Source organism: Nanorana parkeri, unplaced genomic scaffold (assembly GCF_000935625.1).
Source record: "Nanorana parkeri isolate BGI_ZX_2015 unplaced genomic scaffold, ASM93562v1 scaffold163, whole genome shotgun sequence".
NCBI classification, from domain to species: domain Eukaryota; kingdom Metazoa; phylum Chordata; class Amphibia; order Anura; family Dicroglossidae; genus Nanorana; species Nanorana parkeri.
The window spans coordinates 975,001-1,040,904 of NW_017306431.1; the positions used below are offsets into that span (position 1 = coordinate 975,001).

Sequence of the window (65,904 nt, forward strand, 5' to 3'; positions counted from 1 at the left end):
TTCAGGATCCGAATTTCTGAATGGCATTTGGGAGCCTCAGCTTTAGTAATATATGTATATGGCTCCCAGACCTCAATGGCATTTGGAAGATCCCACATGCAATTTGGAAATTCGGATCCCGAATACCATTTTGGTCTAGGAGATTCAGCTTTAGTATTAATATCTGTATATGGTTTTCTGTGGTATTTGCAACTAATATTTGTAAACTCATCTGAAACCGAAACCCGAACCGAATAGAATTTTGGATCCGAATCCCGAAATAACGAAATATCCGAACCGAACAAAATTTTTACACAGCTTACTTGTCCCTATATTTTTCCTTTTCCTGCCTTTTTTTGTTTCTTGTTTCTTCTCTCTTATCTTCCCTACCTTCCTTTTCCCGGTTTCTAACCCCGCCCCTCCTTACCTTGGAATTCGTTTTTAGAAGTTGATTTTGCACTACCAGAATGTGGTGTTCTGTTTGCTGTAGGTTAATGGGATCATATCCTCCAGGACCACTACTGCATGTTGGTTCCAATAGATAGTTAGTACCTAATACAAACAGTAGGTCCTGGTGGAGCTTTGTGGGCACCTGGATAAAATATTGACCTCACCCATCCTAACTTTACACTTGATAGTTATATAATTGTTTTTCCCTCAAATATGTTGGTCATGGTATCTTTGTCATTGGATTGCTTACTGCTTCTGCGTCAGCTAGTTCATACCTTCAACCTGCAACTGTTCATTGTATATCTGAGAAAATTAATAAAACGTTTGTGAAAGAAAAACTATGCACCAACTTCCCATAGACTTGAATTGGGCCTTATTCCAGTGGTACTGCCTAGTAAACCTATGGGAAGTCACAGTGCAGGTGTAAACAGTGATGTAAACACTACAGAAGGCCACTGTACCCTTAAGAAAGAGGTATGTAGACAACTTGGTGAGGTGGGGGGGGGGGGGGGGGAACCTCGTGTTAAAAAACACTCCAAGAATTGTAATGATGTGCAGTATATATACTGATTCATCCACAATTGTGATTCAATGTTAAACTGCATTATCCAGAGGAAGGCAAAAAAAAATCCTCATAAAGACTTGTCCAATCCAACATGAAAACAAAAATCTTACCTATTCCCCAAAGGCAACTGGATACAACTCCAGCTTACCATTCTACAATGTTATATCTTATAAATATAATAGAAGCCATTTATTTGTTGTACATATTTATTGCTCGAAAGTTGGATTTCCGCATTAATAAACACCATTCAGCCTCTCCAGGCTAGTTCCACCTATCGTATCTTATCACTCTTCATGTGATGCCGTCCTTAGTCCATGGCCCGTCTATTGCCCTGGCACGCAACCAGACCAGGCGGCAATTTAAGCACCAGGAAATTTAACGATACGTCTTTTCTGGCAGCGGCATCAGTCCCGGATCACGGCACAAAGCACAAAGTGTCCAGCAATAGCCTCTCCAATTCCTTAATAGCTTGCCAATTAGAGACAAGAATGGCACATGTCTAGCAAAACAAAAAGCTTGTCATTGCATACATTATGCTTGGCACAGAGAAATGAATTCGTCCTATTACCTCCCCACTATTTGCTTTGGTGTCAGAGCCAGCAGTAAAGTGCCGGGTGGCAAGTGCCAAATTAACATCTTTATGCGTGTCCTTGAACCACACTGGACTCGGGGCTTTCATGCCGTCATGAAGGGAAGCCCCACACAGTCTCATGGTTCGTGCGCCTCAATACCAAGGTGATAAATGGGCAGATATTCATAGTATTGATGATCGTTGAAGCTTATCACCAGGCAACCAATCCAGTCCTCCTCACTTAAGTACATTTTAGTGCAATGTGGCCACAGCTCTTTATCCAATAAGCCAAATGTACAACTCTCAGGGAGTGCACGGTATAGAATGTTCCAGCATGGAGGTCAATATGTCAACCCCTTTATATTGAATATCCCCGGGTAGGACAAAATAAGTGTACAAAATCTGCCTGTGGGTAAGTACATCCCAGGCAGTCAGGGGTACTCAATGGGTACTCAAAGGATCCATGTTTTATGAGGGGGCAGGAGAAAGGTATGAATGATGAACTATATGCAAATGAAGATGTTTATTATTAATTGCTGGTGAAACTAAAGTGTGAGAGGAGCACTTATCCTCCTACTCTTCTTTCAAAATACTGGGAATAAGGGATTGCCATTTAGTTTTTACCACCAAAGGTGCCTTCCCCAATTAGCTATGAAGGAGGTGTGAATATAGAATAGAAAACATACCATAGGTCCCTTGTGATTTTATTATGCCTATCAATGGATAAGTAGACGGGTTTTCCTGTTTTTACAAGAAAGGAAAAGCCTCTCATCTTGTCAACCATTTATGGGGCACCATCAGTACAGATGCCAGAACATCCCTTCCTAAACAGGGAAGAGGTCCTTGGAACTTCTTGCAGAATCCTAAGGTTCCATGGATTCCTTGTTAAGAGACCCCGACCTAGGGTGTTAGAGCTAACAAGAGCAGCACACAACCTCTGACACGTCGTGTTGTTGACTGCCAGTAACTTGTTAAGTATATTAAGGTTCTAAACCGCCACCCTGCCTGTCAGTGTCATCTGATTAGGTCCTTGTTGTTGCTGTCCATTTATTATAGTGTGTGCCTTAGTGCCATATAATAGTGAATACAGTTCAACCACTGTGGCTCCATATACCTGGAACAAAACTGCCAGCAAAGTTGGGTGACAGTTTGCCTACCCTTCAAGCGATTGGTTTTAGGTGTATGGCATACAAAGTTTCTATTGTTCAATATCTGATCTAACATAAAGGGCTAATGCATTGCCGGGGCAACAGCTTAGAAAAATAGAGTGAGGGCTTCAATAGACATAAGAAATGATGACCAATGGAATCTATATTGGGTCTCATGTGAATATTTCTTATTACTGCAAATCATACACGAAGGTTAGCAGGTTAGTGGCATTCTCTCTGCCTCCAGTCCCAGCATGCCTTGTCTGTCTATGAAGTCTAATCTTGCAGCTGTGATACTAAAGGTGCCCATACACGATAATCGTATGCGATCGACTTTTAGTACTGTACAATCGTACGACTTATGATGGTCAAGCATGCTTGAAAACTTTGGTCGATCGTACGATGTTCGCATGGTTGGTGGCGTTTCCGTCCGCCAAAAGTCGTAAGATTAACGCTGCGCATGCGCAAACGAAAATAATTGCGGTCAGTTACCGCAAGTCGTCTTTTTTTAACTAACGCCAATTGAACCTTTCGATAATCGGGGCAGGATGGGATAGTAGGACGGTTCGATCATCGGACGAAAAGTTTTGTCCGATAATCGTAAGGTGTATGGGCACCTTAAGACTAGCCAGATGGGTGCGGTAGGAGACGGCAGAACAACACACTTGGTCTAAGGGTGGCAGGTAGGTAAGTATGAATCTGGCCCTGGGAAGGGGCACAGTCATCAGATGCCTTCCAGTGCAATTAACAAGTGCAGCCAGGGCTCAGCTATTCTGTAACGGCCAATGTATACTCACCCTAAGAGAAGATGAATCATTCAATAAAATGCAAGGTACGCTTATTCTTTAGACCCCTGTCCCCAATGTTAATATGCTGCATTAAACATACCAAAAAAATCACATTATTAGGAGAACAACCTAAACAAAAAAACAAAACATTGCCCACTCCCTCTTCTTCATGCATTGCCTGGGCAAGAGATAGGCTTTGCAGAGAGATCCTGGGAAAGCTAAGGATCCCAAATCTCACTAAAATACAGTCCTACACAGGGCTAGAGTCTCTTCTCCTGAGATCTGGGATCCAGGACCTCGCCCAAAATGCCATGGCACAATGGACTGAGGCTGGGCTGTGGCATATCTATATAATATATTTTAATTATTCTCCAAAGGGCCCATTCACACCGTTGCATTGCAATAACACCATTACATGCATTAGTGCGCTGCGGTCCCATTCATTGAGAAATTCATGTGTATTGCAGTACAGCGCACACTGGACAACTGCAGCGTCCTGTCAGCTGCCATAAAATGCAGCCTGCCTATTTTTGCATTCATTGCTTTGTATTTTAGCACATTCATTCTGAATGGGCTTCTTAACGCAATGCGACAATGCACGCAGCTCACAGGGTTGTGGTATGAATGGGTCCTAATATGTGATTTTCTTTTTGCACTTGTTTAATGTCGCATTTTTACATGATGTTAGCAGAGGTCTAAAGATTAAGCATGCAAAAAAAACATCCACTTTAACATGCATAAGTACTTCAAATTCACTAATAACCCCCAGGGTGAACCTTGGCATCACTCCTACAAATCAATTACATTTTTGCAATAAAGTGGAAATACACAATTAAAGTCATCCTGGTATCTCTTGCAGTAATTGTATGTAACAGAAGGTTTGTCAATGTCGACTGTCTCACGCGGTCTCTTGGTAACTACAGTGTTAATCGGATTACAGGATTTAGATAGCTGGTGGCTCTATCAGATAATATAACAGGTGCCCGTCAGCTGCCAAACATGGCCGTGCTCCCTCTAGTGGTGACGTGTAGTAATGCAGACTCATCGACTGTCACAAATGTTCACATATACAAGCTGTAACATCAATTTAATGGAAACATATAAAAGACTGAAATCTGATCATGTCACAGGTTAGAGGCGTGTTCAAGTATTCTAGGAATGAAATATGTGCATAATGTGCCTGAATCTGATCAGTCTCACAATTATGTGGCCTTGTAAATCAGAGCAGTGCAAGACTGAGACCGAGCATATCTAAACCCATAAACCAAAATGTGATATATTACAGCTTACAAGTCCTTAGGTGAGGCTGCTTATTTGGGTCTTTTTTGTTCAGGTAATTTTGTGAATAACACACTTCCAGTCTCTATATGTCTACACTCATTTCACCACCGTATCTATGGAGGGAGCCATGGTTGCCACATAGGCTGAACTTCAAACATGTCTGCTATTGTTCACCTAAAATGCAGCTTTGATTGATAGAATATATACATATATATAACAAAGGTTACGTGCTCATTTAGTCTAAAGGCCTCAAATAAAGAAGATATATTTACCAGATCCCCGGTCTCGCCTGGCTACCGTACCAGTCTCCACAGCCTTGTCTCCCCCAGGCTCGGGCAATCTAGGGACGGCTGATGTCATCACGTCTGATGCAGGTCCATTGACTTCCATTAGACATGAGGACACCGGAGTGGAGAGGGAGAGAGGTGAGTGCCAACCGCTGAGGCCTTATTTGACCCTCTTAGATAAAACGCGACATAAGGCGGACCTTTACCCTCTTCCACTAAAAAATCAAATTAGCATACAGTTCTGAATGCTGATATGAAATCATCTCCCATTCATTAGTTAAACAGATATATTTTTCTTTTACTTATAATTTATTATTTCTACTTCCTGGTCCTCTTGGGCACAAATTATGTAATTGGGCCCAAGCATTGCATCCTGGGAAGATTACATCAGCAGAGCATTGCTGGGAAACCTCATCTGTAATCTCATGAGATCTCAGGGAAAGGTACCCTCCTCCCCTGAGATGATGTGCATGGTCACATGTGCCAGAGTTCCAGGAAGTAAAGGGAGATATATTAACCACTTAATGACTGAGGCCTTTTTTTCAATTTTTGTACCCATGTTATATTCCACATTTTAGGCCTGAAAATATTAATTTGATGAACATGTAACATACCACAGAGTATTGGGAGCCCAGTCTATGCCATCGCTCTAAAACAGCCGATGCATGGGGCGAGCGCATGTAGACAGGAAGTGGCTAAGAAGAGCTGGAGGAGATCAGCAGAGATGGGGAAAAAATGGTGAAAAAGTGAAGACAGTGTCTGATGGAAACGGCGATTGTTGCTTCTGAAAATGAAATGTCGTACAGTTAGGAGTTCCGGCGCGGTTGGAATGCACAGACATTGCACACTGACACACTTTCCCACGTAGATTCCCTTTCACATACATTAAAATAAAACAAAGTGTTGCAGTTTTTGCATATTTGCTGTGCAGTTTGGCGGAGCGGGTGCCTGTCTTTGTTCGCGATGAACACTCCTTGCTAAAATATGTTCATTTCATAGCACAGAATAGCTGAGCTCGTCGCCATGAATTCTGTGTGGTATTTACAGAGGGATTAGGATTAACATTTTATTGCATGTTCCCCCTGCCGGCCTCAAGGTGAAGCCTGGGGGTGGACGGCGGCACTTCTCCTACCTGCCCCGCCATCAATGGGAAGGAGCTGGCAAGCAGGTAGAGCGATTCCTTTTTATTTCCAGCAGCATACCTTGAAATGCTGAGACGCCGGAGATCGATGTGAAAGCTGTTTTTGGCAGAGGACTCGGACATTGTCTCAGCACCGTGGGAAAATCTTTAATGCCGAAACATTTTCTAACAACAAGGAACTTTATAGGGCTCTAGGAAGGTCTTCCGTGGTGCACGCAGCTACCGTATGTGTTCACCGCGATTCCTGGGGCTAGATAAGAGATTTTAAGGGCCAAACCTTGCAAAAACTTTACTATTTTTAGTTTAAAATAAAGTAAGGATTGGATAAAATGTCTGCTGGATTCTCATTGCTGTTTGTGACCCCGGAGTGGAGGTTTCTACTCACTTCCTACTTAGTGACACCAAAACGGAAGGAATGAGGGGAATGGGTATTACCAGGACATGCTGATTCACTTCTCATCTAGTAACAACAAGACGAAAGGAACACGGGGAACAGGTGTTACCAGCGCTGGAAGACACAGACACCAAATTCACTTCCTGTTCAGTGACACCAAGCCAGAAGGGATAAGGGGAATGAGTGTTACCAGGAAAGGTCGATTCACTTCCTATTAAGTGACACCAAGACTAAAGGAACAAGGGGAATAGTTGTAACCAGGGCAACTCTTTTTCTGCAGCCCCTGTTATCAATGAACAGGAATCCTCTATACCCTTGGTTCTCAAATGGTGGGTCGCGACCCACTTTTGGGTCACTACCCACCATGTTCAGTGGGTCGCCACAAGCCTTCCACTTTTCTAGGCGAGAGGTTCCTCAGCCTCCTCCTAGCGCAGCACTGTCAGTTCTCGCGCCAAGCAACCATTTAAAATATGCTGCTCGGTGCCAAGTGTCAGCTTGAGTTGGGGTGGGCTAGGGGTATGGCTGCGAGGGAGCTCCATCCATACATTGCTTATAGCTTCCTCACATGTCCTGTAGAGTTGCCTGGACCAGAGTGACATCACATTCTGGTTCCCAGCACCTCTACAAGGTGCACAAGGGAGTTGCACAAGCAAAGCATATGGATGGAGCTCCGTCACAGTACAGCAACCCACACTGGACCCCAGGCTGAGGATCCAGGCTGTTGCGTTGCCATTCATTTTAATGGTACCCCAAATGCACCTCCCACCCACAGTTCGTACATCTGCACCAGAACGTGCGGTACCCTAGTGCCGTGCGCTCCATTGCAGTGTGACTTGGGTCGCAACTTAATGACCAAGGACAAATGTGGGTCCTGAGGTTACACAGGTTGGGAACCACTGCTCTATACTGAGTGTCCCTGTTCATTCATAACATGAGGACAGAGTATGTTTACTATAACCACAATCATGAATGTACAGGAGGGGATGTAGATCACTCCCATTCATTCATAATTGAGGATATAGTCAACATGCTCTGTCCTCAATTATGTACAAACACTCAGCGATCACTGGCTGCTTCTACCCGCTCTCCTCTCTGACAGCTGTCACAGGAGGCTGAGCGAGCGGTGCGGGGAGGAGAGCTCAGCCTCCTGTGACAGCGCTGGCTGTCTCCGCTCACACTGCTCTCCTCTGATCTGTGACAGGAGGCTGAGCGGAGCGGGGAGGAGAGACGCCGGCCGCTCACATCGCTCTCCTGGCTGTCACAGTTTCTCTCCTCCCCGCTGGACACAGAGCAGCGCCCACCGGGGAGGAGAGAATACACAGACGCACCGCTGTATCGGCCACAAAATGGCACTTTCTGCATTATGCCAAAAGTGCCATTTTCGGCCGATATGTTTCGGCAGCCAATATATCGGTGCATCCCTAATTATTGGGATTTACATATATCTAGATTTAGTCTTTTTGTTCCCAGACTTTGCTAAAAAAAACATTTGCATCTTTAAAGTCCAAACAGATTTTGATGCAATTGCCAATCACAAGATGGGTCCATGACCTACAGTTTGTTATTAGCTTCCAGCAAAAAGCTGCTTCCCTATCACTTTTGCGGGTAAACCCCAACAACGATCTTCTCTAATTTGCTTTGTATTAGTCTGGTGAAGACCAAAAGGACACATATTAGAGAAGATCATTGTTGAGGATTACATAGACTTTAAGAAATTGTTGATCCAAAACGCAGCAACTGACCGTGACTGGATGAGTATCCTGCAGTTTTATTACAACATTCACACATGGAGTTCATCTTTATTAATCTCTAAATCAGTGTGGAGCTGGAAAGGTTAGTTTCGATCGATCTGATTTAATGACCAGGAAGTGTTTGCAGGAGTTGATAACAAAGTCATTGTGGATACAAAGCATATTGTTTTATATTGAGACATGTGACCACTTTGGATCAGATAAGAAATTGTTACAAAATTGATTCATTTTAATGGAGATCTGATCAAAACTGATTTAACCAAATCCATCACCCATGTATGCAGACCAGCCTTTCTCAACCAGGGTGCCATGGCACCCTGGGGTCCCTTCAGCCTTCCTATGGCGTGCCTCAAAAATGTTCACACAGCGTCATGCCTTTCAATGGTGCAGGTAGGCTTCTAATATGAAGGGGGAACTTTGATATGAAAGGGGAGACTCTGATGTGAAGGGGGGCTTGTGATGTGAAAGGAGGTTGCTCTGATTTGAAGGTAGGCTCCTAGTGTGAGAGGGGGAACTTTGATGTTAAATGAGGGGGCTCCTAATGTGAATTGGAATTCTGATGTGAAGGAGTAGAACCCCATTTTTTGTGTGTGTGGTTACCCCCTTAAATCCATACCAGACCTTTATCTGGAATAACAGTCTGGTATGAATTTTGGAAGAGCCACACCTAGTTTTTTACATGTATACATTGGACTGGGGGGCCTCGATATTTTGCAAGCTTTAAAGTGTACCTCAACTGAAGAAAGGTGGAGAAGTGCTGATGTAGATAGTCAGACTGTGAATGAGTGACCAAAATCAGCGTCAGTCTATTCTATGATCGATCTATTTTAATCAAAAGCTCTCACGAGCAGGGCGCTCCTAACCATCTTGTCTTGCATTGTGCTGTAACTGTAATGTCTTCCTTATATTGTAAAGTACTGCACAAACTGTTGGCGCTGTATAAATCCTGTATAATAATAATAATTGCATGGTCAGCTATAGAGAGCCATTGTGTATTATAGTTATGCCGCAATACCACATTTCACCACTAGGCTGTGCTGCTAGAGAAATCCTAATGGCAGCTCTTTGTCCAGAGAATGCCCTGGGTGTGTGGCAGGAAAACTCCAGCGTGTGACTACACAAAGTGATCTTGAATGGGCATGAATCCCTGTTTGTTGTAACTTCAAATCAATTAAGCTTTTTAGTAAATAAGTACACTCACGTGGATGATGCTCATTGTTTAATGTCAAAATATGACCTTCACTGTGACACCATTCTACTGAGTCTGCAGGGTTACACTTCATGTATGCCTTTGGGGACAGTGTTGTCTTGCAGACCTTACAAAGGCATTGCAGGAGGAAGGAATTATTCAATAACATTTAGGGCTCATGCGGTCATATAGTGTACAATACAGGCGTATTGTCTCTGCTGGAAGTGATCGGTGGATCATATAGCCACCACCAGTTGTCCTGTACAAATCAATGGCAGCAGGCAGCTGCATGCAAATATACACCAATCTGAGCAGCCGCATGTGCACATCCCCGCATGCGCCTCCCTGAACACAGACAGTCTGCGTTTGGGGAGGTGCATTTGGCCCTGTACACATGTAGCCACTCAGATATATGAATATTTGTGTATATATAAGTGCAGCCGCCGCCTGCCCTTGCTAAGTAGACCAGGCTGCAAAGTGTAGTCACCCATACCGAGCAGTTACTCTGGCGACAGCTACCAGTTGTATGCTCTATGTCAGGGTTAGGCAACCTTGGCACTACCTTCAAGTCCCATGAGGCATTGCAAGACTCGGACAGGCACAGGCATGACCCCCAGAGGCAGAAGCATGATAAGATTGTAGTTTCACCACAAATGGAGTGCTGAGGTTTCCTACCCCTACTCTAGAGGGAGCAGGAAGATGTAAAAAAAGAAGTATTGTAAATTAAATCTTACCCTCCTTCACATCTTGACCATTCTACCTCTTCCATTCAACTTGTCCTTCAGGCTCCCTGGCCCCAGGTCATGTGACATCAGCTAAAGGTTAGGATCACATGTCAGGCAGAGTTGCTGATTGACTGTACAGCCTGAGCGTCCATCCTCCAAGCCCCTTCAGATCTGATCACATGACTGCTGTCATGGCCAACATGGCAGCAATTCTAGTTGAGCATAATTACAAATGTTTTGGCAGATAGCCTAGGGCTACACGCCATATTTCCTGTTTTGCAAAATGAATAATGCACCTATAATGCAAAAACATATTGCATTGATTTTTTTGCATTGGAGCCTGCAAAGCATTGCAACCTCAATTAGTGGATTGTGGGTGCAATACACAAACTCCTGCAGGCTCTTCCTCCATCCCCATTGCTGTGGTACAGACCTTCTGTAAGGAAGTTATCAATGGACTACTAGTGCAGTGACATCACCACCCCTGTACTCAATTGAGTCCCTTATGACTTCACAGATCCTCAGGGCCACGTTAAATTCAAAAATGCACAGGAGGCTGCACCCCACGATTCAGGTAAGGGGGGGAAGGGGTGGCTTGAGGGTAGGGGGGTGCAGAATGGCAGCATGTTCCATGGGACACCCTAAATATTAGTGTAAAATGGAACATGGCCCCTTATTGACACTCCCACTGCTTCCTTCAAGACTCTCCGACACTGAACCCCTTGACGACCGACCTGTCCCATGTGTTCCTGGTGGTTCCCGAATAATGATATTGTTGCCGAGAGACGTAATGGCAGTACAGTTTATCCTCCCTACTCATTCCCAGTGCAGCCCAAACGTATCTTTTCTTTTCTTTTTCTTGCTTTTTAGGATGTTAAGCGTTAAGTATTAAGCTTCAGTTTTGTAGTTCAAAATGTTACTATGGATTCATGATACTGTTGGAGACGGATGTCTTGTATAATGCCCATTGAATAATTAATATGTCTACATTCGTTCATAGGATCGTATGGGGCACACATACCTCTGTTGTTATAATGCCACTCCTCATGTAACGCTTTATTCAATTCAATTTTTGTCATGCATCATTTTTGTCATGCATCCTTTGAAATACCAATAAAAATGACATGCATAAAAAAAAATGGAACATGGTATGAACAGTGGAATTGGTGTTTAAATCTCTTTGCTGCTGGGGATTTAATTACTTGCTGACAGTTAACAGCATTTGTTTATTTATTACAAGTGTTTATATTGCGCTGACAATTTACACAGTATTAAAGGAGAACTATGAAGTGAGTGCTTTTCACTCACCTCATAGTTCTAGCCGACCTGTGACATTGAGACTGTCACAGGCCGGCTCAGTAGATCGGGAGGTGAGCGAACACATACCGGCGTTCGCTCACCTCTCGATCCTGTCACGGCTCTCTGCCGTGACAGGGGAGGGGCTTGATTCCCCCTTCCCCGCTCCGATCCTCCAGCGCTGACTGGCAGAACGGACGGGTGAGGGGGCGGGTACAGCTGGCTCTGCCTCTAGATAGGCAGAGCTAGCTGTCACTCACGCAGCTGGGTGGATCCCGGCATAATTGTCAGGATCCGCTTCAGCTGCGGCGTCTCAGTATACCGCGAGCAGCAGCTCGCGGTATACTGTGGCGTCTCAGTATACCGTGAGCTACAGCTGGCAGTATACTGAGCCTAGGGTGACGGGACGACGCTAGTTTGTGTCCTCCCATTACCCTAAGGAGAACTATGGGGAAAAGCCTTAACCCCATAGTTCTCCTTTAACATCATGCATATTCACATCAGTCCCTGCCCTCAAGGAGCTTACAATATAAGGTCCCTATCTCACGTGCATACATAAAGGGCCAATTTACCTACCAGCATGTCATTGGAGTATGGGAGGAAACCCACGCAAGCCCAAGGAAAACATGCAAACTCCTTGCAGGTAGTGATCTGGCTGGGATTCAAACCACTGTGCCACCCTAGCGTCTTAGTAACAGAGAGATTTAATTGTCCAAGTAGCCCTAGCTTATGACAGCTCTAATATACAGTATATACATATATTACTAAAGCTGAGGCTCCCAGACCCGAATGGCAATTCGGAAATTCGGATCCCGAATGCCATTCGGTTCTGGGAGATTCCACTTTAGTATTAATATCTGTATATATTTTTCTGTGGTATTCACAACGAATATTCGTAAACTCATCCGAAACTAATGAAAATTCGGATTTCACCCGAATCTGAAACCTGAACCAAATTTAAATTTGAATACCGAAATAACGAAATATTCGAACCGAATTTTTCAGCAGCTTACATGTCTATTGAGAAGAGCATTCTCCACGCACCTGCACCACCCAATAAATTAACGAGACACAAGCTTGGGGTGGGGGGCAGATGCCCTGTGTCTACCAACCCAATCCACCCTTGAAACAAAATCGGTGAACTGCTAACAAGGTTCCTGTAATCATTTATAAACTGTGACCAGACTCACAGATCTCCTGGATGGCACAGTAGCCTCTAGGCAACATTTTGTGATGGACAACCTCCTTCTCTGTGACTTACAGCGTGCGGTCTGAAGAACCACAGAAACCACTGGCCAGATAAGGATTTCCAACAGAGTGTTCTAAACCAATCATCCAAGATGGCAGCACATCATTTTCTAGCCGTCACCTACCGTGTTTCCCCGAAAATAAGACACAGTCTTATATTTTTTGGGGCTCAAAAAACACATTAGGTCTTATTTTCGGGGTAGGTCTTATTTTTTTTTTAATGTACAACAATCCACACTTATTCATGTACAACAGTCTACATCAGGGATAGGCAACCTCCACACTCAAGCTGTTGTGGAAATACAAGTCCCATGAGGCACTGCAAGACTCTATCAGCCACAGGCATGACTCCCACAGGCAGATGCATTATGGGATTTGTAGTTTCACCGCAGCTGGGGTGCCAAGGTTGCCTACCCCTGGTCTACATGTATTCATGTACAAAAATAGGGTGATCAGGGCAATCAGGGGTGCCGTACCTTTCCAAGAGCAATTTGCTAACCAATCGCTGGCCATGAGTAAAGCGCGCTTTCACTATTGATACCTCACAGGCGGAGTGCATTTGGTATCACTCCGCCTGTGACAGGAGCCGGCGCTATAGAGGGGGCATCGGCTTATGCAGCCCTGCTCCCTCCGGTGCCGCCTCGCTTCCTCTAACGATGACTTCATTGGCACCGCTGATTCTCTCCCACGGCTCGTCAAGTTCCCCCTTATGCCACCACCGGCCCTGGGAATTGTCACAACTAGGTCTTATTTTCGGGGTAGGTCTTATATTTTAGCAATTCCCAAAAATAGTACTAGGTCTTATTTTTTCGAGGTAGGTCTTATTTTCAGGGGAAACAGGGTAGAAGTCAAAGGGAAGCCGCTTTATCTCGAGAACCGATAACAAATTGTAGTTCATGGGCCCATCTTATGATTGGTAATTGCATCAAAATCTGTTTGGACTTTGTAGAATTTTTGAGTCAAGTCCGGGAACACAATGACTACATCTAGATATACATTTGGTAAGTAAAGAAACAGCTTTACATCCAGCAAAAGAATACACAAGGAAATTCTTCAAGTGCAATGTGGTGTACGTGTCTCTTTTTTTGTGGTGGGGTGGAAGTATATGAATGTCATGTCTGCTGGAAATATTCCATTCCATTCACAGCGCATGTGAGATTTTCTTACCCCGAGCTGTATTTCTATACTGCAAATACCATTGTCACAAGTATTGACCAGACTATGCGAGCAATGACAGAGATATCTCCACAGGCCGAATCCTTTGAATTCTGCAGCCTACACACAGAGATATTCCGAAGAAAACACATGTTGAATGATATAGAGAATGACCTTTAAAATGCTTGCAACATTCGTGACAAAATATGTAACTCTGATGCTCCTAGATAGCGTAGAGAGTATCTCCTTTGTGGAATGAAAGAACTCTTCTAGGCACTGTATGTATTTAAAGTGTAACTACAGCCCAAGCTAGTTTTGGATTTTGCTCATCTGGTTTGCTTGCTATCCATCCTCTATCAGGGAAATTTATTTGCACTTCCTGTCTCCAGAAACACAAATGTATTCAAATGTCCCCAAAATGACGGAAATTCCCCCACCAGTGTCCTCACTGGAAGATATCTCTTCTATTCCAGTTCCGGTGACAACCACAAGATCTGGGATTCTCCCTCAGTTTCCATTCTGGTGATGTGGTTAGATCCCTACAACGGAGACAGGAATAAAAACTTTCAAGTGACGCTAAACTCAGGTGTTAAATCTTAAAAATACATTCAGGTAACTTAATTATTAACAGAAATGCATCTTATTTGTGTGTCACTCGGCTGTAGATCCTCAAATCTTCTCTGAATTGGTGCTGACACTGTCCTTCCTTCTGGAGGGGGGCTACTTTTGTTCCCCATGGTCCCTGTGTGTGTTGTAAAGTATTCACCACTCCAAGCTCGCTCCTGTGATAGACTACAATCTCAAGACTACAATCTCAATACTAATTATTAAACTAAACATGAGATTGTAGTCCATCCCGGGAGCGAGCTTGGAGCAGTGACTACTTTAGAGCACACAAGGGCCATGGGGAGCAAAAGTAGCCCCCCTCCAGAAGGAAGGACAGTGTCAGCACGCATGCTGGCTGTGGACAGGCTTTTCTACTCTGCTTTCTAAAGAGAAGCAACTGTAAGACTTTGTAGATGTTTTGTGCTGATGCACCTGGAATGTGTTTTTCTGATTTAAACGGAAAGTTCATTTGGGCTTTGAGCTGTCAGTGGTAGATTGGTTTGACAGCACGCCATGGCTCTGCGTTTAAAACTTTGGAAAAGGTGACAGCTTCAGACTTCTGGTGTTTTTCTCAAATACAGCAGCTGTAGCGCTATTTTGTATTTATTGCAGTCATCTATATAGCGCCAACAGTTTACGCAGTGCTTTACATAGTTGCACATTCACATCAGTCCCTGCCCTCAAGGAGCTTACAATCTAAGGCCCCCTATCTCACATACATACATACATACATACATACATACATACATACAGACAGACATAGGAGGGACAATTTAGACAGGAGCCAATCAACCTTCCAGCGTGTCTTTGGAGTGTGGGAGGAAACCAGAGGCGTATCGAATATGCGCGTTTGTCGTGCGTTTTTACCGCAATTCACGGTAAAAAAAAAACACGCGACAAACGCGCGTTTCCGAGGGCTACTTGGCTGTATCCCAATGGAAACGCGTGACAAAAACGCCCCAAAGAAGCTCCTGTACTTCTTTGGGCGTAGGGCGTTTTGTAGCGCGTTCATACGGCCTGTAATACGCCCAGGTGTGAACCATACCCATAGGAAATAATGGGATTTTGGTGTTTGAGCGTTTTGCAGAGCGTTCGAACACGCTACAAAACGCCCAGGTGTGAACCAGGCCTTAAAGTGTATGTCCATACATTACCCAAATTTACTCCCAAACTTCCCTCTCCCCGTCTAGATCATATCACAGCCTTATTTGTTTGTCTTTTACCTTGCTCCTGTAGCCAGAAGCAGCTTTTATTACTCCCTGTGACATCAACGGGCTTGAAAAAAATAATGCAGGGGCAACTGCAGGGAGCTTAGTTCCTATTGAAGCAGGCACACTCCCATAACCACATCTCCCAAGAGCCCTTTCCTTACACACAGCGTGTGAGCAGGCTCCTGGGATTCACTGTTCTTCTGGGAATAGAAATGTACGGAAACAGGGGCAGTGACAGCTTTTTATTACTCCTTGTGGTGTCATCAACAAGCTACTAACATTTTTGCAGAGGCATCCACTCACAGTTCCTAGTGATATAGGCATGCCCCTAGAACTACATCTCCCAAAAGCCCTTTCCCGGCACAGTATGTGGGCAGGCTTTTGGGAGTCAGGGCAGCAGCATTATTTATTTGGGAACTAAATCAATGTATGCATGTAAAGAGGGACAGAGAGGGGCAGTGGTACCTTTTCTAACTCCTTGTGATGTCATGAACAGGCTACTAACATTTTTGCAGAGGCTTCTGCTTATAGTTCCTATTGATATAGACATGCCCCCAGAACTACAGCTCCCAGAGGCCCTTTCCCTGCACAGTATGTGGACAGGCTCTTGAGTCAGGCCAGGGAAACAGGAGTCCTGTAATCCAGCAGAGATTGCCGACAGCACTTGTTAGGATGTCAGAGGGGCAAGGACACCATGTTTTCAGCTCATACAGGAATTTGGGAGCACACTGAATTTCTGGCAGATCAGCGATAAAAGATGGGGAAATGTGCATGCCTTGCAGAGTTGTACTGACTAGATTTTCCTTTCTGTGCCCTGACATACACTTTAACCTGAGAAATGTATAGAAATGCCGGTTATGCATCAACTAGCTGCTATTATCCACCGAAGTGTCATCCGTCAATCCATTAAAAAAAAAAAAAAGAGCAGGTGCCCTTTCTGCTGAGGCAGCCGTTAGCATTGATTGAGTTACATAAAGACTTGCAGTCTTTTCTTTCTTGTTCTCCTGTAATCTGATTTTCCGAATATAAAAGGCGCTCCTTGCTCGAGGTGGTAAAGTTTAAAGGACAATCTGCCCCCTCTCCTGGCATTCTGTCCGTCACTTTGATCTGAGACTTTTCTTATGTGGTCTTAACACGTTGGTGCTTTGTTATAGGGCAAGTCGGCTTTCTTCAGCGACTCGATTGTTCCTGCCTTTTCACAGAAGAAAAAACAACAAAAAAAAAACACCAATTATCTGGGATACGGGAAACCGAATCCGCTCAGTGTTGGCGTAACTGGAGAACACGCACACATGGGGGGTGGGGGGGCTGGGAGGATTTAGTAGGAAGGACTCCAGTGGAAAGGTTCATAGACTTCTTTCCTGGAATGCTACTGGTTACTGTATCTAGTCATTGTTTGGCTACAGTGCGGGGAAATAAGTTTGCTGTAAGGGGCTGGTGCTCCGGGGTGGCCTTTCCATCCCCCCGCCTCCAATAAAGTGAACCAATTCAATGAGGAAAGGAAAAATGAATGACTAGTAACCGGGAAAAGGTGTGAAATGTCTACGTGGGGCTAATTTGTGTGTGGCTTGTACGGCCATTTTTTTTTTAGTTTTGGATAGAATAGGGAAGAGTTAGTTTTTTTTTTAATAGAAGAGTTTATTATTTTACTATCCATGACCCCTAGGGAAGATTTCTCACTAACGTCCTGTCGCGGAGACGCAACAGGAAGTGGAAGGAATATTCTGCAAAGTGAGAGGAGTTCCCCTCTTTGGCATCTGTCACCAGAACACATAGTTGCATAGTATTAGAGAGGGGGGTTTTGTGTGTGTGTGTGTGTGTGTGTGTGTGTGTGTGTGTGTATGTGTGTGTGTGTGTTCTTAGTTTTTAAGAGTACCTGTAGCCCTGTCTGCTACAGTCTCTTATGAAGGTATCCAATTGATTTTTGAATCAATAATCTCTGCAGAGTTCCAAAATGTAACCACTCTGATCAAAAAGAATCCCCTACGCCCTTTGTGGATAAATCTTTTCTCCACCAATTTTAGGTGGTGGCCTCTAGTCCTTGTTAGGGAGTTATTGGAACCAAAAATATACAACAAGGGGGGAAGCCTAAGATGTGCCTATTAAATATTAGACATGTACATTGCATTGTGTTTCCGAACGGATATTCGCACAAATTTAGTTCAATTCTATCATTCGGATGCATCCAAATTCCTGAATTCTAAACGCGTCCAAATGCAAACAAACCTGAATGCTTGTTTAACGAAAATTCGGATCCGTCAGAATTTAATTGAAAACTAAATGGGCATTTCCTAGCACATCCTGCACGCACACATATGAATGTTATGGGCATTTCCTAGTACATCCTGCACACATATGAATGTTATGGGCATTTCCTAGCACATCCTGCACACATATGAATGTTGAGGACAGAGGTAAGTCAGCAGGTGCAAAGGACACGGCCTTTTCTTGACAAAGGAATGGACATGACTCAGGTTGGGCTGGATATTTATGTCATGGCAGCTGTATACACTGCTCTACAAATAGCAGGTGAAGAGGCAATGTCCGGGTCGTATAGATAAGCCTTACCTGACAGCTGCTTATGTGTTTTCCGGCAAAATACAGCAGATAGAGAGCTAAGAAAGGGACCGGCTTGATAAGTAAGCCCAACCCTCCTCTATTGGGTACAAAGGATCTTACAACACAGGATGCTGCTGTAGTAACACTCAAATAGCAACTGGTCATCAATAATATAATGAAACACCAATTTGCAATACTTGAGTGAGGGCTGAGACCTATAAGAGTGCCAATGAGTGCCACCAACATAAGAAGCGCTCATTATTAAATGGGGAGGCTTTCCAAATTTGATGCAAGTGGACCGATCCAGATGGCCAGACCACATAAGTGACCCTGCTTTCCATAGGCCAGATCACGTTGGATCACTGGTGCTTGAGAGGGTGGGGTATGTGACTACCCATCCATCATCTCATGGGGACATCCATAAGTCTATGGCCAGTGTGTCGGAAAACGGACTAAAATTACCTATAGACTTAGATCTAAAAAGGTTTAGTACACTTGGTATCGTATAGACATGAAACATACCAAATGCAAGTCATCTAGTGGGATTTTTTTTTTTGGCCCTGGGCAGAGTTCTTCAGTTTCTTATAAGTAGACTTGTTTTACCTGACCTGGTTCTATTTTTTTACATACATACATACATACAATATGCCATTACTTGATTTAGTCTGCCTACTGCTTCAATGTTAGCTTGCTAGTTGCCTTTTGTGACAGACCCCCGTACTCAGGATGAGTATGTCTGCCGCTGTCTTCTTCCTTGCTCAGGAGATATTGTAACCTGAAGATCTTTAGCTCTCAGTTTCCCCAATCACTTTTTTTTTTTCTTTGCCCGTGGAACGTGCATCTAAACAAACTTCCCCCTGTGAACAAAAAAAGTGAACCGTGAAATCACAGCACACAAAAACGTGCACAAGGATGCTTGGTCCTTCAATAAAGAAGGGACCTAAATTCCCGACCCCCCCCCGGGGCGCAAGGCTCCTGACAGGGGTTGAGACTGTTGGTCCACCAACACGAAGGCCGGTGGACCCCGATCCTTTGGGGACCTGCCGAAACAGGTCCCTCACAGTACTAGGCAGGGGGCTCTCCCGAAGAGAGACCCCCTCCTGGGTTGGGAGGAGACAGAGAGCCCTGTATAGGGCACAGAATCTCCTCCCCACATCAGGAATAGGCCCCGAAGGTACCTGCACCTTCCGCATCTGTGGGTCAAAATTTAAAATAAAAAAGTGCCAATCGTGCATGTAGTGCTTAAATAAAGCTAAAGTGCCACACACCACTCTGACAGGCCTTAGGGGCCGGAGTGCAAAAATATTGCCCCAGACTAGCCATAAGGCCTGTCTTGGAGGCGTAGTGCAGAAAATTGCAATATGGTGTCGTGACCAAGTGCACAGTGAATCACTTTGTGGGGTCCCACACCCTAAGTGATTTTCTGATGCACCCCTGAGAGGCCACCCCCAGGGGGCACAACACCACAGGCTTCTGCCGCCCCCAACCCTCCAGCCAGACCAAGCTTCCTATCCAGTCAGTCAGAAAGCCTGTACCGGGATGTTCCCCTCTCACAGGAAGCAACCCAGTACGCTCTCTCACTTCAGCGAGTACTAAGTAACCATCCCCTGCAAGGACGGTTCTTTTCCCCACCGAAAACTGAGAAGAACAGATACTACACTTGATCTTAGCCAAAAGGCAGAGAAGCGATCCCCAGTCACTGATCGAGACACGAGTGTAGGGTGAAACAAACTCTGATTTATTGAGCAACTGCACAAACTTTTATACAGCAAGTGATGAGATCAGATTATAATCCCATCACATCCACCCTCCCCTCCCAGACTATCGGTCTGCTCAACACCACAGGGTTTCCCCTGCTAACGAGCACCAGACAGCCATAGCAGGAGCTTGGCCAGAATGTCATTGTTCTGAGCTCCCTCAGATTACAATGGGAGATAACGAGGGATGGTGCCGATAGTCTTTTCATAACCAGGTCACACAGCATAACGCACTTAAAAATAACCCAACACCAATACACATTTAACTTATAAACTCATCACCATGTCGTCACACCTGGCTCTATCGAACACCAATACTTTCTGAGTCAGTGACAGGAACAAGTATGCAGAAAGTGAATTCATAACTACACATTCCAGGTCAGTGACTTTTTATTGAAGTTATTGGATACTGGATGAAAGCCAGTAGTGAAACCATTGCACCACCAAGAGGTCAACAAAGGCAGTCCACATATTTCTTTTAGTACAAGTTCCTTTCAATAAACACAAAAGAAATACACAGGCTAAGCTCTCCGACTTCATTGGCCTCATGTCCATTCCAAGATACTCATTAAGAAGTGAAGGAAGATTAGGGCCATGCAAAATGCAGCTTCAAAATCAGGTCAGCAATTGCAGCTCCCATGTTTATTCCTGGTGTTTTGATATTGGGCAGGCCTTCTTAGTCCAATAACTAGTACAGAGAGTGCATTAGAGTTCATTATCCTACAGGCACCGGCTAGATTCAATCATCCACACACCAGAGATGTGGAATGTAATAGGTGGTAGTGAGCAACACAAAAAACTCCTTATTTAAAGCATTATTAAGGGCCAGACCAGTGCTGGTAGTTTTTAGTGCAGAAATCCCCCGCACAGACAGCACTGCCCTCAACCCTAACATTAATCCTCTCTGTAACCCTAACATTAATCCTCTCTCTATAGCAATAACCCTCTCTATAACTTCAAAGTAATCCTTGCGTTAACCCTGCCTGAAGCCCCAACACTAATCTTCTCTGTAAGAGACCTTCAAACTAATGATCACTTTAACCTTTTCTGTAACCCTAAAACTAACCCCTAAGACTAACTCTAAGACTAACTCTCCTGGTAACACTAACAGTCTCTATAACTCCAACAGTAACCCTCCCTGTAACCTTAAAACTAACCCTAACTATAACACTAACCCTCCCTGCAACACCAACGTTCTCTATAACCTCAACACTAACCCTCCCTGTAACCTTAACGATAACCCTCCCTGTAACCTTAACGATAACCCTCCCTGTAACCTTAACGATAACCCTCCCTGTAACCTTAACGATAACCCTCCCTGTAACCTTAACGATAACCCTCCCTGTAACCTTAACGATAACCCTCCCTGTAACCCCAACCATAACCCTCCCTGCAACCCATAAACAACCTTCCCAGTAACACCAACCCTCCCTGCAAACCTCACACTAATCCTCCCTGTAACCCTAACTCCAACACTAACCCTCCCGGTAACACTAACACTGACCTTCTCTATAACCCCAACACTAACCCTCAAACAATAAATGCCTCCATGTGGCCCCACAACTAACCCTTAACACTAAAATGAATCCACCCAGTAACCCTCACACTCATTTTTCCTATAACTCTTTCACTACATCAAAACCTTCATAACCTCACACTTATCCCCCTTAAGTAAATTAAACCCGTTGTTTGCATCCCTTCTCCTGGACTGAAAGAGATCAACATGAAAGTTCCATCTATGGAATCTACTACTTTGTTATTTTGGTCAACATCACTCCCATCCCCGAAGGAACTTGGTCAAACTACCATTATGTCTTTAGACTGTAGAAGGAAACTGGAGCACCCAAAGAAAATAAAGTCCAAGGGAACATTTCCACCCCATGCAGATTGCTTATTGGGGAGGAATGAAACCAGGAACACGGTCTTACTGAGCCAATACTCTATAGCCATACCAGTGTTTTGCAGACTTCACTATCCTTCCATGTAAAGTCAGTGCAAAACATTGACGAATTCATCACATGTCACCTCTGGGTTTCCAGCATCCTAATATTTAGCAGTATGCGGGTCATGTTGCCTAGGCTTACAAGAATGCTCCGATTATGGGAACATTTGATACATTCCTGCCCATAGGATCGGAAAACTATGACCAAATACGATCAGCTGATTCCCCACTGAATTTGTCTATTACAAATAAGCTTTTGTGGAGCTGCTTCCTGTCTGCAGGCAATATGCTGGTATGGAAAAGACAAGGTTCACTACATATGGAATTCATGTACACAATGCCCCAATATTTGAAGAAAGCCTTTACCTGAAAGTGACCTGGAGGACGGCCATTGCTGACTAAAAACGCTTTCTGCCAGACCGGGAACGCGTATGCAAATGAGGACGCCTGGCTCTGCTCTGACTTTGCTGATCTGCACATTCGTTCCCTAAGGGTCAGAGGATTAGACAATAATAAAAAGTCAGTGGGTCAGCTTAATAGCCAGGCAGCATTTTCAGATGGAAGTCAGCAATGACAGCTTCTATAACTCTTTGGGGCAGTGTTAAGCAGCACAGTCGACTGCAGAGGTTTAAAATGCAACCCGGCTTCTTTTGAGGTATCACATTTTTCAATAAAGGAAATGGGGCTTTTTTTTCAAGCTTACAAAACTTTGTTTAAATTGATTAAAATAGAACTATGGGGTCAGTGTTTTTCCACATAGTTCTCTTAAAGGTCACAGGAGGACATAAACTAGCGTCTTCCCGTGACCCAAAGCTCAGTATAATTGTAGAAATGTCACCAGCACACCAATCCTTTTAAGATAGCAAAAGCTTAATTTATTTAAGTTTTTTGTCATATGACCAAACAAGCGCTTTTGGGACCGCACAGGGTCCCTTCATCAGGCTTTAGCATTGACGATGTAGCCTGATGAAGGGACCCTGTGCGGTCCCGAAAGCGCTTGTTTGGTCATATGACAAAAAACTTAAATAAATGAAGCTTTTGCTATCTTAAAAGGATTGGTGTGCTGGTGACATTTCTACAATTTTGCTGACAGTCGTGGCGCCATCCGCGGTCACTGCAAGTACCCCCCACTACAAGGGACATATCGGTAAGGAGTGCGACAAGGATAGTACTTATTGTCAAAGCTCAGTATATCGCGAGCTAAAGCTTGCGGTATACGTGGACCACCACAGGCGGGACGGATCCCGATATTACTGTCGAGATCCACCCAGCTGCGTGATTGACAGCCGGGTCTGCCTATCTAGGGCAGAGCCAGCTGTACCCGCCCCTTCCCCCAGTCCAGCGTGTGGAAGCATGACATATGGCTGACATACCCGCTGCCGAGTCAGAGATAGGGCTCTCCAATCAGCAGGTAGCATATGTTTTGATTATTGCAAAGCTATAGGTCTGACTCAGCAAGGGGTGTGTTGGACCTCTGCAGAAAGACCAGTGCTTCCACACAAAGAGCAAGGGTCCTTCTCTAAAGCAGGCTGGCAAGGGACAGGAAAACAAACTATATAACTTTGAACACCTTTTTGGCACACCCAAAATGTATTAAGCGGATTTAAAGTTAAATTGGGTGTGAACAACTAGGATCTTTGTAGAAATGTTGAAATTGTCGTCTGCACTGGGAACCAACAGTGCCAATTGTATTGGCTGTAATATGTACAATACAGTGCGGTCAGGGAGAATTTGTATGCAATCACAATACAGCCTGTACTCACCAGAACACAGATGTATGACTGAATGAGGTTTGTATGTTCTCCATGTGTCTATGTGACTTTCTTCCAGATGTGCTCTGCTTACCTGCCAAAATCCTTCTCAAGGGTTAACCAGGATTCTGGCCAAAGTGTTCCTAGGGTGAGTACACTGTTATAGGGACATCTGATTGCAAGATCCTTTTGGTAGAGCATGATGTGTATGATTGTATTCATACCCTGCAATACACCGTGTAATATTTTGACTCTAAATAAAGACATTGTTTACCTTTTTTTTTTGTATATTGTGTATATTAAACCAAGCCAAATACCTGCAATGAGAAAAAGTACATTACAAACGATGGGGAAGTGGTTGAGGAAACACGCTTCTGTAGCACAAAATAAATCGGCTAACACTTGGAGCATGCTGCCCACTTGTGGAGAAAAAAAAAGAATACATTGTTAAATTGATAAGGCAATTTTCAATTAAAAACCCGGAAACAAATCAGTTGATATAAATAGCATATATATGAAATATAACAGAAACAACCTTACCCGATATATATTATTCCGGTTTCAAAAGAAATTCTACACACAAAACAAAATACTTTTCTGCACACACGGCAGCACAGTGGTGTAGTGGTTAGCGCTTCTGTCTTGCGGCACTCAGGGCCCCTGGTTCGATATCCCAGGTTTGCATGTTCTCCCTGTGCTTGCATGGGTTTCCTCCGGGTACTCCGGTTTAGTCCCACACTCCAAAGACATGCTGGAAGGTTAATTGGCTTCTGTCTAAATTGGCCTTCATATGTATGCATGTGGAGATAGGGACCTTAAGATTGTAAGCTCCGAGGGCAGGGACTGATGTGAATGTAAGAGCGCTGTGTAAATTGTCAGTGCTATATAAATACCCAAATACATTTTAATTGGGCAAAATATATATATATACACACACACACACATACATATACACACACACAAATGACTCAGAAATACCTTAGAAATATTTATTATTTTGGTTTAAAACTTAAAAAGTGCAAATACAGATACTTTTGCTTTCCATTCTTACTGCAACCCATTGGTCCAAAAGTATTCCACACGTTGTAACTAAGAATACAAAAACAAAACATTCATCCTTTGAAAAGAACGATGGCTTCTGAGACAACCTTCACATGTAAAAAGAGCTGCTTATACTTTAAAAATATGAAAAAACAGTTTAAAGTGCTACAAAATTTCAGTTGCTCTCAGTAGGTTTGTTAAATAAAAATACATACGATGTCTAATGCTGAGAGACCGTCTGAAAGGCAGTAAACTAGAAAATCATACGGAGAAGAAAGTCTGACCATAACCAGAATTGTCAGGAACTCTTGGGTGGCAGAAGTAGTTTTTTGCATCAAAAACAATTAGAACCCAGCTCTCATCGGCCAAAGTGTGCAGACAATTTCTGATTAGCGCAGTGTACTTCTGTACTTTAGAGGGTCATTGTGCGGGAAAGCTCAGAGATAGACGCCTATACTATCTGACTCCTATACTGGTTTCTGGGCAGTCCAGGTCAGTCCTTCCATCTCTGAGGTGCAATGACAACTGTTACTCAAAATGTTTATGTGAGGAAGGAGCAAGGATGGTGGAGTGCAACTTGCTGTGGGGATGGGCTATTGGCAGACACCGTCATGCTGTCCAGAATTGGCAGACACCGTCATGCTGTCCAGAATTGGCAGACACCGTCATGCTGTCCAGAATTGGCAGACACCGTCATGCTGTCCAGAATTGGCAGGTGACAGTTTCTTTAAGGCCTCTTTCACACGAGAAAAGGCCGGCACTTACAGCTCCGTGCAGGGCCGTATCGGGCCGCTCCCGGGAAGGACAGGTGCTGCGTGTGATTAGTACGCAGCCCCTGTCCTTCTCTATGGGACTACGCAGCCATACGCCGCCCTACGCTCTCCCCAAGTGCAGGTCCGTACAGGTGCCGGTGTCCCGGTTCGGACGCAGACAGGATCCATCCTGTCATTGTACGAGTACGGACACCGGCACGGTCGTGCAGGGCGGGTTAGGGTAGGGCGGCGTATGGTCGTGTACTCCCATAGAGAAGGACAGGGGCTGCGTACTAATCACACGCAGCACCTGTCCTTCCCGGGAGCTGCCTGATACGGCCGTGCACAGAGCTCTACGTGCCGGCCTTTTTTCGTGTGAATGAGGCCTAAAAGGTAACTTGTAGTGAAAGAAACGAGGAGGCTCACACTACTGATCTCTTCAGAAAGTGCTCACCATATGCAGATCATAAGTTGCTGCACAAAGCCGACTTTACTTGCTGCATGCTCGTTCTGGCTCAGCGACAAAGACTAAAGCCAGAGAGAGCCAGGCAATTGGCGCTTTTAGAATGATGTACACAGTAGCAGACGGGTCTCTTACAACAGGTTCCCTTTATGGCTTCTCTATTAATAAGGCATGACAGATAAGAGCGACGGTGTGTACAATTCTATAAACCCACAGCAGTCAGATAAGTAGGAAATAAATGATTGGTCGTCATTGGCTACTAAACTTTACACACGATCCTCTACCTAAGCCTACTATATTAGTACAGGACATGTTTAAGGCAAATGTAGAAAAGCTGTTTTATCCAAAGGCAATACAAATAAACGCAAATATAAAATCTTTGAAGTGGCAATTCCCTTTAAATATTCTTGAAGCTTTAAAAAAACAAAACAACCCAAAAAGTAAAATATACTCAATGACCTGATTAATGCCAAATCCCTATCAAATTGCTCTGGAACTAGTGAATGGCATTTGCACAAGGATTGATCCATTAAAACTGCAGATATCTACAAAAACAATGTATATGGTGTGGAGTTTATCAAATCAGCATTCTTATACTATTGAATAAATCTGAAGCCACTTTAAATCTCTACATGGATCCAAAGACATAGATCCTGGAATCTGTCCATAATCCGTGAGCGTTATAAAATGTCTTCAGTGTACCCGTCAGCTACACAAAGAAGTGCATTGTGCATATGGAGCCAATAGCCAATGCTCGAACCAGCTGTGCTCTCTCAGTGGGATCCAGTACAGACCCTGAACTTGTTATGTAAGCCTGTGCGTCTGACATAATGATGCTTTCCACTGAATTTCTTGCATTTATATAAAGGACGGCTGTACTTCCATTTCATCAAGACATCTAACCAGGGTGCAATGGTGGAAACTGACCTTTAAAGTGAACATGCATTGGCTTTATAGTTGCTATATCGCAGGCAAGGATCTTCAAGTGCCTGCAATTATGTTCATAGACTCTGAGGACTTCTAATATGCAGGGAGCTTTAGAAACGGATGCTGTGCTTTGCACCGGCCCCTCCTGTACTATTGGTTATTGAACCAATCATTGTAACAGATGGCAACAGGGCTCCCTGAACACTTGGGCACGTCTGAAAGGCAGTAAACTAGAAAATCATACGGAGAAGAAAGTCTGACCATAGCCAGAATTGTCAGGAACTCTTGGGTGGCAGAAGTCGTTTTTTGCATCAAAAACAATTAGAACCCAGCTCTCATCGGCCAAAGTGTGCAGACAATTTCTGATTAGCGCAGTGTACTTCTGTACTTTAGAGGGTCATTGTGCGGGAAAGCTCAGAGATAGACGCCTATACTATCTGACTCCTATACTGGTTTCTGGGCAGTCCAGGTCAGTCCTTCCATCTCTGAGGTGCAATGACAACTGTTACTCAAAATGTTTATGTGAGGAAGGAGCAAGGATGGTGGAGTGCAACTTGCTGTGGGGATGGGCTATTGGCAGACACCGTCATGCTGTCCAAGAGCAAGGATGGTGGAGTGAGACTCCGTCATGCTGTCCAGAATTGGCAGACACCGTCATGCTGTCCAGAATTGGCAGACACCGTCATGCTGTCCAGAATTGGCAGGTGACAGTTTCTTTAAGGCCTCTTTCACACGAGAAAAGGCCGGCACTTACAGCTCCGTGCAGGGCCGTATCGGGCCGCTCCCGGGAAGGACAGGTGCTGCGTGTGATTAGTACGCAGCCCCTGTCCTTCTCTATGGGACTACGCAGCCATACGCCGCCCTACGCTCTCCCCAAGTGCAGGTCCGTACAGGTGCCGGTGTCCCGGTTCGGACGCAGACAGGATCCATCCTGTCATTGTACGAGTACGGACACCGGCACGGTCGTGCAGGGCGGGTTAGGGTAGGGCGGCGTATGGTCGTGTACTCCCATAGAGAAGGACAGGGGCTGCGTACTAATCACACGCAGCACCTGTCCTTCCCGGGAGCTGCCTGATACGGCCGTGCACAGAGCTCTACGTGCCGGCCTTTTTTCGTGTGAATGAGGCCTAAAAGGTAACTTGTAGTGAAAGAAACGAGGAGGCTCACACTACTGATCTCTTCAGAAAGTGCTCACCATATGCAGATCATAAGTTGCTGCACAAAGCCGACTTTACTTGCTGCATGCTCGTTCTGGCTCAGCGACAAAGACTAAAGCCAGAGAGAGCCAGGCAATTGGCGCTTTTAGAATGATGTACACAGTAGCAGACGGGTCTCTTACAACAGGTTCCCTTTATGGCTTCTCTATTAATAAGGCATGACAGATAAGAGCGACGGTGTGTACAATTCTATAAACCCACAGCAGTCAGATAAGTAGGAAATAAATGATTGGTCGTCATTGGCTACTAAACTTTACACACGATCCTCTACCTAAGCCTACTATATTAGTACAGGACATGTTTAAGGCAAATGTAGAAAAGCTGTTTTATCCAAAGGCAATACAAATAAACGCAAATATAAAATCTTTGAAGTGGCAATTCCCTTTAAATATTCTTGAAGCTTTAAAAAAACAAAACAACCCAAAAAGTAAAATATACTCAATGACCTGATTAATGCCAAATCCCTATCAAATTGCTCTGGAACTAGTGAATGGCATTTGCACAAGGATTGATCCATTAAAACTGCAGATATCTACAAAAACAATGTATATGGTGTGGAGTTTATCAAATCAGCATTCTTATACTATTGAATAAATCTGAAGCCACTTTAAATCTCTACATGGATCCAAAGACATAGATCCTGGAATCTGTCCATAATCCGTGAGCGTTATAAAATGTCTTCAGTGTACCCGTCAGCTACACAAAGAAGTGCATTGTGCATATGGAGCCAATAGCCAATGCTCGAACCAGCTGTGCTCTCTCAGTGGGATCCAGTACAGACCCTGAACTTGTTATGTAAGCCTGTGCGTCTGACATAATGATGCTTTCCACTGAATTTCTTGCATTTATATAAAGGACGGCTGTACTTCCATTTCATCAAGACATCTAACCAGGGTGCAATGGTGGAAACTGACCTTTAAAGTGAACATGCATTGGCTTTATAGTTGCTATATCGCAGGCAAGGATCTTCAAGTGCCTGCAATTATGTTCATAGACTCTGAGGACTTCTAATATGCAGGGAGCTTTAGAAACGGATGCTGTGCTTTGCACCGGCCCCTCCTGTACTATTGGTTATTGAACCAATCATTGTAACAGATGGCAACAGGGCTCCCTGAACACTTGGGCAGCCCACAACGTATGTAAACATATGTGCAATAGCCTGAGTGCTTGTTTTAGCTTAGTACATGTCAATACCTGTCGATTTTGTGCCTTTACTCCAAATATACCTTCCAATTGTTGCAATCAGCTCAACATATCATTTCTCCTTTCTGCTTAAAGCGACCCTGTCTCTATTTTTTTTAAATGGTAACGGTAAGGAGCGCTGAACTACTTTGGTAGGTTGTAATTTGTGATTGGTGGTATGTGGAGATAAGCAGGCGGCTTTTACTCCCGGGGACCCTTTCAGATAAGCCTTGTGGAATTGTGACAGAAGGTTGGAGGATAAAAGCACCACTCCATTGATAAATGTCCCGAAACATGTTGGCATAGCTTGTTGAATGCCAATATAACTTATTATGGGCATCTACTAGTGCAGTGATGCTTTTAGTCTACCAACCTTCTTGTCTACCTGCAGCATCCTGTGGGCAGTGAACCAAATCTTTGTTTCTTCTGCAGTCACCATTGATGCTGCTCTCTAACACTTTTGGTTCTGCGTACCAGAGTGATGGAGAACCCAGAGGGAAAATCACAGGGCCCAGCAGGGATCACACTATCCAACACACCTCCAAGTGTCAAATAGCAGCGGCACCAATAAATAGAAAACAAAGATTTGATTCATCACCTGACGGAGAGGTAAGTATGTGATGCCGACAGCTGGACCTTTTTTCTTAATACAGAGACAGGGCCGCTTTACACTAAACATTGTATATACAACTGAAGCATTCACTGCCCTGCAACATCAAAGAGTATCAAAGATGGTTGTTTTTTTAAAGGGTCAGTCTACCCTACATGGGTAGACTGACCCTACCCTACACGCAGGCTTTGTAATGCGTTTGATTTTATGGAGTAGCAGGTGTGGAAACCCGCGAGAAGAGGTGCTGGGAACACAGCGGGAAATTATAACAGGAAGATCACAGGTCAAGTCCTCAGATATAGGAAGCCGGCAGTTGACTTCAACCTACAGATGAATCCTATAACTGGTTGTGGATCGCCTGCTGTACACAAGTGACATGTATGATGATTCCCCTGAGTCATTAAGGTAAAAAAAAACAATTAACACTGCAATACGAAATACTAAAGAGGAAAAATTAAGGCGTCTCATTGCTACCGGTGTAGAATCAAAGTCTTGTCTGCACCAAAGCACCCCCATGTAACAAAAAGAAGTCCATAAGAACAGCCCATGTGACGGGTGACACAATCAGTTACTACTGTAGTGCAGGAGAGGCTGCAGTCCTTGTACTGGAATATACACTGTAGGTATAAACCAAATTCCATTTTCACAAAGTCATCGCTTTCACATCAATAAAAGCAGCAAGAGGTTTTTTGTTATGGCAGCTTAGAGTGATAACTTCCCATCTCCAGTTCTGATCTCACTTATCTGTACACAATGTGGGTCATCTGGACAGATGAAGGTGAGGGTGATGATGTAATCGGTCTAGAAGTTCCTCATCTGTTGGTTCTTCTAAGTCTTCCCTGTCGATTCAAGCAGTATATAAAACAATATTAGCTGCAAGCATTAGAAAGAAAATATCTATGCCTTCATGAACAACTGTTCGTTTAGCCTGTAAATCCAACCAGATTCTCACAGATTAGATAGTAAAATGGAAAAGATGAACACTGACTAGGACACACTGTATTTAGGTATCATGCTTCCACAGCAGCACTCCCTGGGACCGGTCTACTTACTCTCAAAGAAGTAGATGCAGAAGCTGTAGTGGATCTCCAAGGTTTGGAGACACCGTGCTGCAGGAGGACCTCATCCTCCAGGGATAGAAAGAGAGCCTGAGGCATCTCCAAAGTTTGGTGACCATGGCGAGACACCGTGCTGCAGGAGGACCTCAACCTCCAGGGATAGAAAGAGAGCCTGAGGCATGTCCAAAGTTTGGTGACCATGGCGAGACACCATGCTGCAGGAGGACCTCAACCTCCAGGGATAGAAAGAGAGCCTGAGGCATGTCCAAAGTTTGGTGACCATGGCGAGACACCGTGCTGCAGGAGGACCTCAACCTCCAGGGATAGAAAGAGAGCCTGAGGCATGTCCAAAGTTTGGTGACCATGGCGAGACACCGTGCTGCAGGAGGACCTCAACCTCCAAAGTTAATGCCTGCGTGGATCTCAACAGTATTGTCGGGATCCGTCCTGGCTGCGGCGCTCTCAGGATATAGTGATCTATAGCTCGCTTTATACTGAGCTTTGGGTCATGGGAGGACGCTAGTATATGTCTGGTTGATATAGGGAAAAACATTTTCCATTCAAAACATTATTTAGATAGAAGGCCTATTGTTTTGTGAGATAATTTGTCACTGGGCAAAACGGTTACTTTGAAACCATGAATGAGCATAATAAAACAGTATTCCACTATTCACAGAACTCACTGTATCACTGCCCTATCTCACAGTATCGAATAGATGTAATATGGGACAGGAACCCATCTCACCTGAACATGAGCTGGACTGTCATGTGGTATTCTACTTGTTGGGCTGCAGAAAGTGAGTGCCTGCAACTACGATCCCATTTGTGGATAAAATTCTAGAAAAAATAGGATGAGGAAATTAAAAAACGTCTCATATACCTGTATGAGAAGGTGGTATGGTGGAGAAATGCAATAAGATGTAACTGGAAGAAGCCATAAACACACATTAACAGGTAAACTTTAAAATGTATGTTCACGCACTACCCAAAAATTAGCCCAAACCTCCCTCTCGACCTCAAGATTATGATCCATTTTTTTTTTCATTTACTTTGGACCTAAAGATAAAAAATGCTTGTTATAGTCCCTGTGATGCCATCACCAGGCTTATAAAAATCTTGCAAGGGCATCTGCTGGGAGATCATTTCCTCTTTATGTCCCCCCCCCCCCCCCAAACTACATCTCCCAAGAGACCTTTCCCTACATACAAGTGTGTGGACAGGCTCTCTGGCAGCATTTTCTTGCTAGGAAAGAAATCAATCTATGCATGTGGAGAGGGGCAGAGGGGAGTGGGGGATAAGCAGAATTATGTAGTGCAGCAGACAGAGCTGACCGGTTTGGTTGGCTGCGGTTTGTGAGCGCATTTCTCTCTCCCAAGTATTGCCGGACTTCTTACCTCTAGAATCAAAGCCACAAAGAGGTTAACCCAAATGACAGAAGACACCAGCCACCATGCCACAAAGTACAGCTTTGACCATCTGAAAATAAATAAATATATGAACACATTAGACACGAGTATGTGGCAAAAAAACAAAGATAAAGTAATTGGCAGCAAGAACAAAAAGAAGAAGCACTCTCTAGGTCAGAACTTAAGAGTTTGCAAAGAGTGAGGACGGCATTGGGCATCTCAGCGGCATCACTGTCATGTTGGAGAAAGGGGAGCAAATCGCATGCTCTAAAAGTACCAGGTATTTTATTTCCCTACTGGTGGCTGAACGAAACAGTGGGACATCAAAACATGTCCTGGTCAGGTGCTCTGCGCCCAAAAAGGCCAAGCTGCTGCACTGGACTCCGGTTTTATTGTTTTTGTCTCCTACATGAGGAACAGCTCAAAACTGGATTCCAAGTGAGGAGAAAACTACTGTTGGTCTGTACTGGTAGCCAAGTCAAAGTGTTTTTCTACTGAGGCTGCCCTTACATAGGTTTGGGGATCCCATATCTTCACTCTTGCTCTGCTACAAAGAGTTTAACAACTGCCAGTGGACCTCTGTCGATTTCTATGATAAATTGACTTAACCTCACATCAATGAATGTTGCTGCAGGTCACGAATGCAGTTTTGCCAATTCTTACAGACCACGCATAGGTGAGCAACATCAGCAATAAACTTTTTACTGTAAACTCCATAACAAGGACTAGAGACCACCACCTAAAACTGGTGGAGAAAATATTTAACCACAAGGGGCTTCTTCTCAGTTAGGGTCTGAAACTCGCTGCCACGAGAGTGGTATCAGCTGAGAGTGCTGAATCATTCAAAAAGCATTTGAACAACTTCCTCAGGGACCGCAAATACTCAAATACTATGGATAAAGAAAAATCAGACTCTCTCTATTGTATTAGATAAGCCAACTGCAACATGGTGGAAAGGCGCTTCATACAGACACCTCAACCTAACACGAGTAACAGCCAACACCCCCAGCCTTCTGTGGATAATCATCCTGGTTTATCAAGTAATTTGAGTGCATGTTTTTTAAATGTAGCTCCATTCTGACCACATAAAGATTATTTATGCATTACTTACGGATTTGTGTATCTAGAAAAGGCATCCAGGAACACCTGCCAGTTATTAACCACCATCACGTCCCACAGCGTCACAAGAGCGGCCTGAGACACACAGTAAAGAAAATGAAGCAAGGGAAACAATCACTTCTACAAAACCGGATCTCGTCATGGGACTTACAGCAAAGTCATCAAAGTTGTTTGGCCAATACTCAAGCTGCTCGAAGGTCCCACACTGTGTAGTCTCATTGGTGGAGTTTTCATTGGCTGGAGAACTAAACAATTATACAAGGCAAAGATTTTTATGTTCAAGAAGATAATAGTTCCAAAATATATTAAATCCAAAAGATGCAATTATTCAATGGAAACCAAAGATTAGAAAATACAACTTACCTTACGTTTCTTGGATTTGGCAAGACACCTCTAAACAAGTCAATACCAATGATTGCAAAAACATAGTATACCACCTAAAGAATACAAACACAGAAAGTGTGCGAGGGGTCAGGTAGCTGGGTAAAAAGCATATGTTAAATAGAGTATCTGTGTTATATTGAATTTCAGCTAAAGCATCATGGTCAGACGTAGAAATAAAACTAAATAAGAGGGAAATCAATTCAAAAGTATAGGCGGTCATACATGGCTAAATTTTAACTTGATTTCCCCATTCAAGCCAACCGCAGGCTGTGGGGAAATGTTTACTACCGGCTACTGAGTTCATGCGGCCGCAGGTGCCAAGCACTGCATCTGATATGACGCAGTAATTGTTCAGCCATCAATTTTTCACCCAGCAGCGTCAGTCGATTTTTAAATTGATGTGTGGAGATGGGTGGTGCTTGCAGGGTCACTATGGCTCACATCTATCTGCAGTAATTAACTTTTGTATTTTCGTGTAGCAACGGACTTCAGCTATACAGATGTTTTCTGTCCTGGGAGCAGCAAACTCAGCCAGTCGCCCTAGCTCTGATGGCAACATGGTCTCACGCCCTCCTATCTACTTAATTTTACGAGATCAGCAGAAGCCCTCTGTGTTGAATCCCCTGCTTGATCAGGTGAACGTGCCAATATCTGAAATACTGCTACGTTCCAGTGTACATGTTCTATTAAAAAGCCACACTCTAGGGATGCACCGATAGAGTATTTGGGCAAGTACTCATACTTGCCCAAATGCTCCCGATGCCTAACCCGATAGCAGCACTTCCGGTATCAGGAAACCGGGTAGCAAATCATTACACGCTGCCCGGCTTCCTGACTGGCCAGGAAGCCAGCTCCATGCTCCCTCTTCATCAGGGAGCATGGAACCGGCTTCCCAGCTAATCAGGAAGCCAGTCGGCGTATAATGACTCGCCACCAGCTTCCTGATTGGCCAGAAAGCCGGCTCCATGCTCCCTTGTCACCTGGTGTTTTGATTTGCCGCCTGGCTTCCCAATTAGCCAGGGAGTAGTCTCCATGACCTTTGTCACCAGGTGACAAGGAAGCATGGAGCCGGCTTTCTGGCCAGTCAGGAAGCTGGGGCGGTTGGTAATGACTCACCGCCTGGCTCCCCGATTGGTTGGGAAGCTGGTAAATCAGGAGGCGAGTCATTACCCACCCTCCGGCTTCCGGATTGGCCAGAAAGCCGGCTGCATGGCTAATCAAGAAGCCGGGCGGCGAGTCAATACCCACCACCCGGCTTCACGATTAATCAGGAAACCGGGGGGCGAGTCATTACATGCCACCCGGCTTCGTTAATGGGACTTCCACTATCGGTATTTGATATCGGCGAGTACCGGGAAAAAAAATATCGGTACCCCTAGTCGATAACGAAAAACAAGTATGGGTGCATCCCTAGCAGACTCACCAGCTCAAGGAGCCACTTCAACACATCAGGCTCCTCCTGATCACCTAACAGTATCAATAAGAGGCGGAGAGAAGGCAGCAAGACCATGTTGACACCGGAGCAAAAGAGAGTGGCTGAGTGTTCCGATTCCAGCACAGCAACAAACTGTTGTTCAAGTCAGGTGCTACATGAATATAAAAAAAGTTGATTACTGAAGATGGAAGAACTAGAATGAAAAAGGAGGAAGATAGCATTGTTGGCTTCATTGTTCTTTTGCTCCGGGCTCCTCTTACTTCATAGTGCATTTGGTTGACACAGGTGCATTTTAAGCAGCTGCGGAGTTGAGAGTTTCCAATCATTTCTATAGAAAGACATTTTCTCAGGTACATCTATCATCTAAGTGTAAACTGACAAATAATATTTGACAAATGCAACACCATGCAGATCCTTACCACAAGAATTCCAGCAAACGCCCGCAAATTCTTCACTAGATCCAGCAATGTGCCCGCTACTAGAGCCATCACCTACAAGGTAACAGGAATAGAAAATGATGTCATGACAAATGACCAAGGATAAAATTACCACACAGATCCCCAACATTGTCTTTTTAGGGCAGGCCAGACAGTAAAGCTCATAAAGATCAACTCCTGACTAATTATAATGTGCAACAACTTTACTTTCCCTACACACAGTGTATAGCAGCTCACTGGATTTCTGGAAGATGAAAAAAAAAAGGTATTTGTCTGTACTTGCAGAGATTTTGAACAGATAAAAGATGGGTAAATGTGCTTGTATTGCAGTATATACTGTATATAGGCATATTTACCTTAGCTTGTTTATTTTATTGCACTGGTGCATTGAACAAATACTCCAGTCTGTGTCCCAAGACACGACTATCTCCCCCCCCCCCCCCTTCTGGTTGCTGCCAACTTGCCACTCCCACAGTATAGAAAAGGTGAAGTCAGGCTGTCAATCACAGTAACCATGTGAAAGATACCATGGCATGGGGGACAAGTTAGATATGGAGAACGCAGTTTAGCGCTAATTGACACCAGGACATTGCAGTAATGCATGTTGGTGCGCTGCAGTGGCACTCATTGAAAATGGCATCTCAAGGCAAACTGCAAAATGCCTAGCCATAGCGAGCTAGCCATATTTCTTGTATGTCCGATTTTTGGTACACTGTGCTGCATTGGCAGCTCATGCAAACAAGTGGAATTTCTCAACACATTAAAAGTTATTTTGTGTGTTAAACACACCTCAGCAGACTACCCTGGTGTGAACGAGCCCTTAGATGCTGAGTTTGATCAAAATTTTTGTATGGGCAACAGCACTATATATTTGGCTTGGACTACAAAGGAACCAGCAACATGTTTGCAACAGCCAATAATGGTACCTCCAGAATCTGCTCTGTGTTTACATGCTTCAGAAATGAAAAGATTTACTTTTAAGGAAATCTATCAGATATATTGGAAAGGCCAGTTCAGTTCTCCTGAAACTACCGCCTGCCTCTGACTGCAGTAATCTGGAACAAGCATATGGCCAGTGGAGTCATAACTCTTCACCTGCGTACCTGTTCTGGGTCTGAGACTCTAAGCCAGTGGTGGCGAACCTTGGCACTCCATCTGTTTTGGAACTACAAGTCCCATGAGGCATTGCAGGGCTCTGACAGCAACAGACATAACTCCCAGAGGCAGATGCATGTTGGGATTTGTAGTTTTGGCACAGCTGGAGTGCCAAGGTTCGCCACCACTGCTCTAAGCATACAGAAGCAAGAGCATCACTATGACATTAAAAAGGCAACCAGCGTTTTGAGAGGAGGTTAAACATTGCAGTCTAAATATGCATTTTGTGAAAGATTTCTGCTGCTTCAGCAGGGAACTGCTTGACTTTTTACCCAATTTGCTTTGCACCTAACTTTGTCAAGTGGTCCCAGGGAATGTAAACTAGAGACAAAAAAACTAAGATAATAAAAATGCACCCACCTTCATGTTTGGGATGATTCGCAGAAATCTGAAAACAATAAACATGTTGACAAGACGAACCATCTCCCAGAGAGACAAGAGGCCCTGCATGTCTGGCTTCCTGGAATATACAGCAAAGACAGGATATTGTAATTTATTAGAACGTTCATTTTAAATAAACCATTTTCTTGACAAGACAATCGGAAAATGTCACTGGATTTCCTTCCAACAAGATTCCTGGTTGGCGCTATTGACTCCTCAACCCCATGTGACAGCGCCTTGTCAATCACAGGATATGTAGGACTGTAACATGGGAAAGGGGGAGTGAGTCACATGCCCCCATACCCACAAGTGGGGGTAATGCGTCGCTCCCTTCAGCTGAATGGAGAAGCATGAGTGTGAAGAAAGCTGGTTGGGTTCTGTTGGGAGGGGTGAACAAAGTGAAGTGAAGGGGGTGATCCTTTTTCCAGCTTAGTGATTCTGTTTCTGAACATTTTTTTATGACATGCTGGTGTTATATCTTTCACTTGGATATTATAGGTTGCACTGAGTAAATACAGCTGGATAAAACAAAAACTGTGTCTGTCTTCATTTCAGGCTGCAAAGCAACAAAATGTGATTTTGAAAGGGGGGGGGGGGTTTCTTTTCTTTCCCCACTGTGTGTGTGTGTATATATAATATATATTGTACTAGATTCAGTTTTTCTTTATAAAGAAATAGTATTGTCTTCATTGTGTATTGTGATAATATAAAGAAAATATCCCAACTTACCAGCCAGGATGCGGGAATTTGTATAAGGCAAAGGTAGCAATTTCCAACACCTAAAAGAGAATAGATTTGTTTGAAAATGGAGAAGGACAGCCTTATGTACCAATGCAGAGATGCATGACAAGTGTTCTTTTTTTTGCCTTCCTCTGGATCAACTGTGGGTAACTGTGAGCATAGGGTTCTGTCTTTCATTCCTTCTCTATAGGTTTACCTTGTATGACAGTTTGAGGAAGGCCCTTTTCTTCTCTAGCAGGACTATGTCCTTGCACTTGAGTGGCCTGCACAGAGCCTTGACCTCAACCCTAAAAACATCAGTGCCCGACTTCAGAAATGCTCTTTTGGATAGATGGACACACTTCTTTCAGGAAAGGCTTTCTAGACGTGTGGAGGTTGTTATGCCCACAAAAGAGCCCAATGCAATATTAATGCCCAGGGTTGGTGAATAGTATGTCCAACAAGCTCATACAGGTTTGATGGTCAGGTGTCCACAAACTTACTATAGTGTAACTGGATTATTGTAAATGGACTTACCCATTAGGGTTTAAATGCTGGGGAATATCCAAATAGGCTGAAGAAGCAATTGGAAGACTGACGGAATAAGAATAGTCAGCAAGCCCAGACCTTCACAGGCATGTTCCATTCTAAGCTTTGTATTAGCATTCTTATACAGCAACTGGAAGCTTAAAAGGAGAACTATGGGGTTAAGGCTTTTCCCCATAGTTCTCCTTAGGGTAACGGGAGGACACAGACTAGCGTCCTCCCGTCACCCTAGGCTCAGTATACCGCGAGCTGTAGCTTGCGGTATACTGAGACGCCGCAGTATACCACGAGCTGCTGCTCGCGGTATACTGAGACGCCGCAGCTGAAGCGGATCCCGACAATTATGCCGGGATCCGCCCAGCTGCGTGACTGACAGCTGGCTCTGCCTATCTAGAGGCAGAGCCAGCTGTATCCACCCCCTCCCCCGTCCGATCCGCCAGTCAGCGATGGTGAATCGGAGCAGGGAGGGGTGAATCCAGCCCCTCCCCTGTCACGGCAGAGAGCCATGACAGGATCGAGAGGTGAGCGAACGCAGGTATATGTTCGCTCACGTCCCGATCTACTGAGCCGACCTGTGACAGTCTCATTGTCACAGGTCGGCTAGAACTATGAGGTGAGTGAAAAGCACTCACCTCATAGTTCTCCTTTAAGTTTCTCAATTATATCTGTAAGTCTAAGGCTTAAAATAACATCAAAACTAATAATCTGAAAGCATGCACGGCACACACATACACGTCGGCTGCTACTAAGAATATCCTACCAGTAAGATGATTGTTAGAAACCCATCGAAAATGTTGCTCGGGTACGAGAGGTAGCTGTTAATTCCCAAGGAAAAGATTTTCAGGCTCATCTCTAGAACGTAGTACAGGATGAAGAAACAGTTGATGGCCTGCAGATAATGGTGTGGAAGAGTTACAGAACAGACAGTTTTTGTTTTGCTTACTTTGTAACCATTAGACAACAGAAATGATAGACTAATGCTTCCAGGTACAGCTGCGAGAACAATCATCTACATTTTAGCTGTGAATCAGGAGATGTACCTGTTCTGAGACACCGACAGCTGCGGGTCTCAGATAATTATTTGGAACAAATCAACTTGGTTCCTAATCATGTGAACACCATGACAGCCAATAAAGATCAGGAAACGTCACCGGCACTCGAATAGCGATGCAAGTATGTCTTTTATTGACGCACATTCACAAAGCAAACAATGTTTTGGAGCCGCATAGGGTCTCTTCATCAAGAACACAACACCATGACAGCTAATCATGGGTTTCTTCAAATGTACACATTAAGCAATCATATTATCTAGGGATGCACTGATTCTTTTCAGATACCAGTGCCGATACTTGGCATTTTCACGAGAACTACCAGGGATGCAGAGGTTGCAGCTGGGACCGGGCTCTGGCACTCCACCACTGTCCTGAAATAATTTGTCTGTATTGTTTTAGAAAAACAGTCACATGACACTAAACCAAAATGTATCAGTACTTGTATCTGTGAGTACTTGGGCAAGTATCAGTACTCGAAAAAATGGTATTGTTGCATTATATATATATATATATAAACAAAATCATACATTAAAACAGATGTACAAATCCCAGGAGCTCCGTGTGCTCCTTACAAATGACAGCTGCCTCCTAACTTTTGAGTATTTCTCTAGTCTAGTCTTGGAGCTGGAAAAGTATCTGTACTTGTACCGAGTACTGTACTTGGTATCGGTGCATCCCTAATATTAAGTAAAACACACATTACAAAAAAACCTGCAAGAGGTACTTACGCCTAAAGAGAAGTCGTCACGTTCGCTCCCAGCTTTCTCTGCATCGACCATCAAAACAACCTAGACAGAAATTAAATGCCAAGAAAATAATTTTCTATGTGATCGCCAACAACCCAACACAAAAAAACATTGACGGTAAAAAAAAAGTAGGTAGGTGTGTGTCCATGGCCAGGTAGCTCTCCCTATGAGGAAAAGTGGTACAGAGTGGTTATAGCCAAGCTCCAACTCTAATGTACACATCCTATATGTGTTGATAAATTTATGTTGGCTGCACTTCTGTTTAGGAATGCCTTTCTGGGTGGCTGTAGGTGGAGATCCTATCCATGTAGGCATACAGTACAATGAAATCTCAAATTGTGAGAAGGTGGCTCCCCCCTTGATGTTCTTGTTCTTTGTGTCGGCTACTTACACAGATAGAAATGAGATTGGCCAAAGCCACAAAGTTCCCCAGATAGTCAAAGTACCGATGGCTTCCAATGATCTGCAAAATCTGCAAGAATCTAGACTGGTACACAGGCTGGGGCGGGTGCTGCAAAAACAAACAAACACTTTCACATTTAGACATGTGCATTATACAATTACCTTTCCATTTCAGAAAGAAAATCTGATTTTTGTTCCTAGCAACCGTTGCAACAGCCATCAAGTTTATAAAAAGGAATTCCCAGAATCCTTATCATATAATTTGCTCAATGCAGCTCACAGGAATCTGTACAGAGCTCATTGCTGAATCACCAGCAGTCTGACACATCTGGCAGTGTCCTTGCATTTACTGAATTGTGAGATTCATCTTTGATGAGAGAGAAGCCCACCCACAGTAATAACTGAGGTGCAGTGATTCTCATTAAAAAACACAAAACTAATTTCTCAAGATAAAAATGTTATATATACATATATGTATACATACAATTTCACAAGTAACCAGAAAATCATTTCATGTTAATTGAAGAAAAAAAAAAAGTCCTATTTCTTATAATACACTAGTGGACATATTTGTCTCTTGGAATGTGCACACACAATTATCTCTTGGGATATGCAAAAGGCAAAACCAGAAACAGGTGGATACAATCGAAAAAGCAGGTACTGAGCAGCAGAACCAGGACGAGGCAAAAGAGGCCACTGCTTTGAGCACTGTGCTCCAGGAGGCGCAGCTGGGGCAGGGCCTCTTCTGCATCACTCTGGCTATCTCATGCACAATGCTGGACTGGGCTGTCAAAGTGACATCTCAGTGGTGCAAGTTACACTAGGAGATCTGACTCCACACACTGACTGAATAGCAGAGTTCTTCAATCAGTGTGACAGCCGCCGCCACCCTATTATGAGCAGTATACGCTCCCGATACATGGATAGCTGCAAACAGCTGCACTGATTACACTAGGAAAGCTGTGACCTTCCAGTACAATCTGCAGCACTAAGCTGTCAGTGTGACAGTCAAATCCTGCCCTTCACTCATTTATAAATGAACCCTACTATAGCAGCTTGGGGTGCCTTGAGTGCCAAAGGACTTTGTCCCCACACTGCTGAGTAGAGAGCAATGAGGTAAAATCAGCAGTACAGGAAGAACCAAACCTCGCTACTGTCCACCCTCCCACAGCCAGAGCATATAAGTAATGTGGGGTACCTAATAAACAATAGGAGAAATCATAATTTCCAATAGATACATTCACATAAACCCTAGAACCTTGTGTACCTGTCTGATGGGATCCTTATCGAGCTCATCAAATAGTTTCTGAAACAGCTCTGCAGAGATGACACCACTGGAGATGCATCTTGCTTGCTAGAATGAAGAAAAAAAAGTATGGTTTTCTTACGAAAAACCTATAGAAATAGAATGCATTATTTCTACATGTCTTTGCCCCACCCCGACTTTACCTCGATGATTGCTATTTTGCAGTAGGTGTCCATTTTGACTTCCTCTAAGACGTTAATGAAGGTTTCACAGTCAACACAGGCTCTAAAGAGACAGATCACAGATTCAGATGAACTCCAGCAATTAGTTTTCTATAGCATGTGCAAGGGCAAAAACTTCAATAAGAGGGGTAGGCAACCTCGGCACTTCAGCTGCTGTGATCTACAAGGCCCATTAAGCATCGCAAGTCTCTGACAGCCACAGGCATGACTCCCAGAGGAAGGGGCATTGTGGGATTTGTAGCTGCACCAGATCTGGAGTGCCGAGGTTGCCTACCCCTGCTCTATAAAAGGTTTATATGTTGTCTGTGCACATTTGGAGAGATTGTCTCTTACAAGAGGCAGAAGATCAGAGGGACAGGAGGGACAGGACGCAATAGGAAATCTCTCCAATAGGGACAGAGACGGCATCAAAAACACCAGTAGACTGTGGAAGGATTAGAACTTCCATGAGGTTAAATTGCTCGATGTATATTACTATCCCTGGTGACCTACTTGTCCCCGAGTCACATGGATAAAATGCGACGGGAAATCTTCCCAATGGAGTCAAACAGCAATCCGGGGTACATGCATAAGGAGCATATCCAGCATTGTGAGTGGCCATCTCATCGATTAAGCGGAGTTGCTACAGCAAGGCTACTTCCATGTACTAAATCACCACCAAAAGGGGGGTCCAGAATATGATCCAAATATGTGAGAAGCAATAAGGGCTCCGCACCAATGGTTATAGAGTGCAACACAGTCTGTTTATTGATTAAAGAAATTAGAGAGCCAACGTGTAAAAGTCAAATATTCACCCTTTATCAGAGCTTACATATGATAACCTTGACCTCAAAAAAAAAACATTGAGAAACGTGCTGGTGTTACCATTAGAGTTTTTATATATATACAGTAAGGGTGATCTAAATCCCACTGTGTCCAGTCATTTTTGAGTATACACATAGTCATCTGCACACCAGGCCCAATGTGTCGAAACGGCTTTATTTAGACGATAGGAATACATGGCAGCGCTAGTGGACAGCAACGTTTTGGAATCATTAGCAGTCCCTTCACCAGGCAAACATAGTGACAACCATAGAGAGCAAAGTGAGAATTCTGACATCGTTCCGAGTACAGTCCAAGGAGAGGGCTGAGGATTTTATTTTCCTCTAATGGTTTGTCACTGTATATGTCACTTTGCTCTGTATGGTTATCACTATGTTTGCCTGATGACTGGACCGCTAATGGTTCCGAAACATTGCTGTCCACTAGTGCTACCATGTATTCCTAGCGTCTAAATAAAGGTGTTTTGACAGCTGGACCTGGTGTGACTACTTGTATATTTGGATTTACATGATGCTATCGGCTGGTCACACCAGCACCCATTTGACTACATTGGGATTCCAGTTTGGAGTGCGGTGGGATGCATGCTATTTTGGACTGTTCAGTTTTTTTTTTAGGTCACAAACATTAAATAAAGTTAAAAGGGTTTGAACCGCTGAGATGCACTGGCTGTCTTATTTCACAAATTATTCTACAAAAGCGCGTGTTGGACTCTATAGCCATTGGTGTGGCACCCTTACTGTTTTTCACATATTTAGCAGTAAAAATCCAACAGAGATTCTAACCCATCCTCAATCTACCTAAGGAATGATTAAAACCCCCCCATCAGGTTTTTATTCCTTTGCTTTCTGGATCCCAACAAAGAGATTTCCATTTACTTCCTACTCCAAGAACAGAACAAGAAGTGAGGGGAAACCCACCTTTTATCATTGGGCAGGTGTCCAGAGTCATGGCTGAAAACTAGAGGTGCACAGAAATGGAAATTTTAAAAACGAAACCGAAATTTAAAAAAAATGTCAGGCCGAAACTGATACCGAAAATGTTATTTTTTCAAATATTTTATTTTTTATAAACTTAATTTTTTTATATTTTTATTTATGAATTAATTTATGAAATATTTTTATTTTTACTTTACTTTTAGGGGCTTTGGGGAAATATTGGGGGTCTAAACAGACCCCTGATATTTCCCTTATAAAATAGAAAAAGAGATTGAGAACACAAAGTCCTCAATCTCTTTTTCTGTGTCCCCTGTTATCAATGAACAGGAATCCTCTATGAGTGTTCCTGTTCATTGATAACATGAGAACATTGTTTGTTTACTATAACTACAATTATGAATGAATGCGGGTGATGTAGATGTGATGTAGATCACTCCCATTCATTCATATTTGAGGATATAGCTAACATAATATATCCTCAATTATGTACACACACTCAGCGATCACTGATCACTGAGTGTGTGTATCTTGCTCTTCTCTCTGACACGCTGTCACAGGAGGCTGAGCGTGCGGTGTAGAGAGGAAAGCCCAGCCTCCTGTGACAGCGCTGTCTCCGCCCCCACACCGCTCTGCCGGACTGTGATAGGCGGCTGAGCGGTGTGGGAGGAGAGACGCCGGCCGCTCACAGCGCTCTCGTCCTGCAGCGCTCGGCCGGCTGTCACTTTTTCTCCCCTCTGGAACACAGAGCAGCGCCCAGCGGGGACAAAAGAAACCAGGGATGCGTCGATCGGCCGAAACATGGCTCTTTCGGCATTATGCCAAAAGTGCAATTTTTGGCCGATATATCGGTGCATCCCTACTGAAAAGATTTGGAATACCCACTGTTTTCTGTCCTGTTAACAATCGGTAGGACAAACTGAGAGGGTGGATCTCTCCAGCAGGGATGCAAACAAAAAAAAATCATAATAGAGTTTCCAATCATTTCACATGTTTAGCCAAAAAAAAAAAAAATTGGCTACAGATACAATTTAAGAGAATATATCCCCTAAAAATGCATAGCAACCAATCACATCCAATCTTTCATTTTCCTGTTGTAGATTGCAAGATTGACTGACTGTTTGCTGTGATTTTCCCCTTATCCCTTCCATACAGCACTAGTAACAAAGCAATTTTTCCTTCAGACACGTTGTTACCATAATGCCCAGTATTTTATGAAGCCTGCACTTCGAGCAGCCTTCTTTGAGGGCCAAGGCAACCTTGCTGTTGACTAAACAGAGTCATCAGATTGGATGTCACAAGGCAAAGCTAGTCTGTGACCATCATATAAAAAAAATGAAATTCTTACGCCTGGTCACAATTGCACGATGTGACTTCTCTGTGGGAGGAAAGGACTTCAAAAGCAGCTCGAATTCCTAAACGCCGTCTAAGAAGGGAGGCCTGAACAGATTTCTGAGGGTACAAAAAATTAAAAAAAGCCATGTTAACATAACTAGCTGATCCTTCAACATTAAAACATGCTCTGAAATCTCAAACAGTGTGCCCAAACCATACATGATATGTCCAGGCTTGTAGACAGCTGACCATAATACCTATATGAGCTTGTGGGACATCCATTTCCACAACCAAGGACAGTAATATGGAGTGTCCCCACTGGACCTTAAAAGCTTTATAAGCCTCCAACCTTCTAAGAAGGCTTTGCACAAGGTTTTGTACAAGCCAATCGAAATGCATTTAGATTCCAAACGTGTGAGATGAAAATTCTGGCCAGATGACAACATTCTTCAGAGCCCATTCGCACCTATGCGTCTACACATGGTATTGCACATAGTTTTCCTTTAAAACACCACAACAATGCAGTGCAGAGATACAAGCCCCTCACACAGGAAAGAATGAGATGCAGAGGAATGAGATACAGTAAAATGTATGTGTTTTACTCACGGAAAATGAATGGATGCGACTAGGCCTCAGCGTTTTGGGTAATCCCTACGCCATTCCAGCTCTCCTCTACACAGTTGTTGGGAGTCATAGCTTGGAAAGATTGCCCACAGTTCAATAATAAAAAGGGCTGTTTGCACCCACCAATGAATTTTAATGCTTTTTCTGTAGAGGTGCGGAAATTAACGATTAATCCGTCGATTAATCGTTAATTTCTTTGATCGATCATAGGAAAATTTTAATCATTACCAGCCCTATTTTTCTGTGATCTCTATTGTATCAGAGATATAATTACTTACTATAAGCTTTACTTTTGTTTGTTACATTTTTCATAAATTCCCAACACAGACCTTACCAATAAATAGCCGCGGAACTGATTATAGATAATGGCCGTCAGCAAGTTCATCAAAATAAGACTGCCTGTGCAAAAAAAAAGGGACATTACATATAATGTGAACGCCAGTTTTATAAACCTCTATCAGTTGTGAAAGTAAACTTTTGGACACTTTTTTCACTTCTCAACTAAGTGAAGGTATAGAGGGGCAACCACTGACATGGTCTACAAGTGTGATGAATAACAGATAGCCTTAAATATTGCCTGCTTTTCCTCTGGTTATAGTTGGTCAGTTCACTACGTTACATTTCAGAACACAATTGACTGGAGGAACGTACGGAGGAGGGAGCAGGCACAACTGACTCTGCCTCTAGATAGACAGAGCTCGCTGTCAATCAGCCAGCTGGGTGGATCTCCACAGTATTGTCGGGATCTGTCCCAGCTGCAGCGCTCTCAGTATATAGCAGGCAATAGCCAGCTATATACTGAGCTTTGGGTCACCGGAGGAGGTTAGTGTATGTCCTCCTGTGACCCTAAAGAGAACTATGGGATAAAAAGGTTACCCCCATAGTTCTCCTTTTAAGTTGCATTTATCTCAAATTTCACAATTTTATCATCTGTGTTACAGGTTGAGCCTGTAAACTATAAAAGTCATATAAATGAAAAGCAGTAATCATATCAAAAGTAGCGGCACGATAATAATAAAACTTCACAATGCTGGGACTCTACCACAGAGACTCACCTATAACTGTGAAGAAGATGAAGAACAGGGAGTAGGCTCTGTTGTAGGAATAGGCTGGAAGCATCACTGTTATAAGAGAGGGAAACCTATTACTTTCTCAGCAGTAATGCACACAAAACGGTCACAGATGGATTATCAGAATATAGTATGCTATAAATTAGGTGTGCTGTAAAGTTGGGCACAAAATTCTCCTAACAGGGTTCAGATAGAGAATCTAAAGCAGTGTCTGCTGTGTTTAAGAATCCAATTATGTTCTGTGAATCTGGCATCAGGGGTAAACCTTATATAAAATCTTTATTTTACATATAAACATTACATCAGCTTAACATTTACCTTCAATCCCTTCATGCCCAGAGATCAGTGAAGCCAAATTCAGTAGCAGTTTACATATTAAATTATGATTTATCAGACAGTTACAGTATTAAACAGAGGCATCCTGCCACCTACAGGCTACAAGGGGCCTCTGCAAGCTGAAACCATTTTTTTTCTGAAGAAGCCTTCAGACATATCAGGTACCACCCCGATGGTTTGTGGGAACCACAGTGGATTTGACATCTAGCAGCTGCACAAAGTATCCACTGGAAGCTATCAAAGGGATGGCAATTATTCAGAATGGGGATTGTGCATGAAGTTTCTGGGGCAAAGTCTTCCTTCCTATAAGTTGGTGCATGAGTGTACACACATTACTTTAGCTCTTAAGTACGCTTCCTAATGGCATTGCAGGCACCTATGAAGATATCATGCTGCACCTCCACTGACATCTCACCCCTGTGTCCAGGCCTTGTAACGTACCCAACTGTTCAAAAGCACATTCCAACCGTAGCCCATTTCTTAATGATATGTATATCCTATCCAACCTGTACATAATTGGGCAGAATTTGTTTTGCTATGGTGTCTGAGATCCCCGTGTGAAAGAATAAGGCTGTACCGTCTGGATTATTGGCGGTTGTCAGCAGCACCAGGAGTGAAGTGAGCGAGTCCGGTAGATTGCGGAAATATCTCAGCCACTCTACGTCCACTTTAGAATCCTAGAAGCGACACAGAACATAGAAATCCGTCATAAAACCATTTGAATAGTGCAAACACCGTACATGGCAAATGTCACATCTTCAGTATTATAAATGAGGGGATGTGAAAACCAATCTAGCAACCAAAACAGACACTCACCACCAAAGATAAAATACCAAAGCCGATGGGCCTTTTCTATTGGCTACACTGTCTGGTCTTCTTCAGATGGACCAATCCCGAAAACTAACCGGGACATTGTCTAACAATGCTGCCTTCTCCTAACCACTGACAGCCATTTTCAATACGATATACAGTGAAAGCCCAGCTATAAGGATCCCCAACCCATCTGCCCTGATCAGCTACAGACAGTTTTCAGCTTCTTACCAAACCTTAAAAGGACATTTCCACCTTTGTAAGTGATTTTGAGATTTTTGTGGTAACAGGTAGGTGCAGGGGGGATATACATGTGTGTGCACACACACATTGCCTTCTATTCAATGTGTGTGTGAACCCTTATAGTCTCAGTAGGTAAAGAGGTTGTGCATACAAACCTTTTGTTTGGTGAGAGGTGCAAATTAAATGGGTGTCACATGATCTGGTAAGGTCGCTGAGCACAATGCTGCTCTGGTCTACCCAAATATGACAGTGAGACCCCCAAGTAGAGCTGTTCTCAATTACCAGCATGTGACTGGGGTATGCAGGGGACCAAGCATGGCTTTTCCATGGGAAGACCATGTGTGCCCTGGTGGCAATGCTGCAAAGGCTAGAGCAGCCAGCAAAGGGCTGCCATCAGGAGCAAGCAAGAGAAAGCAACAGGCAGAAATCAACAGTTTTCTTAAAGTTTTCTTTGTGAAAAAATAATCAGCACACATAGTTACACAAGTTTGATAGGGAGCTTTTAATATCAATATTATTTTTGGGGTTTACAGACACTTTAATCCTGCAAGTACACTATATATAGCCAAAAGGTGTGGACACCCAACTATCACATCTACAGTATATAAACATGTATCAGTGAAGGCCATAGGAAGGAAGATGCTATACTACCTAAAGGAGGACTGCATACAAACTGCATGACCTATCAGAAGGCCTGCATCAGTTTAGACGTAAAAAAAAAAAAAAAATATTGGAGCTAATACCCTCAGCCCCCTAATGTATAAATAAGCAAGGCTAGGCTTACAAAACTGTCCTCGGTAGTAAGTTTTACTACAAAGAATCCTTCGATTTAGAACTACAAGCATGCCAGGGATGGCTTATGTCAAACAACAAGCTGAAAGTGAGTCAACTACAGGTGCAGGAGGATGAGAATTCTGGGGAAGTAGCTTTACAAAAGTACATTTACATAACTCATGAACATCAAGTTAAATGTTAGTGCCCCTTTGAAGAGATCCTTCATTTCCATTTATGGTCCAAACCTACTTTTCACACCTGGTATCGGACAGAATCTTTTTTTAAATTAGGAACAGCAATAGGTTAGAGTCCTGACTCAGTATAGAAGAAGGATGCAGCTTATACCTCCTTAGTGAGTTGGTTACCTTTGCATGAGCAAACAGCAGCATACCAAACATAGTAAACAGGCAGAGATGTAAAGCCAGCAGCAGCATCACACTATTCGGAAAAAAATCTTGGTATTAGTCTTATTACAATCAATACACATGCATAAGTACACTTAAAAGAAAAAAAAAAAGAAAAAAAAAAAAAAGGGAGGTTACCTTCAGCTAAACCCATCTGTTACAAAATCCCTGGGACGTGAACTACAGATAAAACATGAGCAAAAAAACCCCAAAAACACTCACTTCAAAAGCATATTGTGCAGGCAAAATCCAAACATGTTATATCCCACAACAACCGGTCACCGGCACATGTGGAAACAGAAGCAGCAGTTTTATAGCTCTCCCTGCAGGTTGATGATCAGTACTGCAGCTTATCCATTTAGCTACAAGGACACCTCAATCACTTTTAGGCTGGGCACACACCTTACAACCATCGCAAGACTTTTGTCTTGCGATGGTTGTAAGGTACTTAAAAAAACGTACGATCTGCCCATCTTGCATAGGCAGATCGTACTTGCGATGACCGCAAGCCACACCCCCTGAGGGGCGGGCTTCCGATGACCGCAATGTTCAAAGTCGTGCGACCTTACAGTAGTAGAGGTCGCACGGCTTCCACACACCTTACAATAATCGTACGATCGCTGGATTTCCCGCGATTATCGTACGATTATTGTAAGGTGTGTGGGGACCTTTAGCTGTGAGAGGTCCAATTTAAAAAGAAAGCAGACAGTATGGAAAATGTTTTAGTTGTATGTAATTTGTTTGCATTGTGTATGATAAGGCTTACTCTGGAGCTCTAAAAACAAAACAAACCACATTTTGCTGAATTCAGCAGGGTCGGAATTTGCAAATTAACATTGCTACCACAAGGATCCCCGAAGCAGCAATTTTTAAATGTATTTGCTAATTTTTGCCTCTTTGAATTTGCTTGTTCTTTAGACATGTTACATTGTATCTCTTGTTTCCAAGAAGTGCATTCTATATGATCCTCAGCTCCATCTAGTGGCCATAATGCATTCATTTCTCAATTCACTCTACGCTTTTTGAATGAATCTATTTTACAACTACCCATAATATCTGAACATTTGACAAGAAAGAAAACGGCTTAAAAACTTTCAAATTTTACCCCATTTCAACAACAGCTGAGTAATTCACACGCATAATAAGTGCACATGCAGTTCCACTGGACAAATCGCTCTGCAAATTTTTTTTCATAAATAGATCCGGTGCTATTTTGGTCACCAACTCTCAGGAAGGATGTCCTCGAGCTTGAGAGAGTTCAATGAAGGGGCACAAAATGAATTAAAGGCCTGAGCTATGAAGACCGTCTCAAATAAACGTATTCTCCTTGGAAAAGAGGCGATTACGAGGGGACCTTATTGCAGTCTTCAAAATCATCAATGGGGACCACAATATTCAGAACAAGTTGTCTATACCGAGAACTGTATTGAGAACACGAGGACATAACAAGAGGTTAGATGAAAGGGGGTTCAATCTTAGAACATGTAAGGAGTTTTTACTGTGCGAGTAGTAAAAATGTGGAATTCCCTTCCACAGGCAGTGGTATCCGTTGATGGCGTAGATAAGTTCAAGAAACTTCTAGATGAGTTTCTTCAGCCACTAAATATACAAGGATATGGGAAGTGTTAAATATACACACACGTTGAACTAGATGGACCTTGGTCTTTATTCAACCTCACTTACTATGTTACCCCTAAGGGCCCATTCACACACTTCCAGATCATCTCCAGACCAGACTGTTTCCGGACCCAAAATGTATCCCTACGCTATTTCTGGCCTCTGTTCACACCAGCGCAGTCCGTTCCAGAACGGAAAATACTACATGTCTCATTTTGTCTGGTCTGGAATGCGCTGCAACTGCGGGCAGCTTCACACCATTTTCTGGACCAGATCTGGTCCGGAAAATGGTGTGAACCTGCCCTAAGAGTAAAGTAGGAAAGCAATATCTGCTTTTATTACCTTCCCATCTCTGGTAGTGTTCTCTTAATGCACTTCAGAGTCTTTTTCATGAGGGATGAGTTCTGGAGAAGGAAGAAAGGCCGCAGTAGTCTTCTAATTCTCACTCCCTGAGAATGATAAAACACAAACAAAGGACATGGCAAAGAAAACACGTTATTCAAATACTTATGAGTTGTCAATCAAGCATTCTATTATATCGAGTCACCATTAAAAATGAGTGAAACAAATGGCAAATACAGTCATCAAGTCATAAACTAGCTGTAAAGCAAGGTGCACATGGAAGGGCTTTACACAGTTTTAGTTGCACAACTTTTGCAAAATACGTGGAAGCCGCACTGCTGAGTCAAGGCTCCTCTGTATAGTGTAGTCCGAACTCTAATCTATGAGCACCTCCATCTTGGAGCATATATAGCAAAGGATGAATTGGGAGCAGGTTTGCCGGGAGGCAGCCCAATCTCCTTAAAAAGGCATAGGGACACACCTGGAGCCCCACACATCACAATGGCAGCTGAAGCCCCCCTAAGTGTCCCCACACCAAATCCAACAAGTGAAACAAACGCACTCATCAATTTAGTGGCAGTGTGGCTTCCATAGAGTTTGCAAAACTTGGGCAACTAAGACTTCCGTTTTAAACCCCAATAGTTAGGATAGTGTTTTTTGCAGGCTGGCAAGTGTGATGGGAATTCTTTGCTCTTGTACTGTGTAAAGCCCTTCCATGTCTACTTCGCTTTAAAGCTATTTATGAAAATGAATTGACCACACTATACAGAGGGGCCATGACGAGGCAGTGTGTGACTTCCACAAATTTTGCAAAAGTTGTGCAGCTAAAACCTCTGTTTCTAACCCCAATAGTTAGACAATGTCGTCTTTGTAGGCTGGTGAGTGTGTTGGGAAATTTGTGCTGTTGTAACAATAAAAATGATTCACTTTAGATCCTGTAAAAACAAATATTCTTCATGAGGCATTTGAGTATTGGCCATCATGGGGTCCCAGAGCAGTGTTTTTTTCAGTTTATGTACTTTATAGCTTTACTAAAGAGACAGAGGAGAATGCTGGAATTTTTAGCTCTTAAAAAGGAGAACTATGGGGTTAAGTCTTTTCCCCATGGTTCTCCTTAGGGTAACGGGAGGACACAAACTAGCGTCCTCCCGTCACCCTAGGCTCAGTATACAGCGAGCTGTATACTGAGGAGCCGCAGCTGAAGCGGATCCCGACAATTGTGTGTGAATGCAGCTATGTTATGTTCAAAATTCCTTACATTTATATTGTAAAGACTAGTAAAAGTACTGGCATTTAACTTGTCTGCCTGCAATATCCTGTACGCCAGAACACAGACTGTGAGAGCGAGGGGTAGCCAATTAGGATTGTACTAAACAAGGAACATGTTGACAGAAGAAGAGTACAGAGAGATAAATCTATCAGTATGCACAGCAACAGTAATCACAGGCTTGGGGTGGCCTTGCCTGTGAATACATCAGTCAGGTCATCAACCTAGCTCCACTGTCCAGAGCTGCAAAAATCTCCGCACTAGATACAAATATAAATCATTTTCCATTAATGTATTTAGCAGTGTGCCCGGAGTCCAGCTAAAGAAGACTTTCATGATTAAAAATGACATTGCTGCAGTTTGTATGTCCCTTACCTCTCTGCACATGAAGCACATAGATACTGTCCAATCTGTGACGGAAACCGAGAGTGCCAGGATGTAACACAGCAGCCACTTGTTCTTTATAAACTCATTCCAGCCAATTAGATAACTCTAAAAGAAACATACATAGAAGAAATAGCATTTGTGATTAAAACAAAAATGGTCCCAACTAATACATACACTACGTGACCAAAAGTTTGTGGTCCTTGATGGTCAGCGGGGACACGGTTTGTCACGGACATCCCCAACTGAGATGCAGCAGCCTGGTGAGGTGTGGACTACTGGGGTATCAAACGGGAGAACATATATGAACGTATCCTCGGCACAGGCCATCCTGCCAGGGAACGTTAAAGTGACACTAAACTGGGGATTAGAAGTAGCCCCCCTCCAGAAGGAAGGACAGTGTCAGCACCAATTCAGAGATGATTTGAGGATCTGCAGCCGAGTGATACACAAATAAGATTTTTTGTTAATAGTTGAGGTACTTGAATACATTTTTAAGATTTAACTCCTGAGTTTAGGGTCACTTTAATATACAAATAAATGCAACAGTAACAGAGTCGCATCCTTATATTACATGGGCAGAAAACTCTGTACTATAACCAGATTCTTATTCATCATACATTCACATTTCCAGTGAATAGACCTTCCTAGATCAATGTTGAAACACATGGGTTGCATGGCAAAAATCCAAATCCAAAATAGAGGAACTTCAGTCACATGCCTCAAGAATTTGGACATAATTGCCTTCAGGAAGAAAAACTGATTTCAGTGGTTGCTCCCACCCTATGTTACTACTGTGTCCTGCAGTGACATATGGGTCTCCAATGGAGAACATCTGAGTGCAGCAGAGAAGCAGGAGATCCACACTCCTGGATGTATTGGTGAAGAAACATCAGCAGGAGATTTCTCTCAATGGAGATGTGTTCCCTAGTGCGGGTAGAAGGAGAAATATTTACTTTTATGGGCACATCTTTCAGTTTGGTGACAGGGTTCCTTTAATAGCTTGTTTCTAGTGTAATGTACGTATTAATCTACTTCAGCTGGCCAGTATTGGTCATTACCTTTACAGAAAGGTCGGTGATAAATACGAGGAAGGTCACAAATTCCAAGCTTTCCGTCAGTCCACAGGGTGGTTCCCAGGCTGCTTTGCGGTATCGCACGTCTGATGACACAGTTAGGGATGAGGGTTTCTCAATAAAGGCAAGAGCCAGATTCACAAATATGGTCACATTCAGGATCCTTCAAAAGTAAACAATAGATAATAAAATAAAGAGGTTGTAATTTTAACTAAATGGGCAGCGCTACTATTTCCAATGGATCTATAACACTACCAATTAAATTAGTGAAGTGTATGAATTTAAAGCTGCTGCGATATAGATCCTTACGGTCTAAAAAATGAAATATAAATCAATGCACAGCGCTAATCAATCTAAAGTGAATGCGAGTGAATACATGTGTGTAGACAAACATTTATTAAAAATAAATAAAAGTCTCAGTAGTTTACTAAAGGTTATTCAATGGGATTAAATAAAAGCCCCAAAAACCCACCACCCCCAAAGTGTAAAACATATCTCCAGAGCCTTTGTTTGGGCAGGTCAAAGTCCAGTTTAAGGACGGCAGCAAATGCAGATGCACATTCAACCTTTGGCAGCACTACAGTAATTTACAATCTTATTAGAAATATCTTATTTATTATATATTAACAAAAGATAAAAGTACCTTTTGTATTTTGACAAATTATTATTATTATACAGGATTTATATAGCGACAACAGTGTGCGCAGTACCTTACAATATAAACAAATACAACTGGTAATTGGAGCGATTTTAATAGCCTGCATCAAATTAGCATTGCCACCGCTCTAGTGTCTCACTGCATGCCCTCCGCCTTCAGTGTCTCCCTAACCACCACCTTCAGACAGTCTATATGTTCTCTACAGTCTCCCTGACCACCCCCTTCAGTCTACAGCCTCTCTAGTATCTCCCTGACCACCCCCTTCAGTCTACAGCCTCTCTAGTGTCTCACTGCATGCCCTCTGCCTTCAGTGTCTCCCTAACCACCACCTTCAGACAGTCTATATGTTCTCTACAGTATCCCTGACCGCCCCCTTCAGTCTACAGCCTCTCTAGTGTCTCCCTGACCACCACCTTCAGACAGTCTATATGTTCTCTACAGTATCCCTGACCACCCCCTTCAGTCTACAGCCTCTCTAGTGTCTCCCTGACCACCCCCTTCAGTCTACAGCCTCTCTAGTGTCTCCCTGACCACCACCTTCAGTCTACAGCCTCTCTAGTGTCTCACTGCATGCCCTCCACCTTCAGTGTCTCCCTAACCACCACCTTCAGACAGTCTATATGTTCTCTACAGTCTCCCTGACCACCCCCTTCAGTCTACAGCCTCTCTAGTGTCTCACTGCATGCCCTCCACCTTCAGTGTCTCCCTGACCACCACCTTTCAGACAGTCTATAGGTTCTCCCTAACCACCCCCTTCAGTCTACAGCCTCTCTAGTGTCTCACTGCATGCCCTCCACCTTCAGTGTCTCCCTGACCACCACCTTTCAGACAGTCTATAGGTTCTCCCTAACCACCCCCTTCAGTCTACAGCCTCTCTAATGTCTCACTGCATGCCCTCCGCCTTCAGAGTCTCCCCAACAACCACCTTCAGACAGTCTATAGGCACTCGTGTCTCCCTGACCACCACCTTCAGACAGTCTATGGGCACTCTAGTGTCTCCCTGACCACCACCTTCCATCTACAGCCGCTCTAGTGTCTCCCTGTCAAACACCTTTAGGTACTCAAGTGTCTTTCTGCCTGCCATCTTCAGACAGGCTAAAGCTGCTGTAGTGTCTCCCTGCCTGCCATCTTTAGACAGTCTGTACCCTCTCTAGCATCTACATGTCCACCCACCACCTTCAGACAGTTTCCATAGTGTCTTCTCTAGTGTCTTACTGCCACTCCATTGTTTCTGTTACATAAAGTCCTGACAAAACTTTCTTCCAAGTTTTGTATAAAGTTGTGGCTGGGATCTCTGTCTGTGCCACACCCCACACCCTCCCATACGGGGAGATTGCTACACCCAGCAAGGCGACAGGAACAGGGAGTAAAAAGAACCACCAGTAACAAAACCCCACACACTTATTTATAGAAGGTGAAGAGTTAGAAACCCAGTCTTTTGTTTGTTTTTTTTGGTGTCCATATTGTGGAAACTTACCCTCACTTCCTACGCGATTATGGGGACAGGAAGTGAGGTGAAATTTTACTTGACAAACATTTCATCACCTTAACACATCCACGGACAAAACCAATGGGAAGAAAAAAAAATGTGTTTTAGTTGGAGTTCTGCGTAAAACTGTCTAAATTACTGCCGGAATATCCACCCCATGGAGATGCCCAATAAAGGAGATCGGGATTATCTGGCATAGTTCACAATGTATTGCCTATATACAACACACAGCATGTTTTGTACGCTGCAATAAATAAAAGGAAGAGCTTACCACTGGCACAGATTAGAATAATACCATCGATACAGCTGCAGAGAATTCTGGTCAACACGATGGTCTATGGAGCGATACTGTTAACAAAAGAACAAAGCCAGGGCATGAAAAATAATACTAACAAAGCATTCTTGTTCCAGCTATTCATAAGCCGTTACTCACATACACGTTCCTATAGCCAACATTGCTATCATTTGGAAACCTTTAGGACTGGGTCACAGAGTCTTCCAGTGCATTATGGGACTTGTAGTTCCACAAGAGCTGGAGTGCCAAAGGTTGGCTACCCCTGCCATAGACATTAGATCATGGGGTAGGCAACCTCGGCACTTCCGCTGTGGTGAAACTACAAATCATGCTTCGGCCCCGAGAGGTCAGGCCTTTGGCTGTCAGTGTCTTGCAATGCATCATGGAACTTGTAGTTCCATAACAGCTGGAGTGCCGAGGTCAAGTCAGTCAATGTCAAGTGAAACTAAAGTCAAAAGGTTTTTAAGCCATTCTAAAAGCTTATTAAATCACTTACAATGGATGCTGTCCCTTGCTGATGTTTTTAGCTGCCTTCAGAGCCAGCTTGTTCCATGAGCACTGGCCCTCATATCCTGTTTTAGGGTGGCTCCTTTCCCTTGCAGGGTCCTATGGAGCCATCCTTGTGTGTGCTAGTAAGCTGTGCGTGTGTCTCCACAAACACACAGACACAATAGGGCAAGACATAACCCTGCTCTCTTACTCTCCTCCTCCCATCCCCAAGCTAGTAGACGGACAGCTGCTGGAGATTGCTCTGTCCCTTGTGATCTTGTACTGAACAGGAAGTTTAGGGACGCCGAGCTGAAAGAATAGGAGCTGGTCGGAAACATGATGACTGTAAGTGCTTCGGTAACTATTTAAAGAAATCCTTTGCCGTTTAATGCATTCGATTTATTATTGAAAAAAGTTTGAGAGTTTAACCTCTTGCCGTCCGCCCGTAGTAAAAAAACGGACGGACGGCACTGCAGCATCTGCGGGTTGCCGTCTCCAGACGGCAATTTTTTTCTGCTCGCGCGCGCCCCCTAGCGGGCACGCACGGGCAGAAAAGACCCGCTAAATGCACACACCCGTTACCAAGATGATCACACACAGCACCTGAAGAGAAAAAAAAATGAGTTACAGACTCCGTAATACTCTTATTGGGCCACTAATGTGACAACAATCGTAATCTGATAACTATATGACAGACAGACAGACAGACAAGATGCAAGGGGTGCTGGAGCAGATGAAGCAAAAGTTCTTATTTACACAAACAAATAAATATATTTTTTTATGTAGATTTTAATAGGGACGAGCCGAATGTACCTGGGTTTCGTTCAAGGGAGGTTTGCCAAACTGCTCCAAAGTTCTGAATGTTAAGCCCAACCCCACTGAAGCCAATGGGAGCCAGAGCTTCAAAATCAATTCTGGCCATTTTCAACTGGCAAGGGATTGTTAAACAAAGGGTTCGGAGAGTTGGGCACGGCTAAAGGGGACATGCACTGATGCAAATACATTTAGCAAATACCATTTGGCAGGAAGCACGGAGTCCCCCCCCCACACAACCCCCAAACCACACCAGGCCACATGCCATCAACACGGGGAAGGTGCCTTTCCAGAGGGGACGCACGGAAAAGCACCATGTCCTGATGCTGATGAGGCCAAGTATCTGTTCCCCACATGCCGTCCCCAAGAGGATTTAGGCGTGTGCAGAAGGGGAGACTTATCAGAATCTGGAAGCTCCCTTTAAAATTAGGGGGCCCACCAGTGGCGTAACAAATCGCCATAGCGACCCAGGCGGCCGCTATGGGGCCCGGGCACAGGGGGGCCCGGCCAGGGCATCCCTCTGATGCCGCGTAGGCCGCTATGGCATGTAAGGGAGCTGGCTGTCACTGACACAGCTCAGCAGCGGCGTTCGCAGTGAAGAGGCCGGCGTTTGCAGTGAAGGAGGAGGCGGGGCCCACCTAAGAGCAACCCCGCCCGGGGACTAAGAGGAGGCGGGGCCCGGGGACTAAGAGGAGGCGGGGTCTGGCGACCACGGAGGCGGACATCGCTGTCAGGCAAGAGGTGTGCAGCCCATCTGAGACCCTGCAGAGCCCACTATAGAGATCCTATGGTGGGCTCTGCAGGGTCACTCTCAGGTGGGCTGTTTGGTATATCAGGTGGGCTCTGCAAGTGGCATAACTAGCAATCACGGGGCCCCATACAAAATTTTGCTATGGGGCCCTGTGATTTCTAGATTACGCCCCTGGGGCCCACCTCCCTAACATGAATAAGTACCCCTACTCATTTACCAAATCAGCACGATGAACCATGCCAATGAACGACTTCATTAATCATGACACCATTTTCAACTCTTCCCTACTGCATCCGAAACTATAATAATTTGCCCGGAGTCAGACGTTACTATGTAGAGGATACACAGAGCTGCAGACAAAATATATCCGTGTCCCAGCATATAGCAGAAATGGTCACATCTGTATGACATGCACCACGCTGTGCAGTTCCAGCAAGGCAGCTCTGTAGTCATCGTGGGTTCACCCACCTCAGTGTACATGGTGATTAGCTGAAATTGATGACAGCTGTGCTCGTGTGGAAATTATGATTCAGCATTTGTATATAATTAGTAATCAGTCACCAGGCCCACGTCATAAAATGTGTTGCATGATAAAGAAAGGGTGTGGGGCCTTCTGTCTTAAAACTGCATGAATGACGCTACAACATACACATGTGTCATATGCAATAATGGTGGTTTCTGTCAGCCAAGCAATTGGTATTTTGCATCTCCATTAATTCCTATGAGAAAGTGGTACATACATACACACACACCACCCGGCCATAACATGACCACCCGCCTAATATTGAGTACGCCCCCCTTTTGCCACCACAACAGCCCTGACACGTTGAGGCCTGGACTCCACTAGACCTCTGAAGGTATGCTGTGGTATCTGGCATCAAGCCGACAGTAGCAGAGCCTTTAGGTCCTGTAAGTTGTGAGGTGATCGGCCTCCATGGAACGGACTTGTTTTTCAAGCACATCCCACAGATGCTCGATGGGATTGAGATCTGGAGAATTTGGAGGCCAAGTCAACACCTCAAACTCGTTGTTGTGTTCCTCAAACCATTCTTCAACCATTTTTGCAGTGTGGCAGGGAGCATTATCCTGCTGAAAAAGGCCACTGCCATCGGGGAATACCATTTCCATGAGAGGGGTGTACTTGGTCAGTGACAATGTTTAGGTCGGTGGTATGTGTAAAGTTACATCAACATGAATGACAGAACCCGAGGCTTCCCAGCAGAACATTGTCCAAAGCATCACACTGCCTCCGCCGGCTTGTCTTCTCCCCATAGTGCATCCTGGTGCCATCTCTTCATTATTCTTGCCAACATACAAATGCATTGTTACAAATCTAGGCACATGCACCTTAATATGAATGACCCCCCCAGCAGTGCAGATCTCACCATTCCTGCCCAGGGGCCCCCCATACTCCAAGGGCCCCCCTCCAGAGGATGCAGTGGTGGAGTAGGAGCCTATCCGGGTTCTGTGAGGCCTCTCCTGAGAGGCGCTGAAGTCCGGGTTTGCGCACCAGCTCCGGTCCAGGGGAGCCACCAAAGGATCTGACTCCATCTCTACACAACACCGGTGTTCTGTCGACACTTAGAACTCATCGCACAGGGAGCAGAAACAACCTCTCCAGCTGCCAAACACTGCCTGATGCGGAAGACGGGGGCCGCGCACTGCACGCTGGGAGGTGTAGTTCTCTGCGGTACGGAGGCCCGCCTGAAGGAGGGCGGCAGGAGTGAACTCCGAACTACACTTCCCAGCGTGCCAAGTTTTGTACAAGGAAAACTTTATTTTGACAACGGAAAACTTTTTAAAAAACTTTATGCTAGCCTGGAGTTGTTTAGCAGCAGGACGGCGTGTCACTGATTCTGTGGCAGGGAGATATCGCCAACATTAACGGGCGTTGCTTAATAGCAGCCAATTCAGATGAAAATAAGTTGCACTTGTAGTGCACTGGAGTGCCATTAAAGGGTGATTCCCTTTAAGGTGAATTTGATAACATGGAATTACCCCCACCAATCTGGCCCTCTCCCCCCTGCGGCTATACTTTCCTTTTTCGATGAACACTCCTTCCCCTCCGCCGGTGTACCATCCATGTAGCGCAGCCCTGCGCTTTGGATTTTGAATTTTGCTCGCAAATGGTGAGCGCTCATTGGTAAGCGCAGTCACCTGACCAATGAGAAGCATGTCTGACCCTGCTGACCAATGAGAAGTGCTTCTTGCTAAGAAAAAGCGTGCTCAGGAGACCGCGCTGACCAATGAGTGCTCGCCATTTGTGAGCGAAATTCAAAATCCAGAGCACAGGGCTGTGTTACAGCCACTGGTAGCCTCTGTCAAAGGCCCATGTGACAGGGTGACAATGCTAAAACACAATGGGGAGACTGGAATAGAACATTGTCACCCTAAAAGAGTTCTCCATCTTCTGTCTCATCGCCATAATTTGACCTTTGCACCTGATGGAGGAAACTTTCATGCCAGGCAAACTGACACTGATGACTAGGAACGCACCGATACCGACACTAGTACCAAACAGCCGGCTCGATGCTGATTGACTGAGAAGCCGGCATCCCGGCCAATCAGTATCGATCCTGCCAATCAGGAAGCCGGGCGGCGGATAAGGCCCGGGAAGCCCCCTCCATGCTAGAGGGAGTACCGGTATCGGTACTCAGTATCAGCGAGTACCGAAATAAGCAGTTACTGCATTCTAATGGACCAAGCAGCTCTCAGATAGATACTCCTAGGCCCGGCCTACACCAATACTCCCAGGACCCATACCAATACTACCAGGACCTATACCTATACTCCCAGGACCTATATCTATACTCCCAGGACCTATACCTATCCTCCCAGGATCTTTACCTATACTCCCAGGACCTATATCTATACTCCCAGGACCTATACCTATCCTCCCAGGATCTATACCTATACTTCCAGGACCTGTACCAATACTCACAGGACCTATACCTATAATCCTAGGACCTATACCTATCCTCCCAGGACCTGTAACTATACTCCCAGGACCTATACCTATACTACGTATACCTATCCTCCCAGGATCTATACCAATACTCACAGGACCTATACCTATAATCCTAGGACCTATACCTATCCTCCCAGGACCTATACCTATACTCCCTATACCTATACTCCCAGGACCTATACCTATACTCCCAGGACCTATACCTATACTCCCAGGACCTATACTCCCAGGACCTATACCTATCCTCCCAGGCCCTATACCAATACTCCCAGGCCCTATACCTATACTCCCAGGACCTATACCTATCCTCCCAGGCCCTATACCTATACTCCCAGGACCTATACCTATCCTCCCAGGCCCTATACCTATACTCCCAGGACCTATACCTATACTCCCAGGACCTATACCTATCCTCCCAGGACCTATACCTATACTCCCAGGACCTATACCTATACTCTCAGGACCTATACCTATACTCCCAGGACCTATACTGCCAGGCTCTATACCAATACTCAGAGGACCTATACCTATCCTCCCAGGACCTATACCTATACTCCCAGGACCTATACCTATCCTCCCAGGACCTATACCTAAACTCCCAGGACCTATACTCCCAGGACCTATACCTATCCTCCTAGTCCCTCTGGTGGGCTATGCGGACTCTCAGGTGGGCTATGTGGACTCTCAGGTGGGCTATATGTGCTCTCAGGTGGAGTATGCAGGCTATCAGGTGGGCTATGTGGGCTCTCAGGTGCCTGTGTGGGGTCTCAGGTGGGCTATGCCAGCTTTGCTGTGCGGGGTCTCACCAGGGGCCCGGAGGCGGGCAGCGTTGTGTCAGAGGAGGAGATGTGCGGCCGGCCTGCACCTGTACAGGCGCTCACAGGAAGATGAAGCTTCAAGCAGATGCGGTTGCCTGAGGTCTCGCACTTGCTGGGGACCTCAGCAGCCGCATCTGTCAAAAAATGTTAAGTGCCGATGTCTTGTGTCCGGCTGTCAGCTGCTTGGAAACCCGGACTGTCCAGGTGGATCCCGAACAGGTGACAACCCTATCTCTCATTGACTTGCTCTTCCTGCTCCCAGATGCTGGCAATGTCTAAAATGTGAAATATACCTCAAAAGCAGCAAGGATCCCTCAACAAGAAATTGGGAATTGCCTGTATTCTGACAGTTAGGAGACGGGGGCGGTATCGCTGCTGTACTAGTGGCCACGCCATCGGTCATCCTGGCACCCCAGGGGCGTGGACAGCAGCCGAGATCGAGGGATTCCTGCTTCCTTCTGGAGATGAAAGTGGGTAGGAGCCGAAGCTCACGATCAGCATACCTGGTTGCCTAGACAACGCTGCCAGGACATAGTAAACAAACAGCAGAGCCCATCAGAAGCCCCCCTTCACATCAGAATTCCCCCTTTACATTGGAAGCCCCTGTTTTGTATCAGAGCCCCCCTAACCTTTTTACATCAGAATTCCCCCTTCACATCAGAAGCCCGCCTGCACAATGACAAGGCATAATGCTGTGTGAAAATTTCGAGGCACACCTGAGGAAGCCAGACGGCACCCCGGGGCTGGTTTAAAATGCCAACAGCACAAAGTGCATCTAAAACACAAACAAGCGTAAGAAACACAATCCAAGCTTTATAAACATGTACACTACATGCACATTGCATTCCTGGAGAAGATTGCGTTGCTCCGGCCCGATCTGAGGATACAAAGAATCGTAGATATAAATCTTTTGATCGCCGTTGTTCTATCGAAAGCTACAACTCATCGAGATCCCCAACTACCTCACTTCCAGTGCTCAGAAAGACTGGAGTTCTATACAGTTGCGGTGCACATGCGCGCATAGCGTTTTTACAATACTCGTCGAGTTTGCCACCTGCTGAATATTGTTAAAATGCAGCTGTACATTGTTCCCCCCTTCTTTGTGTTTTTTATTGTATGTTTTTACGACCTGTTCTTTGTGCAAAACTTAATAAAAGATATTTCTGTAAAAAAAAATGCAGCTGTACAGATCTCCGTCAGTGTTTGTGTTTTGCAGTGTAACGCAGTCTGTTCGAAATCTCCAACTTGCAAGTACCCGGCAGTGAGGTAGTTGGAGAGTTCGACGAATTGGAGCTTTTGATAGAACACTGGCTACAGATCTCCTTCCCGTCTCCCACATTGCTTGCTGGGAAATGTTGCCAAGCGTGGTGTGAGCCAGGAAGTGATGAGATGGGGGAGGTACATGTGTACAGAGGAGGAAATGTCACAGTGACACTGGCTACAATGTATCAGTCTGCATAGGAAACCTAAAGATCCCATTCCCACCGGCTCACCTCCATTTACCTACCTGGCACTATGGGCAGAAAGGTCACCCTGGCTACCTGCACATTGAATCAGTGGGCTCTGGACTTTGAAGGGAATCTACAGAGAATATTACAGAGTAGGTACCTATAGGTATACATAGCTCCCCGCTATTCCCTCTTCACTTGTCCCCCCCTTTTTAGCTCTGGTACATTGACCTCCCATGCACTAAAGCTGTTCATACACTTTACAATCTGATTGTACAATCTCCTTTAAAACTATGAGGACAAACCTAAACAACCAATCCAATAAGTATCAGATCGTGCAGGTCCCTACACTATATACTCGGAGATTGTACATTCAGATCCGTATGGTGTATGGTCACCCTAAGGCCCTCCAGCTGTGCTTTAACTACAAATCCCAGCATGCATCTGCCTCTGGGAGTCATGCCTGTGGCTGTCAGAGTCTTGCAATGCCTAATGGGATTTGTAGTTCCACCACAGCTGGAGAGTTTGAGTTTGCCCACCCCTGGCCTAAGGGCTCATTTACACCCAGTGCGTTGCGCTTCATTGACCAAACACAGGCTTGACGCAAGGGTGCATGGAGAAGAATCGCTGCCTACGTGCCCTGTTCTCACTATGCAGGTGCGGTGGTGTGCGTTGTGTAAAAATGCAGCTCGTCACTTCCTTGCAATGGCATTTAATTCCATTCTATGCACCGCAGTGCATGGCGCCGTACCGTGGTGTGTGGAGTTTTTGGTGTCGCCCCCCTCTGAAAAGTCAGGCAATCGGTCATAGAGCAAAAGCTGCACAGTTGTATGAAAGAGGAGGGGGCCCGATGGCCCGCTGGATAAATATTCACTCCTCTCTCTGCCAGCGTCCATCACCAAGATGGCTGCCGGCAGGTAACAGCGCATGACGTCATGGCGGGATGTCACCCGGCACCCGCCCTGGGTGACACCCCGCCTCGGGACGCCCCTGCAACTCTATGCCCTGCACTGCGGTGCATGAAAGGTCATGTGACATTTCAACGAACCACGGACCTGGTGTGAACGAGCCCTTAGTGCATTTTGTTGTGCCTTTTTCATGCGGTTTTGTTTTGACCAATGAAAATTAATTAAATTATAGGTGGCTAGGGGGTGGGGCTTGTTGTCACATGCTTAAACGCACAAAAATGCATGTTACATGTGTTTTTCATGCACTCCTATTGAAGTCTGTGGGGCTAAAAAATGCACTCCAATGGAAAGAAAATAATAAATGAAAAGAAAATCAGAAGATGCGTCTGCTCCTTGTCACATCGGTAAAGCAAAACAAATGACAAACGCACTCAACAATTTGTTACCAGTTATACAGTAAGGTGCACACGAAATGGGCTTTGAACAGTAGAACAGTAGAAAGGCATCATGGCACACTCACAAACCAGCATGTAAAACAACTTGTCTCACCACTAAGGACAATGACAGAGGTTTGGATACACGTCTTCTGCAAAGGATGTGTAAGCCGCACTGCCGCGCCAAGGCACCTCTTATAGTGCGGTCCTAACTCCTCCTTGTCACATGTCGCACGGAAGGTGTGATTGGGCCCCAGTGAAAATAATGGGATCCCTTTTGTCACGTGACGGCAGAAGGGCTTCACATTTGCACAGAGGTGAACGGGGACACTTTTCCTGCCGGTGTTTACAAACTTTATAAGACGATTCATCAATATTTGTATTTCCTGTTCCTTGTTTGTTGATAAAGTTTTATTATTTGTTTGTGGGATTCTGTATTTTGTACATTGCTGGTGTGAGAAATGTCCCAGTCAGATTGTTGG

At 44.4% G+C, this 65,904-nt stretch overlaps 2 protein-coding genes across 3 annotated transcripts in view; one reads left to right on the top strand and one right to left on the bottom strand.

The window, feature by feature from the left end:
* Nucleotides 1-30,630: 30,630 nt before the first annotated feature.
* On the bottom strand, nucleotides 30,631-60,397 carry TPCN2 (two pore segment channel 2). The gene is made up of 24 exons (XM_018554507.1): nucleotides 60,194-60,397; nucleotides 56,770-56,846; nucleotides 54,337-54,514; nucleotides 53,267-53,383; nucleotides 51,625-51,731; nucleotides 49,627-49,699; nucleotides 48,012-48,111; nucleotides 47,084-47,149; nucleotides 46,363-46,427; nucleotides 45,418-45,521; nucleotides 42,277-42,358; nucleotides 42,095-42,181; nucleotides 40,817-40,936; nucleotides 40,408-40,467; nucleotides 39,388-39,516; nucleotides 38,091-38,140; nucleotides 37,341-37,440; nucleotides 35,808-35,879; nucleotides 33,933-34,006; nucleotides 33,721-33,814; nucleotides 33,562-33,644; nucleotides 32,439-32,520; nucleotides 31,790-31,881; nucleotides 30,631-30,825 (listed from the first exon to the last, which is right to left on the bottom strand). Exons 1-24 carry the CDS (start codon nucleotides 60,395-60,397, stop codon nucleotides 30,747-30,749), a joined length of 2,295 nt encoding a protein of 764 aa, XP_018410009.1. The 3' UTR covers nucleotides 30,631-30,746.
* Nucleotides 60,398-64,044: 3,647 nt separating this feature from the next.
* The window catches only part of NADSYN1 (NAD synthetase 1), a 29,488-nt gene continuing 27,628 nt past the window's right edge, over nucleotides 64,045-65,904 (top strand). Inside the window, exon 1 of one of the 2 annotated variants that reach the window (XM_018554515.1) lies at nucleotides 64,045-64,232. In XM_018554515.1, coding sequence (XP_018410017.1) covers nucleotides 64,148-64,232 — 85 coding nt within the window. In that variant the 5' untranslated portion in view covers nucleotides 64,045-64,147. The remainder of the gene's footprint in view (nucleotides 64,233-65,904) is intronic. The other variant, XM_018554516.1, reaches the window with a different exon arrangement.

Coding starts and splice junctions, on each gene's coding strand:
- TPCN2 (XM_018554507.1), bottom strand. CDS start 60,397: ATGGAGTCAGATCCTTTGGTGGCTCCCCTGGACCGGAGCTGGTGCGCA. Junction 46,428..47,083: donor CATCTTCTTCACAGTTATAG/GTGAGTCTCTGT, acceptor TTTTTTGCACAG/GCAGTCTTATTTTGATGAAC. Junction 40,937..42,094: donor ATAAGGATCCCATCAGACAG/GTACACAAGGTT, acceptor TTGTTTTTGCAG/CACCCGCCCCAGCCTGTGTA.